Genomic DNA, 72,089 nt, shown 5'->3' with positions numbered 1-72,089 from the left:
TACTGCTTGTACTTGGGTTCTGTTTCCTTTCGAATAGAGAAAAAGGCATCTTGTATCTTTTTCTCTGTGCTACAGGAGAAGATTGTAAACAAAAAATAAAATTGGGTAAAAAAAAAAAAAAATGAGGGTTTGATCTAGAGGTCAGAATTAAAAGTCATGGTTGGTGTCAAATGTCTTGGTCGAAAGTCAGGGTCAATATATTTTAGGTAGGATTAAAAAAAAGTATTTTTTAAAATTTCGTGTCAGTGTGTTTTGGGTAGGAAAAAACAGCAAAATATGCACTATTGTTTCTGGACCTTACTACTGGTACAAACAACAAATAACATACACGTATGTGGTATTGCTGTGATTGTCTGGAGTAGGAAATTTTTGTTTTGGGTTGTTTTTTGGTGGTAGATCAGGAGATATTCATTACCATTTAGCACCAAATAAAGGTCAAGTTTGTCCTTAAAAAAAACAAGAGATTATCCACCTGGACACAAAAAGTAGTTGTCATGATATGTATAGTTTTACTAACGTAAAACTGGGTTCAGGCGTTAAAATTTGTTTTACCTTCATCATGATAAATCATCACAGAGAGAAGCTGTAGAAAGTCGTTGTCCCCTTACACTTTCAAAAACTGAAAAAACGGCCTTTGTCCTGCACTTATCAACTCATCTTCTGTGTCTTCCTATCGTGTGCCACAATAAAAATTGGCTTTCTATGGTAACACACCAAGAAGAGGAGGAGCCAGGAGCACCAGCCCGGGAACCCAAGAAGGGGAGGATTGGGGCTGCTCTGCAATTCTTTTACAACGGTGTTTATTGATAGTATCATTCTAGCAAACAAACAGATCCAGAGTTAGAAATATACAACACGGAGTAAGTGGACGTGCAGTTCCTCAAATAAACACTATAACTCCAATATGTTGAATAAATATCCATAAATATGAGAAACAAATTTACATATAATGAACTCAAAAATTATATATAAATGAACCCAAAAATATAAAAAAAAATTCAACGTCACAGGAGAGGAACCAGAAGTGGCGTGTCAGCCATTTTGGCTATTGGAATTCACGTGTCAAACAATTTTGGAGTCTGCGACCCTAGAGTTTTGAGGGCATGGGAATAAGCGTTTTGATGCTTTATTAATGTAAGCAGTAAATAAAGTGTATGTTTATTAATCCCATAACGGAATTACACTATATCCTGTTTATATATCACTCGCATGGAGCATGGGTACTATAAGTACTATGGAGTACTTCCTTAAAAGCCATGATGACATCTAGGAGAAAGTGGTTGATGACATAGTCAGGAGTATTATTCAGGCTTGGAGGAAATTTGTGGGAGTGTGTTGCTTATCTCTGCAGTATTGATAAGGTTTTTTTTGTTTGTTTTTTTTGGTAGGGGTATTTATGCCTTACACTATAGAAGTGTACACTGAATGGTCACTTCTATTATTTCATTCACAGAGTGACGCACTATCATGGCTTTTACACTGTGTTCACATTTTTCACTTTAATTATCACGTTTTTTTGAAGTTGCACAGTGCATATGGTATATGGGTATGATATTGAATTTATTAAGTTAATGCACTATATGAGTTCTCTTTTTTTGAGATACATACGTTCCTTTTGGGAGCCAACGGGAGGGCTCGATACCAAAGGATCTGAAAATTTGCATTATTGTAAACAAAGATTGGAGTGACTTTATTTTGGACACGAGTGACTTATAATTTTTATAATAATTTTTTTTTGTTTTTTATCAAAAAATTTTATTTTATTTTTAATTTTTGGATATTTTTGGGTTAATTTATATATAATTTTTGGGTTATTATATGTATATTTGTTTCACATATTTAGGGATATTTATTTAACATATTGGAGTTATATTGTTGGTTTGCACTTTCAAGGGTGAAAATTAGATCTTATGTATTAGAGGGTGTAGTTGTAATATAAAATTTTGTTTGGTACTTTGATGGATACCGTAGTTATACATTTATAGTTCCTCAAATAAAACATGAAACGGGGAAAATGCACTGATTTATGAAGTAAGCGAAAGAAATGATTGCTACATATAAAACTTAAGGGTGGAAAACAATTTACAATTTTGATTAGCATATGAAAACCAATGGTTCATCCATACAAAGGAGGGGGGGGGGGGGTTGATCCAAGGCTGCTATGCAATTCAATTGCACAGAGCAGGTAATTATAAGATGTATATCGTGAATCCCAGCGCACAAAAAACTTAAATTATATCTAAATGTGATAGAGATACCGGTATGCTGCTGTGCAACAGTGTAAAACACCAATATTAAAGAATAAAGAAATTAAACAGCGCAAAACACAAGACTCTTCACCATAAATTGACATAAATCAAAAAAGTGTCCACAAAATATATACTAAATGAATATATATATATAACTAAATTGAAAAAGTCCTTCTTCCCAAAGGTGTATATTCATAAAACAAATCTCCCAAAGAAAAAGTGCTTCCACCATCCACCAGTGACAAATCAATATCAACCGCACTCACCAGATATTGGTGAGTATTGCACCTTTTAGGATTTTAGGGATCCTATGCCCCCTCTAAAACCTCCAGAGCTCCTGGTCCACCTTGATTGATACAATACTCTCCTACTCTCCTCCAACTCACTCCTTCGGAACCTCCCAGCAGTGCGGAAGAAAAAATGACAGCGTAATACTGCCAATAGCACTCAATAAATTATTAATAATACCAGGCCACTCACATGTTCAAAGTAAGTTAAAAGCATTTGTTTAATAGCCACATTGGCTCACACAGATCCACATATCCAAGAAAATAGCAGGAACCTCACAGCCTTGCGGTTTGCAGAGGATAACACTGTATTCCCGACATCAAAGATGGCCACTGGAACGCATCCCTCAGCGTGCGCTCCGTTCACCGGAAGTGACGTAAATCGTACTGACGGCAGACCGGAAGTGCGTCGACGCGTTTCACCCCACCCACAGGGCGTTCTCTTAGGTCTTGAGAAAGCACTCCAAAGAAACCAAAGCACTGTGGAGAGTGAAATAATAGAAAGGCCTCACCGGGAGGTGTACCTTTATTGAGAAGGACAATGGGTAAAAGCATAAAAACACAAGCCTGTGGCTTTTTGGAGAAGCCTGAGTCAGGATGGATGGCCCATCCGCTCTGATGGAATCTGCGTGGTGATGAGAAGCGCCTGTTGGGCAGGAACCACGTGATCGTGGCGTCCCAGGTGACGTCACCACGATGTCCAGGAGACGGAGGGGAGGAACCAACGCTGTGGCTGCAAGCAGGAATGGAGGCCGGTTACCAGACAAGATGTTTCGCGCACATGCGCTTTTTCAAGTCCGTGGTAGGTATGGTAAGTGGCCATTTTATAGGAGACAAGCATGGCATATGGCCAGTGTAGGGGCAAGATCTGTCTCCCATGAAGATCTGTCTCCCATGAAGCAACTGCGCATGTCCTGGTTTTAGGCATAAGAAGCCGATCGCAGATCGCGGTCTGTAGCACGGAGCTGCCACAGTTAACCCCATTTAGGCTAGATTACACTTACACGCATCGCTGAAGCTGATCCCTCGGATCACTAGGCGCCGACGATGCTCCCGCAAGATGGTTCTAAGCTGCGTATTGGGGAGCATCAAGGATCAGAAAGAAGACAGTTACACTGGGGAGGGGGGTTGTGACATGGGGAGTACAGTCACATGTGGGGAGGACAGTGACATGGGGGGGCCGTGACATGGGGAGGACAGTGACATGGGGGGGTGCATGACATGCGGAGGACAGTGACGTGGGGGGCCAGTGACATGAGGGGCGGGGTGAATGATATGGGGAGGACAGTGACATGTGGGGGGAGGACAGGGGAGGGGCGTGACATGGGGAGGACAGTGACATGTGGGGGGAGGACAGGGGAGGGGCGTGACATGGGGAGGACAGTGACATGTGGTGGGGTCAGTGACATGGGGAGGACAGTGACATGTGGGGGGAGGACAGGGGGGCGTGACATGGGGAGGACAGTGACATGTGGTGGGGTCAGTGACATGGGGAGGACAGTGACATTTGGTGGGGTCAGTGACATGGGGAGGACAGTGACATGTGGGGGGGTCAGTGACATGGGGAGGACAGTGACATGTGGGGGCACTGACATGAGGGGGCAGTGACATGGGGAGGACAGTGACATTAAAGGGGGGCTATGACATGGGGAGGACAGTGACAATGGGGGGGGGCAGTGACATGGGGAGGACAGTCACATGTGGGGAGGACAGTGACATGGGGGGGCCGTGACATGGGGAGGACAGTGACATGGGGGGGTGCATGACATGCGGAGGACAGTGACATGTGAGGGGCCAGTGACATGAGGGGCGGGGTGAATGATATGGGGAGGACAGTGACATGTGGGGGGAGGACAGGGGAGGGGCGTGACATGGGGAGGACAGTGACATGTGGGGGGAGGACAGGGGAGGGGCGTGACATGGGGAGGACAGTGACATGTGGGGTGAGGTCAGGGGGGGGCGTGACATGGGGAGGACAGTGACATGTGGTGGGGTCAGTGACATGGGGAGGACAGTGACATGTGGTGGGGTCAGTGACATGGGGAGGACAATGACATTTGGTGGGGTCAGTGACATGGGGAGGACAGTGACATGTGGGGGGAGGACAGGGGGGCGTGACATGGGGAGGACAGTGACATGTGGTGGGGTCAGTGACATGGGGAGGACAGTGACATTTGGTGGGGTCAGTGACATGGGGAGGACAGTGACATGTGGGGGGGTCAGTGACATGGGGAGGACAGTGACATGTGGGGGCACTGACATGAGGGGGCAGTGACATGGGGAGGACAGTGACATTAAAGGGGGGCTATGACATGGGGAGGACAGTGACAATGGGGGGGGGGCAGTGACATGGGGAGGACAATGACATGGGGGAGGTCAGTGACATTGGAGGGGCAGTGACATGGGGAGGACAGTGACATGGGGGGCAGTGACATGGGGAGGACAGTGACATTGGGGGGGCAGTGATATGGGGAGGACAGTGGCATTGGGGTGGGCCATGACATGGGGGGACTGACATGGAGAGGACAGTGACATTGGGAGGACAGTGGCATTGGGGTGGGCCATGACATGGGGAGGACAATGACATGGGGGAGGTCAGTGACATTGGAGGGGCAGTGAAATGGGGAGGACAGTGATATTGTGGAGGACAGTGACATGGGGGGCAGTGACATGGGGAGGTCAGTGACTTTGTGGGGGCAGTGATATGGGGAGGACAGTGGCATTGGGGTGGGCCATGACATGGGGGGGGCACTGACATGGGGAGGACAGTGACATTGGGGGGCAGTGACATTGGGGGGCACTGACATGGGGAGGAAAGTGACATTGGGGGGCAGTGACATGGGGAGGACAGTAGCATAGGGGTGGGCCATGACATGGGGGGGAACTGACATGGGAAGGACAGCGACATGGGGGAGGTCAGTGACATTGGGGGGCAGTGACATGGGGAGGACAGTGGCATTGGGGTGGGCCATAACATGGGGAGGACAGTGACATGGGAGGGGGCACTGACATGGGGGAGGTCAGTGACATGGGGAGGACAGTGACATTGAAGGGGGGCCATGACATGGGGAGGACAGTGACAATGGGGGGGGCACTGACATGGAGAGGACAGTGACATTGGGGGGGGGCATGACATGGGGAGGACAGTGACATGTGAGGGGGCAGTGACATTGGGGGGGGGGCATGACATGGGGAGGACAGTGACATGTGAGGGGGCAGTGACATTGGAGGGGGGCAATGACATGGGGAGGACAGTGACATGGGGGGCATTGACATGGGGAGGACAGTGACATTGAAGGGGGGCCATGACATGGGGAGGACAGTGACAATGGGGGGCACTGACATGGAGAGGACAGTGACAATGGGGGGGGGGCATGACATGGGAGGACAGTGACATGTGGGGGGGCAGTGACATTGGAGGGGGGCCATGACATGGGCAGGACAGTGACATGGGGAGGACAGTGACATTGGGGTTGCAGTGACATGTGGGGGGGCAGTGACATGGGGAGGACAGTAACATGGGGGGAGCAGTGACATGGGGAGGACAGTGGCATTGGGGTGGGCAATGACATGGGGAGGACAGTGACAATGGGGGGGGCACTGACATGGAGAGGACAGTGACATTGGGGGGGCCGTGACATGGGGAGGACAGTGACATGGGGGGTGCATGACTTGCGGAGGACAGTGACATGTGGGGGGCCAGTGACATGAGGGGGGGGGTGAATGATATGGGGAGGACAGTGACATGTGGGGGGAGGACAGGGGAGGGGCGTGACATAGGGAGGACAGTGACATGTGGGGGGAGGACAGGGGGGCGTGACATGGGGAGGACAGTGACATGTGGTGGGGTCAGTGACATGGGGAGGACAGTGACATTTGGTGGGGTCAGTGACATGGGGAGGACAGTGACATCTGGGGGGAGGACTGGGGGGGCGTGACATGGGGAGGACAGTGACATGTGGTGGGGTCAGTGACATGGGGAGGACAGTGACATGTGGTCGGGTCAGTGACATGGGGAAGACAGTGACATGTGGGGGGAGGACAGGGGGGGCGTGACATGGGGAGGACAGTGACATGTGGTGGGGTCAGTGACATGGGGAGGACAGTGACATGTGGTCGGTCAGTGACATGGGGAGGACAGTGACATGTGGTGGGGTCAGTGACATGGGGAGGACAGTGACATGTGGGGGGGTCAGTGACATGGGGAGGACAGTGACATGTGGGGGCACAGACATGAGGGGGCAGTGACATGGGGAGAACAGTGACATTAAAGGGGGGCTATGACATGGGGAGGACAGTGACAATGGGGGGGGGCAGTGACATGGGGAGGACAGTGACATGGGGGAGGTCAGAGACATTGAGGGGGGCAGTGACATGGGGAGGACAGTGACATTGAAGGGGGGCCATGACATGGGGAGGACAGTGACATGGAGAGGACAGTGACATGGGGGGGGCAGTGACATGGAGAGGGCAGTGACATGGAGAGGACAGTGACATGGGGGGGGCAGTGACATGGGGAGGACAGTGACATGGGGGGAGCAGTGACATGGGGAGGACAGTGGCATTGGGGTGGGCAATGACATGGGGAGGACAGTGACAATGGGGGGGGCACTGACATGGAGAGGACAGTGACATTGGGGGGGCCGTGACATGGGGAGGACAGTGACATGGGGGGTGCATGACTTGCGGAGGACAGTGACATGTGGGGGGCCAGTGACATGAGGGGGGGGGTGAATGATATGGGGAGGACAGTGACATGTGGGGGGAGGACAGGGGAGGGGCGTGACATAGGGAGGACAGTGACATGTGGGGGGAGGACAGGGGGGCGTGACATGGGGAGGACAGTGACATGTGGTGGGGTCAGTGACATGGGGAGGACAGTGACATTTGGTGGGGTCAGTGACATGGGGAGGACAGTGACATCTGGGGGGAGGACTGGGGGGGCGTGACATGGGGAGGACAGTGACATGTGGTGGGGTCAGTGACATGGGGAGGACAGTGACATGTGGTCGGGTCAGTGACATGGGGAAGACAGTGACATGTGGGGGGAGGACAGGGGGGGCGTGACATGGGGAGGACAGTGACATGTGGTGGGGTCAGTGACATGGGGAGGACAGTGACATGTGGTCGGTCAGTGACATGGGGAGGACAGTGACATGTGGTGGGGTCAGTGACATGGGGAGGACAGTGACATGTGGGGGGGTCAGTGACATGGGGAGGACAGTGACATGTGGGGGCACAGACATGAGGGGGCAGTGACATGGGGAGAACAGTGACATTAAAGGGGGGCTATGACATGGGGAGGACAGTGACAATGGGGGGGGGCAGTGACATGGGGAGGACAGTGACATGGGGGAGGTCAGAGACATTGAGGGGGGCAGTGACATGGGGAGGACAGTGACATTGAAGGGGGGCCATGACATGGGGAGGACAGTGACATGGAGAGGACAGTGACATGGGGGGGGCAGTGACATGGAGAGGGCAGTGACATGGAGAGGACAGTGACATGGGGGGGCAGTGACATGGGGAGGACAGTGACATTGGGGGGGCAGTGATATGGGGAGGACAGTGGCATTGGGGTGGGCCATGACATGGGGGGACTGACATGGAGAGGACAGTGACATTGGGAGGACAGTGGCATTGGGGTGGGCCATGACATGGGGAGGACAATGACATGGGGGAGGTCAGTGACATTGGAGGGGCAGTGATATGGGGAGGACAGTGGCATTGGGGGCAGTGACATGGGGAGGTCAGTGACATTGTGGGGGCAGTGATATGGGGAGGACAGTGGCATTGGGGTGGGCCATGACATGGGGGGGCACTGACATTGGGGGGCAGTGACATGGGGAGGACAGTGACATTGGGGGGCACTGACATGGGGAGGACAGTGACATTGGGGGGCAGTGACATGGGGAGGACAGTAGCATAGGGGTGGGCCATGACATGGGGGGGCACTGACATGGGAAGGACAGCGACATGGGGGAGGTCAGTGACATGGGGAGGACAGTGGCATTGGGGTGGGCCATAACATGGGGAGGACAGTGACATGGGAGGGGGCACTGACATGGGGGAGGTCAGTGACATTGGAGGGGCAGTGATATGGGGAGGACAATGACATTGGGGAGGTCAGTGACATTGTGGGGGCAGTGATATGGGGAGGACAGTGGCATTGGGGTGGGCCATGACATGGGGGGGCACTGACATTGGGAGGACAGTGATTTTGGGGGGCAGTGACATGGGGAGGACAGTGACATTGGGGGGCACTGACATGGGGAGGACAGTGACATTGGGGGGCAGTGACATGGGGAGGACAGTAGCATAGGGGTGGGCCATGACATGGGGGGGCACTGACATGGGAAGGACAGCGATATGGGGGAGGTCAGTGACATTGGGGGGCACTGACATGGGGAGGACAGTGGCATTGGGGTGGGCCATAACATGGGGAGGACAGTGACATGGGAGGGGGCACTGACATGGGGGAGGTCAGTGACATTGGGGGGGCAGTGACATGGGGAGGACAGTGACATTGAAGGGGATCCATGACATGGGGAGGACAGTGACAATGGGGGGGCACTGACATGGAGAGGACAGTGACATTGGGGTGGGGGGGCATGACATGGGGAGGACAGTGACATGTGAGGGGGCAGTGACATTGGGGGGGGCATGACATGGGGAGGACAGTGACATGTGAGGGGGCAGTGACATTGGAGGGGGGCAATGACATGGGGAGGACAGTGACATGGGGGGCACTGACATGGGGAGGACAGTGACATTGAAGAGGGGCCATGACATGGGGAGGACAGTGACAATGGGGGGCACTGACATGGAGAGGACAGTGACATTGGGTGGGGCCATGACATGGGCAGGACAGTGACATGTGGGGGGAAGGTCAGTGACATTGGAGGGGGGCCATGACATGGGGAGGACAGTGACATGGGCGGCACTGACATGGGGAGGACAGTGACATTGGGGGTGCAGTGACATGTGGGGGAACAGTAACATGGGGGGGAGCAGTGACATGGGGAGGACAGTGGCATTGGGGTGGGCCATGACATGGGGAGGACAGTGACATTGGGGGGGGCAGTGATATGGGGAGGACAGTGGCATTGGGGTGGGCCATGACATGGGGGGGCACTGACATGGGGAGGACAGTGACATGGGGGGCACTGACATGGGGAGGACAGTGACATTGGGGGTGCTGTGACATGGGGAGGACAGTAACATGGGGGGGGGGAGCAGTGACATGGGGAGGACAATGGCATTGGGGTAGGCCATGACATGGGAAGGACACTGACATGGGGGGCACTGACATGGGGAGGACAGTGACATTGGGGGGGCAGTGATATGGGGAGGACAGTGATATTGAAGGGGGCCCGTGACATGGGGAGGACAGTGACAATGGTGGGGCACTGAGATGGAGAGGACAGTGATATTGGTGGGGGGGCCATAACATGGGGAGGACAGCAGTGAAACACTATATACCATAAGTTTATAATAAAAATTATTTTAAAGTGCAACAATGTGCGCCAATATATTGTGCCAAACCTATGTGATCATAGGTCTTAATAAATTATCAAAACTTATATAATAAATACATACAAAACCACTCAAATAATTTTCATAAATAAATTTCATAAATCACACGTGCAAAAAAAGTGACCAAATTATGTGTATATATCAAATATACACATATTTCACTCTGCGATAAATACTAATATGTGCAATAAATGATTAAACAACCCCTATCACAAATTACATACCAAACTTAAAGTGATAAGTGCAAAATAGTGTCCAAACTGAAACAAAATGAGAATAAAATCACAAAAGTTCATAAATCCCCTGTTAAAGTGCTCAAACCACAAAAAGTTCATGCAAGGTGATCAAAGTGATAATTGCTGTGTTGGTGTCAGCACACTTATCCCCCGTGGCTAAAATGCCCCCTCACCTCTGTCTTGGAAATTCGCTTTAACGAATTTCTCCTTACCGTGAGTACTCGCAGTTGGATGCGCAGAAATCCCCCATAAAGCTGTGCGAATCTCGCTTACCACGACTGCAGCCAAACTACACGATTCCTGCCCATCCAAATACTTTGGTCCTGTTGAATTTGTGGGTGATTGGAGCTCCGCTACCCTAGAATGATCACACGACACTCTAAGGCTGGTGTTGCAATCCACATAAGGGCTGATTTTAGGCTCAGCTCTCTGTTTTATTAAGAATACACACATGCCCCCCCACATGAATAAAGTCAATCCCTCCCACCGAACAATACAATGGGGATTGCTTATACAGAGGATGTACACTCCAATTGGAGCATAGCCTTTGCTATTATCTATCACTGGTCCTCCCCCATGAACCTTCTGAGGTCAGCAGACTTCCTCCCCTTCCCCCCTATGAGCCATCTGAGGTCATATTTCCTGTCCTACTATCTTCTATTGGTATGTACATTCTCTGTACAAGCACTCTCTAAAAATATCAGTCTGTACCTGGATGGGCCCGATACGATCTTTATTAAAACACATCCATCCCAGATACAGTTTCAAGTTGGTAATGGGTTGTAAGATATGCACAAGCCTACACGTGGAGTTCACACCGCTTGCGCATTGCGTTATGAAGCCCACGTGGTACCATGCTGCTGATATGTGGATACAGGCCCACGGTCTACTGACAGCGGCATTCGCATGGAATGCCGTGGTGGTATACACGCCGGTCTATAAGCGCAGATCTGCCATCTCATCCATTACCAAGCCGAGTACTGTAATACATACATTGTACATGCGCATGGCCCAATTGCAGCCTTCAGAGCTTTAATTAAGCCACACGAGAGACATATGAATAACACGAATACATGACACATTTAAAGTTCGACCAACAATACAAAATTTCCATGACACCTCCACTCTGCAACCCTATTGGGCCACCAAGCCTTCAGGATCAATCCTAGATCATTCTCCAGCAGTATCTGGTATCCTCTTTCTATGGTTCACCTCTCAGATAAATGATATGATCTCCAGACCTCCCAGGATTGTGTCACCAACTCTGCATATCACTCACCATTGATAATGGTAAGTGAGAGAAAAGATCCTCATAGTGCAGTATTAAGTAAAGGAATGCCCACTCACTTGTTAGATGTTGAATTTACAGCATAAAACTGCATAAACCTCATGCCCGGGTGTATTGCACGGGTTAGGACTTTTTCTGGGTGTGCCAAGATGGCGCCCGTACCGAAAGTAGGTGTCAGGGCTCCAGGGTATGACCAGAGGTATGTGAACTGACGCAGGGAAACACAGGCTTCAGATATGTGATAAACAATAAGACAATTTATTGAAGACTAACAATACAAACATAAACGCAGTGCAATACTAAAACATAACACAGTGCAAACGAACCAAACCAAACCACCCACAGATAATAATGCATACAATGCAAGCGTCGTCAGGCAGGCCGAGTCAATAACAATCGGGCAGGTAGGTACAGGGGGTCAGGAAGAGAATGGTCGGGGTCACAAGCCAGGGATCAAACAGGAGAAGTCAGCAGAGGTCCGGATCAGGCAGGGTCAGCAACGAATCAGTCAGACGGACAGGGACAGGAACAGGAATGCAGGAATGCAGGAATGCAGGTAACAAGATACAGGGGCCCAGGAAAAACACACACCAAGGCAGAGACTGCAGGTCTGGCCATCCCTTAAATACACCTGCATGATCAACTTCAGGTGTTTGGCTGGCTGCAGGGTTGAGTATCTGATTGCCGGGAGCACCCGCTGGCCAGCCCTGGTACTGTAGCCCACAAGGCAGGTGGGTCCCACCATTACTGGCAAGTCCTTTCCTGACAGTACCCCCCCCCCTCAAGGAGAGGCCTCAGGACGCTCCAAACAGTCCTAGCTGGGCAAAAGTTCCACCGCCCAGGTCTGGTAACTGGCTGGATATCAAAGACTGGCACATCGGGCAGGACTCCGGGCAGCGGCACACCGGGCAGAGGCACATCGGGCTGGACTCCGGGCAGAGGCACATCGGGCTGGACTCCGGGCAGAGGCACATCGGGCTGGACTCCGGGCAGAGGCACATCGGGCTGGACTCCGGGCAGAGGCACATCGGGCAGGACTCCGTGCAGAGGCACATCGGGCAGGACTCCGGGCAGCGGCACATCGGGCAGGACTCCGGGCAGCGGCACATCGGGCAGGACTCCGGGCAGAGGCACATCGGGCAGGACTCCGGGCAGAGGCACATCGGGCAGGACTCCGGGCAGAGGCACATCGAGCTGGACACCAGATCACCAGGCGGAGCAGCAGGCACCGGGTCACCAGGCGGAGCAGCAGGCACCGGGCCCCCAGAAGGGGCGACAGGCATCGGGCCCCCAGGAGGGGCGACAGGCATCGGGCCCCATGGAGGGGCGACAGGCATCGGGCCCCCAGGCGGAGCATCAGGCATCGGGCCCCCAGGCGGGGCGGCAGGCGCCGGGCCCCCAGGCAGAGCGGCGGGCGCCGGGGCCCCCAGGCGGAGCGACAGGCATCGGGCCCCCAGGCGGGGCGCCGGGCGCCGGGCCCCCAGTCGGGGCGACAGGCATCGGGCCCCCAGGCGGGGCGGCGGGCGCCGGGCCCCCAGGCGGGGCGACAGGCATCGGGCCCCAAGGCGGGGCGACAGGCATCGGGCCCCCAGGCGGTGCGACAGCCATCGGGCCCCCAGGCGGAGCGGCGGCCGCTGGGCCCTCAGGCGGAGTTGCAGGCACCGGGCACCTGATGACCCAGTGCCCGCTGTCATGCCTGGTGACCCGATGCCCGCTGTCGGCCCAGACGATCCAATGTCTGACCCAGTGCCCGCGGTCATGCCAGTTGACTCGGAGCCCACTGTCGTGCCTGGTGACTCGGGGCCCAATGCCCTGCCAGATGACGCGGTGCCCGCTGGCGAGCCAAATGACCTGATGCCTGGTGACCCAGTGCCCGCTGTCATGCCTGGTGACCCGATGCCCGCTGTCGAGCCAGACGATCCAACGCCAGATGACCCGGTGCCCGCTGTCGATCCAGACGATCCGGTACCTGATGACCCGGTGCCCGCTGTCATGCCTGGTGGCCCGATGCCCGCTGTCGGGCCAGACTATCCAATGTCTGACCCAGTGCCCGCGGTCATGCCAGTTGACTCGGAGCCCACTGTCGTGTCTGGTGACTCGGTGCCCACTGCCTTGCCAGATGACGTGGTGCCCGCTGGCGAGCCAAATGACCTGATGCCTGGTGACCCAGTGCCCGCTGTCATACCGGGTGACCCGATGCCCGCTGTCGAGCCAGACAATCCCATGCCTGATGACCCAGTGCCCGCTGTCATGCCTGGTGACCCGATGCCCGCTGTCGGGCCAGACGATCCAATGTCTGCCTGGGGGCCCGGCGCCCGCCGCCCCGCCTGGGGGCCCGATGCCTGATGCTCCGCCTGGGGGCCCGATGCCTGTCGCCCCTCCATGGGGCCCGATGCCTGTCACCCCTCCTGGGGGCCCGGTGCCTGTCGCCCCTCCTGGGGGCCCGGTGCCTGCTGCTCCGCCTGGTGATCCGGTGTCCAGCTCGATGTGCCTCTGCCCGGAGTCCTGCCCGATGTGCCTCTGCCAGGCGGGGCGACAGGCATCGGGCCCCAAGGCGGGGCGACAGCCATCGGGCCCCCAGGCGGAGCGGCGGCCGCTGGGCCCTCAGGCGGAGTTGCAGGCACCGGGCACCCAGGAGGGGCGGCAGGCACCGGGCCCCCAGGGGGGGCGACAGGCTTCGGGCCCCCAGGAGGAGCGACGGGCGCCAGGCCCCCAGGAGGAGCAACGGGCGCCGGGCCCCCAGGCGGAGCATCAGGAATCGGGCCCCCAGGCGGGGCGGCGGGCGCCGGGCCCCCAGGCAGAGCGGCGGGCGCCGGGGCCCCCAGGCGGAGCGACAGGCATCGGGCCCCCAGGCGGGGCGGCGGGCGCCGGGCCCCCAGGCGGGGCGACAGGCATCGGGCCCCAAGGCGGGGCGACAGGCATCGGGCCCCCAGGCGGGGCGACAGCCATCGGGCCCCCAGGCGGAGCGGCGGCCGCTGGGCCCTCAGGCGGAGTTGCAGGCACCGGGCACCTGATGACCCAGTGCCCGCTGTCATGCCTGGTGACCCGATGCCCGCTGTCGGCCCAGACGATCCAATGTCTGACCCAGTGCCCGCGGTCATGCCAGTTGACTCGGAGCCCACTGTCGTGCCTGGTGACTCGGGGCCCAATGCCCTGCCAGATGACGCGGTGCCCGCTGGCGAGCCAAATGACCTGATGCCTGGTGACCCAGTGCCCGCTGTCATGCCTGGTGACCCGATGCCCGCTGTCGAGCCAGACGATCCAACGCCAGATGACCCGGTGCCCGCTGTCGATCCAGACGATCCGGTACCTGATGACCCGGTGCCCGCTGTCATGCCTGGTGGCCCGATGCCCGCTGTCGGGCCAGACTATCCAATGTCTGACCCAGTGCCCGCGGTCATGCCAGTTGACTCGGAGCCCACTGTCGTGTCTGGTGACTCGGTGCCCACTGCCTTGCCAGATGACGTGGTGCCCGCTGGCGAGCCAAATGACCTGATGCCTGGTGACCCAGTGCCCGCTGTCATACCGGGTGACCCGATGCCCGCTGTCGAGCCAGACAATCCCATGCCTGATGACCCAGTGCCCGCTGTCATGCCTGGTGACCTGATGCCCGCTGTCGGGCCAGACGATCCAATGTCTGCCCGGTGCCTGCAACTCTGCCTGAGGGCCCAGCGGCCGCCGCTCCGCCTGGGGGCCCGATGGCTGTCGCCCCGCCTGGGGGCCCGATGGCTGTCGCCCCGCCTGGGGGCCCGATGCCTGTCGCCCCGCCTTGGGGCCCGATGCCTGTCGCCCCGCCTGGGGGCCCGGCGCCCGCCGCCCCGCCTGGGGACCCGATGCCTGTCGCTCCGCCTGGGGGCCCGGCGCCCGCCGCTCTGCCTGGGGGCCCGGCGCCCGCCACCCCGCCTGGGGGCCCGATGCCTGATGCTCCGCCTGGGGGCCCGATGCCTGTCGCCCCTCCATGGGGCCCGATGCCTGTCACCCCTCCTGGGGGCCCGGTGCCTGTCGCCCCTCCTGGGGGCCCGGTGCCTGCTGCTCCGCCTGGTGATCCGGTGTCCAGCTCGATGTGCCTCTGCCCGGAGTCCTGCCCGATGTGCCTCTGCCAGGCGGGGCGACAGGCATCGGGCCCCAAGGCGGGGCGACAGGCATCGGGCCCCCAGGCGGGGCGACAGCCATCGGGCCCCCAGGCGGAGCGGCGGCCGCTGGGCCCTCAGGCGGAGTTGCAGGCACCGGGCACCCAGGAGGGGCGGCAGGCACCGGGCCCCCAGGGGGGGCGACAGGCTTCGGGCCCCCAGGAGGAGCGACGGGCGCCAGGCCCCCAGAAGGAGCGACGGGCGCCGGGCCCCCAGGCGGAGCGGCGGGCACCGGGTCATCAGGCACGACAACGGGCATCGGGTCACCAGGCATCAGGTCATATGACTCGCCAGCGGGCACCGCGTCATCTGGCAAGGCAGTGGGCACCGAGTCACCAGGCACGACAGTGGGTTCCGAGTCAACTGGCATGACCACAGGCACTGGGTCAGACATTGGATCGTCTGGCCCGACAGCGGGCATCGGGTCACCAGGCATGACAGCGGGCACTGGGTCATCAGGCATGGGATTGTCTGGCTCGACAGCGGGCATCGGGTCACCCGGTATGACAGCGGGCACTGGGTCACCAGGCATCAGGTCATTTGGCTCGCCAGCGGGCACCACGTCATCTGGCAAGGCAGTGGGCACCGAGTCACCAGACACGACAGTGGGCTCCGAGTCAACTGGCATGACCGCGGGCACTGGGTCAGACATTGGATCGTCTGGCCCGACAGCGGGCATCGGGCCACCAGGCATGACAGCGGGCACCGGGTCATCAGGTACCGGATCGTCTGGATCGACAGCGGGCACCGGGTCATCTGGCGTTGGATCGTCTGGCTCGACAGCGGGCATCGGGTCACCAGGCATGACAGCGGGCACTGGGTCACCAGGCATCAGGTCATTTGGCTCGCCAGCGGGCACCGCATCATCTGGCAAGGCAGTGGGCCCCGAGTCACCAGGCACGACAGTGGGCTCCGAGTCAACTGGCATGACCGCGGGCACTGGGTCAGACATTGGATCGTCTGGGCCGACAGCGGGCATCGGGTCACCAGGCATGACAGCGGGCACTGGGTCATCAGGCATTGGCCTAATGGAATCATCAGGCTGGATCAGTTCATCAGGCTGGGTAGAAACATCATGCTGGGTAGAGACATCAGGCTGAATGGAGGCATCAGGCTGAATGGAGGCATCAGGCTGGGTAGAGGCATCAGGCTGGGTAGAGGCATCAGGCTGAATGGAGGCATGAGGATGAATGGAGGCATCAGGCTGAATGGAGGCATCAGGCTGGGTAGAGGCATCAGGCTGAATTGTGGGCGCCGAGGCACCAGGCTGCACCACCGAAGGCAGGTTCTCAGATGGGAGGCTGACCAGTTTGGATACTGGCAGGATGGTATTGGTTGGAAAGAACTTTCGCCTTTTCCTGGTTTTAGTTACCGGAGCACTGTAAGTAAGCGCAGGTTTGTAAATGGATGGAGCAGCTGGAGACAGAGAAGAGCTGGAGGATGGAACAGAGGAGGGAACAGTTGCTACAGAGGGCTTCTTTACAGGGTTAAACACAGGATAGGTGCAGCGAGTGGGAACAGGGTACTGACATGCGGTAGATAGCAGGGTATACTGGGCTGTAACTGGAGGTGCTGTTGGGAATGCAGGAATAGAGCTTTGAAGAAATAGATTAGAAGCAGGACTGGGTTTTTGCAAGCTGACTAAGGCTGGGTGTAACGAATCTGACCATGTCTGTAATACAGGTTGAACGAAGCTCAACTTACACATAGCCTGTCTGACCAAAGACTGCACTGCGTTTATGCACTCCATAAGCACATGTGATGGACAAGCTGCATAATGCTTATGGAAGCAATCTGGATCCTCCTCCAACAACCATACCAGTGATTCCACTTGATCTGCACTAAATGGTGGAAAAAAGTCATCCCTGCTTTCAGGGGTACAGGACAGAGCCAACTCAGCACAAACCTGGATCAATGGTTTTACCTCAGAAAACTCCATGCCCCGATCCACTAGTGAATGAGCAACCTGCATGCACTCTAGCAGCTGATCCCTGGCGTACTTCTTCAGAATCTGATAGCTGTATACTCTGTCTTCCAGGACTAGCAGAGACAAGTACTCAACCTCCTTAGGATGCATCCTCCACAAACAACAAGCCAAGATGGCTTCCCTGTGCAGCCACTTCTGGTCAGGATTGGCCTTGGTGTAATGTCAGGGCTCCAGGGTATGACCAGAGGTATGTGAACTGACGCAGGGAAACGCAGGCTTCAGATATGTGATAAACAATAAGACAATTTATTGAAGACTAACAATACAAACATAAACGCAGTGCAATACTAAAACATAACTCAGTGCAAACTAACCAAACCAAACCACCCACAGATAATAATGCATACAATGCAAGCGTCCTCAGGCAGGCCGGGTCAATAACAATCGGGCAGGTAGGTACAGGGGGTCAGGCAGAGAATGGTCAGGGTCACAAGCCAGGGATCAAACAGGAGAAGTCAGCAGAGGTCCGGATCAGGCAGGGTCAGCAACGAATCAGTCAGACAGGGACAGGGACAGGAACAGGAACAGGGATGCAGGTAACAAGATACAGGGGCCCAGGAAAAACACACACCAAGGCAGAGACTGCAGGTCTGGCCATCCCTTAAATACACCTGCATGATCAACTTCAGGTGTTTGGCTGGCTGCAGGGTTGAGTATCTGATTGCCGGGAGCACCCGCTGGCCAGCCCTGGTACTGCAGCCCACAAGGCAGGTGGGTCCCACCATTACTGGCAAGTCCATTCCTGACAGTAGGTCACCACGGACCGTAAGCTGCCTCACGGCGTATCTACGCATTGCGTCACTATACCAGGTGACTTCATCAGGATAAACCAGAAAGAGTCCTGAGGACGTCACATGGTATTGTGATGCAACGCGTCGGCCTGACGTAGTGACGCACTTCTGGCGTGGACGCCATCTTGGCACACCTTTTCCTATACCCATGCAGAATACACCCAAAAGCATGCGGGTTTTGAGGCTGTCAGACACTGCAGATCTATGCGAGTGCATTTTTTGTATTTGGATCTTTTTGATGAATAAAACATATTGCACTATGGAAGGTTGTGTTTATGTTTGAGATGCTGGCACATACCCATACCCTATTTGGAGAGGAGCCACTACCTGAGCGCTGACCCCCTAGGAGGGAGATCTGTGTGCAGGGAGAGCAGACCAGTGGAGAGGCTGTATGCTAGAAGGATCTGAGGGTGTGATCCCACAATACGCTTTGACCCTTACGGGTTGAAGTCTTGAGGTGAGAGGCTAATCTAGCCGTCGGTTGGATCTCTTTTACCAGCAGTTACCCTACTTATATCAGCACAAGTGTTGGATTTGAAGTAGTGGTATCATCCACTTATTGGACTTTGGAGCACAGATCAGACTTTTTAGTTTGATCCAATCAGTGTGTTGTTTGCACAGTATTTGCACATTTTGTCACATATATTTTTTCCGTTTGTTGTATGTATATTGCACATTGATTTTTTCATATATATTACACTTATTGGTGGTATATATCCTCTGTTATATATTGTGGCACTAGTGTATTTTTTGGTGAGTTTGTTTTTACATTTAAATGCACTAGTCCTATGCATGGTTTTATACATTTTATATTTAGTTTGCAGTGGTATTGATGTATCACTTTTGTCACTGGATTCACCTTGCACGTTTTAGTTCGGCTGTTGAACACTATTTTTATAGTGTATCTACTTGTCACATCTCTTGGTGATATATTCATATCTATATTATTTTAAAGGTACTTCACTTTTTGATTGTGGCACCCGTTGTGAATATTTATTTAGTTGGTGTCATGATTTATTGCACATAGTATGCTAATTGGTATATATTCACATAAGGGCACATTTTTTTGGTAATATATAGGAGTAGCGCTACATTTCTTTTTATTTAACCACTTGTCCTCCTGAGGATTTACCCCCCTTCCTGACCAGGCCTCTTTTTGCTACTCGGCGCTGCACTAATTCAACTGATAATTGCGCGGTCATGCAATGCTGCACCCAAACAAAATTAACGTCCTTTTTTTCACACAAATAGAGCTTTTTTTCGGTGGTATTTGATCACCTGTGCGCTTTTTATTTTTCACGCTATAAACAAAAAAAGACCAAAAATGTTGAAGAAAAACAATATTTTTTACTTTCAGCTATAAAAAATATATAGTAAACTCAAAGTTAGTTATAAATTTAGGTCAAAATGTATTCTGTTACATGTTTTTGGTAAAAAAAATCCCAATAAGTGTATATTGATTGCTTTGTGTGAAAGTTATAGCGTCTACAAACTATGGTAAAGATACTGCAATATTGAAATATAAAAAAAGAATAGAAGAGGTGCGCATGCACGGCCGGCTGGAGTACATGTTCCGGCACTAGCCCCCAGCGCCGATTATACCCGTATACGGGCACTGAACTCCAACAGCCCCCGGGTCTCCTTCCGGATCTGCACCGGACCTCAGCGCATTATAATATGCCAGGGAGGGTGTTGGGGAAGAGCCGTGGAAGCTCTCAGCTGGCGATGTCTGCGGGGAGGGGAAGATCCAAGATGGTGCCTGGCTCGGCGCCCGCAGCCCCTACCGTCTCCTCTGTCCCCCACAGGGCAGCACCTCTCTCCCAGAGGGGGAAATCAAGCTCCACTTCCTCCAATGGCCAGGACAGGACCGCAGCAGCCTTGTCTGAAATGGTGAGTGATTCTCTGCGGCCCCCGAGGTCACCGTCCAGTCCTGCGCAGCCCGAGTCTCAGGCTTCGGCCTATTCGTTAAGCCATGATTCCCCTGCCTCTTCACCACTGAGTAGAGAGATAGCAGCCATCTTCTCCAGACAGAATAGCGGCCCGGAACCTGAGGACGACAGTCCGGCTCAGTCGCCGACGATCCTTCCAGATCCACCACAATACTCAGGTGATGCCACCTTAATAGCTCGGTTCGCTGATTTACTGCAACGTGAACTGGATAGAGCTACCTCAAAATTGGCGGCTGACCTTAAACAGGATTTTCAGGATTTGGGCCAACGACTGGACAGTATGCGTCTATAGTTTCTAATTATCGGCCTATCTCCCTAATTAATTGCGATTTTAAGATTCTCACTAAAATCTTGGCCTTGCGTCTCCATAAATTTCTGGCCCTGTATATTCATGATGATCAGTCCGGATTCATAAGCGGTCGACAGACTTCAGACCAAATTCTTCGGACTTTGGCCCTGCTGTCGGCCGTGCAATCCAACTGGGACAAATCCTCACAGAGGGAAATTCTATTGTTATCCTTGAATATTCATAAAGCATTTGACAGTCTATCCTGGGATTATTTATTCCAGATGTTGGATAGGTTTGGTTTTGGCCCTTATTTTACGACATTACTACGGGCTTTATATTCTAACCTGTAAGCTCACGTTTCCATCCGTGGATATAAATCAGCCCCCCTTTTGATAGAGCAAGGAACTAGACAGGGATGTCCTCTTTCTCCGCTATTACTTGCGTTGGCAGGCAATGGAACCACTGGCGATTGCTATCCATTCTGATCCCACTATTTCAGGTATCCGCTGTGGTCAACGGGACCATAAATGTGCTCTATTTGCCAATGATGTCCTTATGTATGTATCTAATCCTCGGACCTCTTTGCCTGGTCTCCTCCACCTGTTTCATCGTTTCTCTGACCCTCTGGGCTCACGCTTAATCCCTCTAAAACAATTGCCTTAAATATTTCATTACCCGATTCAGAGGTTGCTCATCTCCAGGATAACTTTGACTTCCAGTGGGCTTCTCGTTCTCTTCCTTATTTAGGGATCCATCTCACGAAATCTATCTCGTTGTTGTATAGGGCAAATTATCCTCCACTCTTTCAACGCCTTCGATCTGATTTATTGGAATGGCAGGATCTTTCACTTTCCTGGTTTGGCAGAATTAACTGTGAGGGACCGCCGAGCGGCACCACTAGCACTCCACTGGTCAGGCGTGCCCAGAGCGCGGAGTCTAAGCCCCAGGGTACTTGTTCACCAGGGCCCCTGATGGTGGGGATGGACTTGTAGTACCCCGAGACCAGGTCGCCACTACTGAGCACACCTGTCAGTGGTAGGGGTGTTCGCCAGGGGCTCCAACCAGGGAGAGCCAGATGTGAGGAGGTCGGGTGACCCCGATGGGATGGATGGATGGAGGGCTGAGCAAGTGCGAAGTCAGACAGGCCGAGTTGGTAACGTAGAGGACGGTAAGGTACAGGGGAGCAGGCAGAGAATCGTCGGGTCACACGCCAGGTCAGCAACAGTAGGTCAGATCCAATGAGGGGCATTCAGAAAGAGAGGTCAGGCAAAGCAAGGGTCTGGGCAGGAGAAATCAGCAGGTCAAGAACAATCCGGGTCAATAAACTTACAAGGCACAGGTTCAGGATCACAGGAAGCAGGTAAGACCAGAAGGCAACGAAATGACAGCTCAGGGACCTTTAAATATCCCGCCCTGCGCTGCCATTGGTGCCCAGCGGGCGGCCGCGGCTTCTACTGCGCATGTGCGAACTCGAACGCCGCGGCCGGCCCGGACCTAGTGCCCGTGTCCCTGCACGGGGCAGAGCAGTGCGCCTGCGCCGGGACCATCGCGGCAGGGATCGAGGGGATCCCTGACATTAACACTATTAAAATGACCTTTTTGCCGAGATTATTATATTATTTTAGGACCTTACCGATCATGGTTCCCAAACGGGACCTTTTACTATTGCAAGCAGCAGTCTCTAGATTCATCTGGAGGGGAAAACATCCTAGGGTTAACCAGTCAACCCTATTCTCCTTGAAGAAGCATGGCGGTTTGGGACTTCCTAATCTTTTTGCCTATTTTCAGGCGGCTCAGATAGCACAATTATCGTGTACTACGGCCAGGAGTTATGTCCCTCAGTGGGTTGGCATTGAGGTCTTATCTTGCTATCCTTATGCTATTGGGGCTCTTATGTGGCTTCCCAGTCGTTTGCGTCCTCCTGTTATGTGTCCTACATTGTCCTATTCAGTAACGGTGTGGGATAGATGTTGAGCTCGCAAACATTTATTCTCCCTGCATACTCCCCTAGCTCCAGTTTTTTGCAATCCTGAGTTTATACCCGGCTTGTCACCGTCGGTGTTTCAATGGTGGATAAATAAAGGGTTACTGCATATTGGGGACTACCTGGATGGGCTTAATCCCCGTTCTCTCCAATGTTTCTTGACAAGATATCAATTGCCTCCTGGGGAATTATTTCATTATTATCAACTTATCTCATTTATCGGTAGTAAACTCAAATTAATCACAGAACCTTGCACACGTTGGAGGTCCGTTGGAGGTCTCCTGTGGAGCGACTGGGATGATGAGGGGTCGTTTATCTATTATCTATGCTTCCCTTGTTGATCCACTCACAAAATTATCTTATATGACTCAATGGGAACAGGATTTGAATAGCTCATTAGACCTGGATACTTGGTGAGATGTGGCCCATTCTTTATCTCGATTAATACTGTTCTTATCGAATCCAACTATAAAACGCTACTTCGTTGGTATCTGGTTCCCACGCGCCTGGCTAAAATGTACCCGTCAGTGTCACCTACTTGCTTTTGACATTGTAGACAAGAAGGCACTATGTTCCATATATGGTGGAAATGTCCGGTGGTAAATAGGTTTTGGATCCGAATGTTTAATTTTATCTATTCGGTAACAGGAGTTAATATCCGACAATCACCTGAAGTGGCGTTATTTCACTTGCTACCCACTGATGTTCCCAAAAAATCGATTAAGTTGATTCTCTACCTCTTATTGGCAGCTCGCATCACCATAGCTAGAAGTTGGAGACAATCACTGATCCCATTGGATGGGGTTAAACAAAAACTCAATTGGATAATGCTAAATGATAAACTCACAAGTATTGTAAACAATGATGTGGCCGGATTTGAGGTGACGTGGGAACTATGGATCAGATATATTTCTGTTAGTTAATGGTGCTACCGCTCAAACCCACCCCACCCCCCTTTTTTTTCTCTCTAATCTTTCTCTCTTACCTTAGACCTTTTTATGACTTTTCTAGTCTTCATCCTTATTTCTTTTCCTTCTCTGAACTGATCTTTGATACTTTTGGTAAATCTATAAGATACTTGCCTATATTCACTGATAGATGTAAAGTTTCCCGTCTGGTGGTGATGGTGTCCTTTGTATACAATGTGGTTGACTAGGGATATTTTTCCTATATTTCTTGTGAGCCGCTATGTTCTAAGAATATGCTTATGTACTCCATCTCACCATGTCGGTGAATATTGTCTATATTTCTATGTATACTGTTGTATACCGATCTTTCAATAAAAATATTGAAGTATAAAAAAAGAATAGAAAAAATATATTCTTGTTTTTTTCTTCATTTTCCAAAAACCCTTTGGCAACAAATGTGATCTGAAAAATACTTACCATGCTTTTTATCAAATTCCTTGGGGTGTCTACTTTCCAAAAAGGGGTCATTTGGGGGTTAGGTGCTATCCTGGCATTTCAGGACCTCCGAAACTGTGATAGGTAGTCTGGAAGTGTAATGAGGAAATAAAGCCCTTTAAAAGCCTGAAGATGCTTATTGGATTTTGGAGTCCTGTACTTGGCTAGACTGCCAAAACGTCTCTCACTTGTGGTACCCCCATACTCGTGAGAAGTAGCAAAATGTATTTTGGGGAGTAATTCCACATATACCCATGGCATGTGTGAGCAGTAAATCATTTAAGTGACAATTTTGTGTAAAAAAAAAATATTTTTTTTTGTCATTTTCCAAAAACTTGAGGTAAAAAAATAAATTCTTCTATTGATTCAATATGCCTCTCAGCAAATAGTTTGGGGTGTCTACTTTCCAAAAAGGGGTCGTTTTGGGGGGTGGGGGCATTCTATGCCCAGCATTAGAAGTTTATGCCACACATCACTCACTCTTCTAACCACCTGAAGACCAAACCTTTTCTGACACTTTTTGTTCACATGAAAAAAAATCAGTATTTTTTGCTAGGAAATTAATTTAAACAGATATATTATTTTAAAGCAGACACCCTAGTAAATAAAATGGTGGGTACTACAATTTATTATGGCACATAGTACCAGTAGCAGCGATTTTTCAAATGCAAATAAAAAAAAAATACACTTTTTTTACTTTTAATGCACAAAAACACAATATATTGGCCAATTCTTTGGTAAAATATAAAAGATATAAAAATGGTATGCCGAGTAAACAGATACCAAACATGACATGCTTTAAAACTGCGCATGCCCCGTGCAATGGTGACAAACTGCAAACATTTTTAATATCCATAGGCAACACTTTAAAAGCCTTTAAAAGCTACCATTTTAGATTTACAGAGGAGGTCTAGTGTTAGAATTACTGCCCTTGATCTGACATTCACGGCAATACCTCACATGCATGGTGCAACCGCTGTTTATATACCGGCACAGGGTCAAGGCTTGAGCACACAGGTGTGCGCGCATGGGAAGGGCGATTTTTTTTTTTAAGTTATTTTGATTTTTTTTAATTATTTTCACATTGTACCTTTCATTTTTTTTTTAGCACTTTTAATGCTATAATAGGGAATGCAAATATCCCCTATAACTTCAATGGGCATTGCCATATATTCTTTTTTCAGAAATCTGGGGTCTATCAGACTCTATCAGACTCTGGATATCTCCTCTGCCCTTACATTATCTAATCAAACCAAAATCGGTGTGATCAGATGCTTTCCCAATTTACAAATGGCGCTGTTTATATCCTGCGAAACGGAAGTGATGAAATGCTTGTAGCTTCCGAATTGTTAGACTATAGAGATGATTGGCACCACTCTGGTCTCCAATAAGCTCTATGGTCAGCTGGCAAAAACACCGGCTGCGTTCTCAGGTTCCCCCGATGGCACGGGACTGCCCGAGAAGGCCCTGGAAGGCAGCAGGGGAGGGGGGGCATCATCTCCCGCTGCTTGTAAAAGCAATCCTGCAGCTAATTAGCCACTAGGATTACTTTTACATGAAAGCCGATTGCCAGCTGAAAAAAACGATACCAGGATGATGCCTGCAGCTGTAGGCATCATCCTGGTATAACCATTCAAAGTCCAGTGATGTACCAGTACGTCGCTAGTCCTTGTTGGGTATGTATACTATGTTCTTTTTTTTTTGTATGTAGCCTGTGGACTGAATGAAAAAATGAGAAGAAATCTCTGCCAGAAAAAGTGTGTGGTATGCCCACCATTAGAATATACCGCCCTGCATCCACCCACTTCTAATGGTGGGCACACATTAGGTCACACTTTGCCACAAGCGCCAGTTCCAAGATTGAACAAATGTCTAAATAGTGGCACGCTTAAATAAAAATTGTCCACGTACTGTATAAGTGGTACCCCATATGGAAAAAGGATGACAACTATCTTGTCACTGCTCCCCATGTAGTCTGGGCATCCAGGGGGCTCCATGTGACTATCTTTTCCCTTGTAAATCCAAAACTTATAAGTATAGCCTGTTGCCCTCTCACAGGTCTTCTACATCTTGACCCCATATCTGGCACGCTTGCTGGGGAGAAATTGTTTGACTGCAAGGCGGCCAGAAAAATTAATGAGGGACTCATCAACGTAGATGTTTTGCTGGGGAGTATAGATATCTGCAAATTTTTGGTTAAGGTGATTTGCGAGGGGCTGAATTTTGTGGAGCCGGTCAAATTCAGGGTTACCCTGAGGATGACAGAGTGTATTATCATTGAAATGCATAAAACACATTATACTCTCATATCTATGCCTGGCCATGGCAGCAGAGAACACGGCATATGATGAATCGGGTCTGCTGACCAATACAACTGCAATTCATTTCTTTTAGTAATGCCCATGTTGGCTAGGCCCAAAAAAAATGTAAATTCGAAAACCGTAATGAGTTTCCATGCGAATGGTCTGGCAAGGTTTGAATTTGGGTTGGCATCGATAAATTGTTGTGCATATAAATTGCTTTGATCCACAATCAACGCATACAGATATTCCGTGAAAAACAGCTCCAAAAATCACGGAGGTATGTGAAAGACCATGATGTACTAGACTGCTGGTACTCGCCAGTTCACCAAAAGGTAGCGTGGCACTACTACTGGCACTCTGCTGCATATGAGAGTCATCAAAATTTACCGGCAAGTGCTAACAGAGATCAGGCCTGATTCTGCGAACACTGCGGTTTTGTGTGCAATGTATCAAGTGACAGTGTCAGGGATCGCGGCGTCCTGTCGGCCGGCGCATGCGCGCTGGCGACGGCTCACGCCAGGACACAGGCACTAGGTCCCGGCGAGCCGTGGATGACAGGATGCCGCGCATGCGCAGTGGGACCCGCGGGCGCGCCTCGGGCGGCCAATGACAGCCCGGGGGCGCGTCCCGAGCGGCCAATGACAGTGCAGGGCGCAATATTTAAAGATGCCCTGCACTGTCAGTAATCGCTGCAAGGTCTATCTGAGTTCCTGAGTCCTGTACCTGTGTTTTTGACCCTGATTGACCCTGACTACGCTGCCTACTCCTGTGTTGACCCGGATTGTCCTGACTACTCTGCCTTCTCCCATCCTGACCCTCGGCTTGTTTTGACCTCTCTACGGACTGACTTATCCTGCTGACCCTGCGTGTGACCTGACTACTCTCCGCCTGCCGATTCTGTACCTCGCCTACCCCACGGGACCCCCGCTCGTGATCCATCCTGCTAGGTCCTGCCGTCCTCCTCACATCTGGCTCTCCCGGTACCAATACATCCCCGGAGGTTGCCCCTGCCACTGGTGGGCCTGCTCGGAGGTCGTGACCTGGTCCCGGTCTGTTTCAAGTCCATCCCCACCATCAGGGGCCCTGGTGAAAGCACAGACCGGGACTTAGACTCCACGCTTTGGGTAGGTCTGTCAAGTGGGCAGCCAGGGGCACCACCTGGCGGGTTCTAACAGTACCTTGCGGCCATGACAGAGCCAGGAAGAGGACCAGCGTCCCTAGAGGATATATGCCAGCACCTGGCGACTCTGACCCAGGCCTTCCAGAATTTTCACAGCCGCTGCACCCGGCTTGAGGACCGCATGGAGTCGTTTGCCACCCAGACTCCCCCTGCTCCAAGTTCCGCAACAGCGGAATCACCCGCTGCTCCACCATCCGGAGCAGTTGCGGCACCCCTAGCTCCCGAACCCCGCGTTCCCCTGCCGGAACGATTCCGTGGAGACCGAAGCCGTTTTCGGGCCTTCCGGAACGCGTGCACTTTATTTTTTGACCTGCAGCCCCGCACGTTTTCCGTCGAGACGTCAAGGTGGGGTTTATAATCTCTCTCCTTCAGGATGAGCCCCAGGATTGGGCTCACCGCCTGATGGAGAAGCGTGACCCCCATCTCGATTCCGTGACTGAGTTCTTTCAGGCCATGGCCGTCCTATATGACGACCCCCAGCGGGCTGCCTCTGCAGAGGCTACTCTATACTCTCTGCGGCAAGGCCGCCGGGCGGCCGAAGAGTATGCGTCTGATTTCAGGCGTTGGATGGGAGATACCAGATGGAACGATGCGGCATTATGTCACCAGTTCCGCATTGGGCTGTCTGAGTCTCTAAAAGACGAATTAGCACGAGTAGGACTACCGGACTCTCTTGAGAAACTGATAGAGTTGGCCATCCAAATTGACCGCAGACTGAGAGAGCGTCGCCTGGAAAGGAGTAGCCAGGGTCAAAGGGTGGCATGGATCCCACCGAGAGAAGCAGCTCCAACCCCAGGGAGCCATGCTCGGACCACGGAAGCAGGGGACACCTCAGAACCCATGCAACTGGGACTGGCCCATTCCACGTTATCGGCCGAGGAACGTCAGAGGAGACGATCGCAGAACCTATGTCTGTACTGTGGGGAAGCTGGTCACCAGGTGCGCTCCTGTCCTGCAAAAATGAGTAAGTCCGCTTCCTGTTTTCCTTTACCTACAGAAAGGGGTGACCTATCTAGTTACCTGGCAATACCTGTGTCGTTACAGCTTCCCGGAGGAACCCTGTCGGTGACCGCAATCATTGATTCGGGAGCATGTAGTTGTTTCATTGATCTTACTTTTGCTCACCGGCAAAAGATTCCCCTCCAGACCAAAGAAAAGGGGTTTAACATCTTCCTGGCAGACGGGTCTAGCATAAAGTCGGGAGTGGTGGATCAGGAGACTCCCCCTATTTTTACCACGATGGCTGACCATCATCAGGAGTTCCTCCGTCTGGATGCCATCGCATCCCCCCTTTTCCCAATCATTCTGGGGCTTCCTTGGCTGCGGGCCCATAACCCCCAGGTTGATTGGGAGAAGGGAACGGTTCAGTTTCGGTCACCATACTGCCGGGATCACTGCCACGTCCCAGGGCCCGTGCCGCCCCGGTTTCTCCTATGCATGGATGGTGATACGGATCTGTCTCAGGTTATCCCTCCGGCCTACCACGATTTCTTAGATGTGTTCAGTAAACGAGGAGCAGACATTCTTCCCCCACACCGTTCCTACGATTGCCCCATAGACCTCCTACCCGGATCTGAGATTTCATTCGGTCGCATTTTTCCTTTATCGGAACTAGAATCAGGGGTTTTGAGGGAGTATATTGATGACAATCTGCGGAAGGGATTTATTCGCCCGTCCACGTCCCCGGCCGGGGCTGGATTGTTTTTTGTAGAAAAAAAAAGACAAATCGTTACGGCCCTGTATTGACTACCGAGACCTGAATAAAATCACAGTAAAAAATCGCTATCCGTTACCCCTAGTCCCTGAGCTCCTCCAGAGGTTAGGGTCAGCAGCGATTTTTACTAAATTAGACTTGCGGGGGGCATATAACCTTGTACGTATCAGGGAGGGGGATGAATGGAAGACAGCCTTTCGTACGAGATTCGGTCATTTCGAATATTTGGTGATGCCGTTCGGGCTCTGTAACGCACCGGCCACCTTTCAACACTTTATTAACGATGTCTTTCGTGATTTCCTCGATGTCTTCGTGGTTGTCTACCTAGATGACATCCTGATATTTTCACCCTCACTGGAGGCTCATAGGGAGCATGTGGCAAGGGTCCTAACACGTTTACGCCAACACGGGCTTTACGCCAAGGCAGAAAAATGCTGTTTTGAACAGTGTGAAATAACGTTCTTGGGACTGGTCCTCTCTCCCGCGGGGGTCGCGATGGATCCCCAGAAAGTCACGGCGATCTTAGATTGGCCAACACCCACCGATAAGAGGGGGGTACAGCGTTTCATTGGATTCGCAAACTTTTATAGAAAGTTTGTCAGGAACTTCTCAGGGCTGGTCTCCCCAATCACGCAACTGACTAAACAAGGGACTCGTTTTAAATGGACCCCTGAAGCCCAGACCGCGTTCGACACGCTCAAGAAATTGTTTACTTCTGCTCCCATTCTCTGCCATCCAGATTCTTCTCTTCCATATGTTTTGGAAGTGGACGCCTCCGTAAACGCGGTAGGAGCGATTCTTTCCCAAAGGAGTGGTACCAAGGAGTTACTGCATCCCGTGGCGTTTTTCTCCAGGAAGTTGACTCCGCCGGAGCGCAATTACGATATTGGAGATCGGGAACTCCTGGCCATCAAGTCCGCTCTAGAAGAATGGAGGTATCTCCTGGAAGGAGCCACACACCCAATCCTAATATTCACGGATCACAAGAACCTCGAGTATTTAAGGACGGCGAAACGACTGAGACCACGCCAGGCGAGATGGGCTCTTTTCTTCTCTCGGTTTACCTTTCATATAACGTACCGACCTGGGTCTAAAAATACAAAACCAGACGCTCTGTCCCGCATGTTTGAGGACCCCGACGATGCAGTGTTACCTGACACAATTTTGCCATCCGGAAGCTTCCTCGTCCTGCAAACGGAACTTCGCTCCAGACTGATTGACGCTTCCGTTGGACTGCCAGTCCCGCCTGGGTCGCCTCTCCAGAACCGCGATGGTCTGCTTTGGAAGGAAAATCGGATCATGGTGCCAGAAGGAGTTCAAACTTTCGTCCTGGGGCACTGCCACGACCATCCAATGGCAGGGCACTTTGGGGTGGCGAAGACTCTGGAGCTACTACGGCGCTCATTCTGGTGGCCAAACATGGTCAAAGACTGCGAGCGCTACGTCCAGACCTGTCCCACCTGCCAAAGGAACAAGCCCTCCAGAAGCAAGGCCTGGAGATTGTTGCGTCCATTACCGATACCCAAACGGGCCTGGCAAATGATTGCCATGGATTTTGTAGTCGAACTCCCACCGTCTCAAGGCTACACTGCTATAATGGTGATCGTGGATCGCTTTTCAAAGATGGCTCATTTCGTGCCCTTGGAAAGAACCCCGTCGGCACCGGAGACTGCACGGATATTCATCAAGGAAGTAGTAAGGCTACATGGGATACCCGAAGACATAGTATCGGATCGGGGAGTCCAGTTCACATCTAGATTCTGGAAAGCCTTATGTGAAGCATTAGGAATCAAACTGTCACTGTCATCTGCTTACCATCCACAGACCAACGGGCAAACAGAAAGGACCAATCAAACATTGGAACAGTACCTCAGATGCTACACCTCCTATCTCCAGGACGACTGGCTAACACTGTTGCCTTCTGCAGAGTTCGCCTATAATAACTCGAGCCACTCAGCGACGGGACAATCACCGTTTTTTACCAATTTCGGATATCATCCTACGTTTCTCCCCGACCTAACGCCCGAAAGTCCGGTACCCGCATCTCAAGATGTCTTGCATTTCTTTTCTGTCAATAACAAAACGATTCAGGAGGCCATCACTAAAGCCCAAGAAGATAGTAAAAAGGCGTTCGACAGGAAGAGAAGAGGAGAGCTGTTGCTCCAGCCGGGGGATCAGGTTTGGTTGGCTACGACCAACTTGAAAATGCTGTGTCCTTCCAGGAAGTTAGGACCGAAGTACCTTGGACCGTTTCCAATTAAACGGGTGATCAATGAAGTGGCCTACGAACTTGAGCTCCCGGAGTCTTTCAAAATACACCCGGTGTTCCATGTCTCTCTCCTGAAACCATCCAGACCAGATTCCTTCCCGGATCGCCAATCCAGACCTCCTGAGGCAGTCGCCATAGGTGACCAGGAGGAATATGAGGTAGAAACTATTCTCAGTTGCCGAAAGAGGGGGGGCCAGACGCAGTTCCTGATAAAATGGAAGGGTTATGGCCCTGAAGAGAATTCTTGGGTACCCATCCGGAATGTTCACGCCCCCAGGCTCATCCGGGAATTTTTTCGTGGCCACCCGCGGTGGAGAGATCAGTGGGGCTCCCGGAGGGTGCCCATAGGGGGGGGCAATGTCAGGGATCGCGGCGTCCTGTCGGCCGGCGCATGCGCGCTGGCGACGGCTCACGCCGGGACACAGGCACTAGGTCCCGGCGAGCCGTGGATGACAGGATGCCGCGCATGCGCAGTGGGACCCGCGGGCGCGCCTCGGGCGGCCAATGACAGCCCGGGGGCGCGTCCCGAGCGGCCAATGACAGTGCAGGGCGCAATATTTAAAGATGCCCTGCACTGTCAGTAATCGCCGCAAGGTCTATCTGAGTTCCTGAGTCCTGTACCTGTGTTTTTGACCCTGATTGACCCTGACTACGCTGCCTACTCCTGTGTTGACCCGGATTGTCCTGACTACTCTGCCTTCTCCCATCCTGACCCTCGGCTTGTTTTGACCTCTCTACGGACTGACTTATCCTGCTGACCCTGCGTGTGACCTGACTACTCTCCGCCTGCCGATTCTGTACCTCGCCTACCCCACGGGACCCCCGCTCGTGATCCATCCTGCTAGGTCCTGCCGTCCTCCTCACATCTGGCTCTCCCGGTACCAATACATCCCCGGAGGTTGCCCCTGCCACTGGTGGGCCTGCTCGGAGGTCGTGACCTGGTCCCGGTCTGTTTCAAGTCCATCCCCACCATCAGGGGCCCTGGTGAAAGCACAGACCGGGACTTAGACTCCACGCTTTGGGTAGGTCTGTCAAGTGGGCAGCCAGGGGCACCACCTGGCAGGTTCTAACAGACAGTGACCTACTGACACTGCACTTGCTGGGGGAGAAGGGGGGGTAAGCGTAGGGGCTAAACTCAGGTGTTGGCTGATCCCGCTAACGCTGCGTTTTTGGGGACGCTACACTAACGTGAATGCTGGTATAATGCTGATCTAATCAAAGATATTGACCCGTTCAGACACTATACTAACAATGGAGGTTTATTGTGCATGAGCGTGCTCCTGGCAATCAAGGGGTTAAATATGATGACTGGTGTACTGATGGGCAATCTGACACTACATGGGAGGGGCGTGAAATCCACGGGAGCACGAATCACGTATATATATTTGTGATTTTGCGCACCCATGCCGCACTGTATTAGTATTTCTGCTATAGGGCGGTCACAGAAGTGGTTTGTGTTACGTTGCTGTGTTATTTTAACTGACAATTGCGCAGTCATGCAACACTGCACCCAAATTAAATTTACATCCATTTTTCCCCACAAAATTGAGCTTTCTTTTGGTGGTATTTCATTGCCTGTGCGTTGTTTATTTTTTGCGCTATAAAAAAAAAGGCTGACAATTTTGAGAAAAAAAAACAATGTTTTGGACTTTTTGCTATAAAACATGTCCAGTAAAAAATGTAAAAATCAAATTTAGTCATAAATTTGTGCCAAAATGTATTCTGCGACATGTCTCTGCTAAAAAAAAGTCCCAATACGTGTAAATTAATTGGTTTACGTGAAAGTTATAGCGTCTACAAATGGCGGGAAAGACACTGGGATTTTTTTTTTATTATACTAATAATGGCGATCAGAGACTTATGGTGGTGATCAGCAATTTATGAGTGATCAGCGACCTACGGCGGGATTGCGGGACTGCAGCGGACATTTTGAAACTGGGGGGGAATTGACACCAATACAGTGATCAGTGCAAAATAAAAACACTGACACTGTACTAATGGCACTGGGGAGGAAGGGGTTAACTTTTTTTTAGGTATTGAAAGGGTTAACTGTGCAAGGGGAGTGTTTTGCTGGGGGGGGGGAGAGCCATGCTCTCTGTCAGTGATTGCCTGTAATCGCCGAGACTCGGAGGGTTGTGACCCGCCAAAACCCGGTGATGGAAACCACAATCAGCGAGGCGGGTAGGGTGGGCACGCGCCTTGTGCGCGCCCCCTACCTATTTTGCAGAGCGCTGTTTTTTAACGTCGCTCTGCGCAGAGGTGCTGCCTTGCCGCAGTAAAAACACTGTGGCTGGTCGGCAACCAGTTAAACCACAGATCACGGGTATATGATTTAATGTTAGCAGCTTCTCATAGCAGGATATACAGTTGTGTCCAAAATTATTCAACCCCCACTGAAATTGAGTGTTTTGGCCAGTTTGACATTGCTTTTGATCATTCAGTCATCTTGCTTACATTTACATTAAAGAGGCACTTGTAGGTCAGACAAATATAACATAACAGTTATAATGAAATAACCACAAATGTCTTTTCTGTGCTCACAGCATTATCAGTTTTATTCAACCCCCAAGTGACATTCAATCTTAGTACTTAGTACAGCATCCTTTTACAGTTATAACAGCTTTTAAACGTGAAGCATAGCTTGACACAAGTGTCTTGCAGCGATCTACGGGTATCTTCGCCCATTCTTCATGGGCAAAGGCCTCCAGTTCAGTCACATTCTTAGGCTTGCGCACTGCAACTGCTTTCTTTAAGTCCCACCAGAGGTTCTCAATCGGATTTAAGTCTGGTGACTGCGATGGCCACTCCAAAATGTTCCAGCCTTTCCTCTGCAACCATGCTCTAGTGGACTTGGAGGTATGCTTGGGATCATTGTCCTGTTGAAAGGTCCAACGTCTCCCAAGCCTCAGGTGTGTGACGGACTGCATCACGTTTCCATCCAATATCTCCTGGTACTGAAGAGAATTCATGGTACCTTGCACACGCTGAAGCTTCCCTGTACCTGCAGAAGCAAAACAGCCCCAAAGCATGATTGACCCTCCACCATGCTTCACAGTAGGCAAGGTGTTCTTTTCATCATAGGCCTTGTTCTTCCTCCTCCAAACATAGCGTTGATCCATGGGCCCAAACAGTTCTAATTTTGTTTCATCAGTCCACAGAACACTATCCCACAACTTTTGTGGTTTGTCCACATGGCTTTTGGCATACTGCAGTCGACTCTTCTTATTCTTTGGAGACAGCAAGGGGGTACGCCTGGGAGTTCTGGCACGGAGGCCTTCATTACGCAGTGTGCGTCTTATTGTCTGGGCTGAAACTTCTGTACCCACATCTGACAAATCTTTTCTCAGTTCCTCAGCAGTCACACGGGGACTTCTCTCCACTCTACGCTTCAGGTAGCGCACAGCAGTCGAAGTCAGCATCTTCTTTCTGCCACGACCAGGTAGCGTTTCAACAGTGCCCTTTGCCTTGAATTTGCGAATGATGCTTCCTAAGGTGTCTCTTGGTATGTTTAACATCTTTGCAATCTTCTTATAGCCATTGCCCTTCCTGTGAAGAGAAATCACCTCTTCTCTTGTCTTCCTGGACCATTCTCTTGCCTTCACCATGTTTGTAACCACACCAGTAAATGTCTAGAAGGAGCTGAGTATCACAGTCATTTTAAAGCTGCCTAATTGGTGCTTATTATGCTTGATTGCTGCTCGGTGACATCCACAGGTGTTTTCAATACCTGATGGAAAGCACCTGTATGAACCTCTGTTCTTCAGAGTGGTAGTCTTTAAGGGGTTGAATAATTGTGGCAATGAAGAAACCACATAAGAACCATTTACTACTGTATTACATAAACAATTGATGTCATTTTAGTTGCATTTGGGTAGTTACAACGTCCTTGTAGGATTTGATTCTGAATACAATTCCAAATGTACACTATAGTCCCTAAACCCCTTTACAGCATTGGGGGTTGAATAATTTTGGACACAACTGTATATTTAAGATTAGGAGCGCAGGAGGTTCACACCACCACTTTTTGTGATTTTATACTCATTTTGTATCAGTTTGGACACTATTTTGCACTTATCACTTTAAGTTTGGTATATAATTTGTGATAGGGGTTGTTTAATCATTTATTGCACATATTAGTATTTATCGGAGAGTGAAATATATGTGTATATTTGGTATATACACATAATTTGGTTACTTTTTTTTGCACGTATCACTTTAAGTGTGATTTATGAAATGTATTTATGAAAATGATTTGAGTGGTTTTGTATGTATTTGTAGGTTTGGCACCATATGTTGGCGCACATTGTTGCACTTTAAAATAATTTTTATTATAAGGTTATGGTATATAGCACTTCACTACTGTCCTCCCCATGTTATGCCCCCCCCCCAATGTCACTGTCCTCTCCATGTCAGTGCCCCCCATTGTCACTGTCCTCCCCATGTCATGGCCCCCCATCAATGTCACTGTCCTCCCCATGTCGTTGCCCCCCCAATGTCAATGTACTCCCCATGTCACTTGCCCCTCTCATGTCACTGTCCTCCCCATGTCACTTGCCCCTCTCATGTCACTGTCCTCCCCATGTCACTTCCCCCTCTCATGTCACTGTCCTCCCCATGCCACTGACCCCCCCCTAATGTCACTGTCCTCCCCAGGTCACGGCCCCCACATATCTCTGTCCTCCCCATGTCACTTCCCCCTCTCATGTCACTGACCCCACCACATGTCACTGTCCTCCCAATGTCACGCTCCCCCTGTCCTCCCCCCACATGTCACTGTCCTACCCATGTCATGCCCCCGTCCTCCCCCCACATGTCACTGTCCTCCCCATGTAATTCACCCCCCTCATGTCACTGGCCCCCCACATGTCACTGTCCTCCGCATGTCATGCTCCCCCCCATGTCACTGCCCCTCCACACATGTTATGGCCCACACATGTCACTGATCCCCTCCACATGTCATTCACTCCCCCCATGTCACTGTACTCCTCACATGTGACTGTACTCCCCATGTAACAACCCCCCTCCCCAATGTAATTGCCCTTTCTCCGATCCTTGATGCTCCCCAATACGCAGCTTAGAACCATCTTGCGGGAGCGTCGTCGGCGCCTAGTGATCGGAGGGATCAGCTTCAGCGATGCGTGTAAGTGTAATCCAGCCTAAAAGGGGTTAACTGTGGCAGCTCCGTACTACAGACCGCGATCGGCTTCTTATGCCTAAAACCGGGACATGAGCAGTTGCTTCATGGGAGACAGATCTTGCCGCTACACTGGCGCTCAGGCAGCTGTTTGCAGCGGCAGAGGTGAGACTCCGGTGTGGTAGACAGTGAATAGGGCGGTGCCCCCTCACTGCCCCTCCATTCTGTGTACACAGAGCCTTCTCCTGGAGGAAGCAGCATGTTCCCAGTGAAGGCGGAGCTCCTCATGCAGGGTATACTCTGTGACCTCTCACTAATCCCTCTCCCTCTCTCTCTGTCTCTAGAGATGTGTCTGGGGCTCCCCCTTCCTCCGGAGACCCCTGTCCTCCTCCGCGTTCCTCCTACAAGCTGCGGATAGTCAGGTGAGTGCACCGTACCGCAGGGGCAGAGCCCTGACACCTATAACCACCAATCAGGATGAACCCTTTCCCCCGCCGGAACTGGATTTGCGTTTTAGTCCTGATAGGTCAGATGAAACCTCCCACCATGATGTGTTTTCTGAAAGCAAAGACCTCGGAGAACAAGATGGCGGCCGATCCAAGTTTCTGCATCCCACGACATTAGCGCAAAGCTAAAATTTCCATGAAATATACAGTGAAGTTCAGTTTAGGGCGCGTACATGCAGCAAATTAACCCGTCAACCTCTTCCCGTCCTGACCATGTCCATAAACGACCAGATGGGAGCGCTGCCGGGAGTGAGTGGCACTGCGATCGCTGTATGGGATCACTGTGTGATCATGTGATCAGTGAGTGGCAAATCTGTGATCAAATGCAGAGTAGTAAGCAAGATGTCACTTCTGACATTATTGCTTACTACCTGTGAAATCTGTGAATTATCACAGAGGTCACATGGTACAGGGCCATTCACAACAGCCTTGTACCATGTGACAAACTGTGACCAATCACAGCTCACACAGTATTTCTCAATGGCTGCAGGAATGCAGCCAGAGAGGAGAAATGATTGCTTTTACAGATTTATGGGAGTAAGAGCATTCAGTGTAAAAAAAACAAAAAAAAAAACATCTTCATCACCCCCCACAAGTAGTACAGGGTCACCATGGTGACCCTGTATTGCTAGGGTGACAGTATGTAAATAATAAAAACAAAAATAAATTGAGAAAAATTATAATTTTTGGTTATAAACTAATTTGGGTTATTTTTTTTTTTGTTTTACTAAAAAGATAACGGAATAAATTTTGGCCAAGGGGAAGGGGGTGAAAGTGTCCGGACTGGAAGGGGGGTGAAAGTGTCCGGACTGGAAGGGGGGTGAAAGTGTCCGGACTGGAAGGGGGTGAAAGTGTCCGGACTGGAAGGGGGTGAAAGTGTCCGGAATGGAAAGGGGTGAAAGTGTCCGGACCGGAAGGGGGTGAAAGTGTACGGACTGGAAGGGGGTGAAAGTGTCCGGACTGGAAGGGGTTGAAAGTGTCCGGAATGGAAAGGGGTGAAAGTGTCCGGACCGGAAGGGGGTGAAAGTGTCCGGACCGGAAGGGGGTGAAAGTGTCTGGACCCGAAGGGGGGGAAAGTGTCCGGACTGGAAGGGGGGGAAAGTTTCCGGACCGAAAGGGGGGGTGAAAGTGTCCGGACCGGAAGGGGGTGAAAGTGTCCAGACCGGAAGGGGGTGAAAGTGTCCGGACCGGAAGGGGGTGAAAGTGTCCAGACCAGAAGGGGGTGAAAGTGTCCGGAGTGGAAAGGGGTGAAAGTGTCCGGAGTGGAAGGGGGGTGAAAGCGTCCGGACTGGAAGAGGGGTGAAAGCGTCCGGACTGAAAGGGGGGTGAAAGTGTCCGGACTGGAAGGGGGGTGAAAGTGTCCGGACTGGAAGGGGGTGAAAGTGTCCGGAGTGGAAGGGGGGTGAAAGTGTCCGGAGTGGAAGGGGGGGGAAAGTGTCCGGACTGGAAGGGTGTGAAAGTGTACGGACTGGAAGGGTGTAAATGTCCAGACTGGAAGGGGGGGAAAGTGTCCGGACTGGAAGTGGTTAATGGTGTATGTAGAGCCTGACTCTCGTTCCCGGTGATGTCCAGAGATGAAGATGAGTATCTTTCTCCCTATTGCCAGGGCGGGGGGTGGTAGTGGAAGGCTCTCCCAGGTGGGGGGCAGGGGTGTTGTTGGTCAATGTCAGGCTTTCTCCACGAGAGGGACAAGGGGGGGGGGTTGGTGTTGGTCGGTGTCCGTGGGTCGGACGATGTTAGTGTTGCCCTAACAAAACCTAAATACACCACTGGGTGGGTGGCCTTCTTCACCATCTTACTACCACATATAATGTCCCAGGGATTTGACGACAATTCACACTATCAGCCGATGTAAATGGAGGAGCTAACGACTATAAAGGTTTCCTGACACCAACAATGGGGTTATGTAACTAGGACAGGATGGTGCCACTTTCACACACCCACATCCTGCTCTTGGACAATCCACATTTCCATGTTCCATGGCAATCAGGGTGAGGTGACCTAAGTTGTGAATATAAATGCTGAGCATCTTTGTGAAACTCTTAGACAGACTTTCTCAAGAGTTTTACCCGAGGAATCCTTGAAATAATTTTCAGGTTTCAGGAAACCCTTGCTAAAATTAATTCATTGGTGATCAGTGGGCAGAATGCTCCTTTCATTGGTGGCCTGTGGGAAGAACGGCCCTGGCATTGGTGGCCGGTGGGAAGAACAGCCCTCGCATTGGTGGCCGGTGGGAAGAACGGCCCTCGCATTGGTGGCCGGTGAGAAGAACAGCCCTCGCATTGGTGGCCGGTGGGAAGAACGGCCCTCGCATTGGTGGCCGGTGAGAAGAACAGCCCTCGCATTGGTGGCCGGTGGGAAGAACGGCCCTCGCATTGGTGGCCGGTGAGAAGAACAGCCCTCGCATTGGTGGCCGGTGGGAAGAACGGCCCTCGCATTGGTGGCCGGTGGGAAGAATTTTGCCACTTTTAGTGGTAATCATTTGAAAGAGTGGCCCTTGCATTGGTGGCCAGTGGGAAGAATTCGCACCCCCCCTTTTAGTGGTAGTCATTTGGAAGATTGCCCCCTACAATGGTGGTCAGCAGGCCACTCTTACAGACCGTTAAAAAGATCTTTGGTGTCCTGCCGTTGGCTCTTCAAATAGGCATTGGGTCCAGAACTATTCAGGCACCATCAGATTCAGCCACAATTCAAAGGACTCTTAACCTCTGGAGGAGCCCCCAGGGTTCCATGGAACACTGGTTGAGAATGGAAGGTCTTGGAACTGAAGAAGTGGTTTTGTCGTGGCGGAGTATAATGAGGGTGGAGGAGGAGAGAGTGGTCTGAATTGGGTCGTGTAGTGCCACCACAGGCCATGGTGCAGTATAATGAGGGTGGGGGAGGGGAAAGTGGTCTGAATTGGTTTGTGTAGTGCCCACACGGGCCGTGGCGGAGTATAATTAGGGTGGGGGAGGGGAGAGTGGTCTGAATTGGGTCGTGTAGCACCCACACAAGCTGTGGCGGAGTATAATGAGGGTGGGGGAGGGGAGAGTGGTCTGAATTGGGTCGTGTAGCGCCCCCACGGGCCGTGGTGGAGTATAATTTGGGTGGGGGAGGGGAGAGTCATCTGAATTGGGCCTTGTGGCACCCACACAGGCCGTGGCGGAGTATAATGAGGATGGGGGAGGGGAGAGTAGTCTGAATTGGGTCGTGTAGCACCCACACAAGCCTTGGCGGAGTATAATGAGGGTGGGGGAGGGGAGAGTGGGCGTGGTGCAGTATAATGATGGTGGGGAGGGGAGAGTAGTCTGAATTGGGTCATGTGGCGCTCACACTGGCCGTGGTGGGGATTAATGAGGGTGGGGGAGGGGAGAGTAGCCTGAATTGGGTTCTGTAGCGCCCCCACAAGCCATGGCGGAGTATAATGAGGGAGGGGACAGTAGTCTGAATCGGGTCGTGTGGCACCCCCACGGGCTGTGGCGGAGTATAATGAGGGTGGGGAGAGTAGTCTGAATCAGGTCATGTGGCGCCCACACAAGCCGTGGCGGAGTGTAATGAGGGTGTGGGAGGGGAGAGTAGTCTGAATTGGGTCATGTAGCGCCCCCACATGCCGTGATGAATAACTAGTTGCCGACCGCAGATAGCCGAATGACGGCTTCACTGCGGCCGGCCAGTTCTGGGGGGACGTCATATGACGTCCCCCCAGAACGCGCTCTCCTGCGCGCCCCAGGGGGCGCGCACCCGGCGATCTCCGTGATCGCTGTGTCCTACGGACACAGCTGATCACGTGATGTGGTAAAAGCCCTCCCAACGGCCTTTTACCAGGTGATCAGCGGTGTCCAATGACACGCTGATCACAGGGAAATGCAAGTGCTGGTTCTCGGCTGCACTTTCCTCACGCTGTCAGATCGTGAGGAAAGTACTGCCGAGAACCGGCAGTTGTCACAGCGGGGATCGGCACCGATCATCAGGGCACTGATGATCAGTGCCCTGATGATTGGTGCCCAGCAGTGCCACCCGCAAGTTCCGCCCACCTGTGCCCAGCAGTGCGCCCACTAGCTCCGCCCACCTGTGCCCAGCAGATCACCCACCTGTGCCCAGCAGTGCACCCACCTGTGCCCAGCAGTGCACCCACCTGTGCCACTCTGCAGTGTCACCCACCTGTGCCCAGAAGTGCCACCTACCTGTGCCCAGAAGTGCCACCCACCTGTGCCCACCCACCTGTGCCCACCAGTGCCACCCACCTGTGCCCACCCACCAGTGCTGCCCACCAGTGCCACCCACCAGTGCAGCCCAGCAGTGCTGCCAGTCAGTGCCACCAGTCAGTGCCCAGGGGTTGTGCCAGTCAGTGCCGCCAGTCAGTGCCTAGCAGTGATGCCAGTCAGTGCCGTCTATCAGTACCCATCATCAGTGTCATCTATCAGTGCCGCCTATCAGTGCTGCATATTAGTGCCGCCTATCCGTGACACCTCATTAGTGCTGTCTATCAGTGCCGCCTATCCGTGCCACCTCATTAGTACTGCTTATCAGTGCCCTTTAGTGCCGCCTATCAGTGCCCATCAGTGCCGCCTATCAGTGCTGCATATTAGTGCCGCCTATCCGTGACACCTCATTAGTGCTGTCTATCAGTGCCGCCTATCCGTGCCACCTCATTAGTACTGCCTATCAGTGCCCTTTAGTGCTGCCTATCAGTGCCCATCAGTGCCGCCTATCAGTGCCCATCCGTGCTGCCTCATCAACGCACATCAGTGAAGGAGAAAAAATACCTGTTTGAAAAATTTTATAATAGAAACAAAGAAAAAAAAAATTTTTTTTTTCAAATTTTTTGCACTTTTTTTATTTATAGCGCAAAAAGTAAAGCGCCCAGTGGCAATTAAATACCACCAAAAGAAAGCTCTATTTGTGAGAAAAAAATGATCAAAATTTCATATGGGTACAATGTTGCATGACCGCGCAATTGTCAATCAAAATGCGGCAGCGCTGAAAGCTGAAAATTGGCTTGGTAAGGAAGGGGGTATAGGTGCCTGGTAGGCAAGTGGATAATGAGGGTGGGGGAGGGGAAAGTAGTCTGAATCGGGTCGTGCAGCACCCTCACATGCTGTGATGAATAATGAGGGTGGGGGAGGGGAAAGTAGTCTGAATCAGGTCGTGCAGCACCCTCACATGCTGTGGTGAAGTAAAACTTTGGTGAGGGAAGGGAGAGTAGTCTGAATCAGACTTGCTCTGCCAGCCAATCAGGAGTCTCCTTCCATGGTCCCACATGACAACATCTCTTCTTTTCTTCAATGTTCGCTTGTTGCTCTTCTCATGTCATGTGGTCTGGGTGGACTACACCAGTGATTGGTTCTGGCCTCACCATCCCCCCAAGGTGTTCGCACAGCCTTGGTAGTGAGCCTTCCTTCACCTAATTCCTATGGTGTGTCCTGGGCTATATAAACCCTGCCAGGATCTGTGAGGGTCACATCATGGAGAGCCCGTCCATCTCATTCCCTTTATTCCTAGACGTGTCTGCTGTGATGTATGTGTAGATGTATTATTATTAATAATGTATACCTCCTACACCGAATACAGTACTCATACATTACACACAACCGCTCCGCCGCCATCCCCTGATCACACACCGACATACCCACAATCCTCTGCAACGTTTATGCAAATGAGAGGGCGGGACTTTGCAACCTACCACTCAGAAAACGGGGGCGTGGCCGCAGAGCATGGGGGCGGGGCCACAAAGCTTTGGGGCTGCATCTCTATGTCCTCCCATTGATTTTTTAGAGGGGGTGGCTTTCACCTCCATAAATGTGGGGGCGTGGTACCTCTCTAAATGAGAGTGGGGAAAAGACCAAAACTCCGCCTGGGGGGAGGAGTATGGTGTAGAACTCTTCGAGGGGGCGGAGAAGAGGCGGGATCAGAATCCTCATCTGCCGTGATGGAAGGGGCGGGTCTCCACCTAGGGGGAGGAGAACAGGAGGCAAATCATAGAGAAAGAGGCGGCTCTCTGTGGGTTGAGGACACCTGGAGTGACAGGCTGCTCTCTTTTCTACTTCCGGGTCACCTCTGTTTCCATGGCCGCGCCCTGGGATTACAGGGGAAGGAGACATGGACATAGTGGATGGCTCCTCCCACTCTTACAATACTAGATATCTAATAGAGAGATGGTGTCACTGAAATGTGGTTTGGTGTGTTAATGGAATTCTATTCTTTACATGAATCTGAAGAAGAGAAAAAACTTGTTGCCAAGAAAGCTCCTGCCAAAATGCCTCAAGGGAAGAAAGCTGGAAAGGAGGAGTCTGAAGAGGAGGGTAAGCTGCCTGCTGTCTTGTGAATTGTTGGCATAAATGATGAACAATTTTGGGACTTAATACTGATCTTTGATGACTGATGTTTGCTGATGTGCCAGAAATGTGATAACTTTGTTTTTAACATGCAATGGAGATCTCTTTTTACTGTAACTTTTTTTTTTTTTTTTACTTGTGTAATGAAAGAAAACCTTTTGTCAGATTTTTTTTTTTTTTTTTGCCGTCTGTGTCCCCGTTGTAGAGATTCAACATTTTGTTGCCACCAAAACATGAATGCAGGAGACCTTTTTCTAATGGGGGCACTTTTTCCTGTGACAACTGTCTGAAAGGATATCCTTCACATTGGAAAGATATCTCCTCTTCATGTTGAGGCAACATTGAAGGAAGTGAAGGGAATTCTCTGACACAGATGGTCAATAAATGGAACCCTCTCCTCTTCTATCCAACATATTTAAAAAGGGAAAAAAAAAGCCTTTTTTCTCTACTTAACTGCATTGCCATATTTAACCACTTCAAGTCTGGACACTTTTACCCCTTCCTGGTCCAGGCCAATCTTCAGCTTTCAGTGCTATCACACTTTGAATGACAATTGCGCGGTCATGCAACACTGTACCCATATGAATTTTTTAGCCTTTTTTTTAGACAGATAAAGCTTTATTTTGGTGGTATTTATTCACCACTGGGATTTTTATTTTTTTTGCTATGAAAATGAAAGTCCAAAAATTTTGAAAAAAAGTGTTTTTCTTATAAAATTTAGCAAATATATATTTCATCATAAATCTTGGCCAAAATGTATTCTGTTATCTTTCTAGTAAAAAAAAAATCCCAAATTAGTTTATAACCAAAATTATAATTTTTAAACATTTTTTTTCACTATTTTATTTTTTTATATTTGTTTTTTTACATACTGTCAGTCTAGGAGTGGAGTGTCACCATGGTGACACTATTTTTTTTTTTTTTTTACACTGATTGCTTTTACACGCATAAAGGCTGTAAAAGCAATCATTTCTCATTCTCTCTGGCTGCATTCTTGCAGCCATTGAATACTACTGTAAGAGCTGTGATTGGTCACAGCTTGTCACATGGTACAAGGGTGTTGTGAATAGCCTTGTACCATGTGACCTCTGTGGTCATTCACAGATTTCACACATAGTAAGCAATGATGTCAGAAGTGACATCTTGCTTACTACTCTGCATGTGATCACTGATTGGCCAATCAGTGATCACATGATCGGGACCTCACACAGAGATCCTGTACTACGATCAGTGTTCCACACTGACACAGTGGGCACCGGATCGCGGTGCTGCGGGCTCCCAGGGAGCGTGCACAAGTGGGGGGTGGGGAGGCCGTTTATAAACGGCCACCCAACCCTGCACTGCCACCGTCCAGCCGTTTATATACAGCGGCCGGACAGGAGGTGGTTAAATAAGATGACTTTTTACAAAAGTGTGTTTTGAGGTTTTTTGGTTACAATATGCAATAGCTTTTTGAAATGTCAGACTCTGAAGAAGATGAAGAAGCAATGGAAGTGACACCAACTGTTACTAAAGGGAAAAAAAGCTGGTCCTGCCAAAAAAGAGGAATCTCATGAGGAGAAGGAGGAGGAGGATGATGATGATGAAGAGGAGGATGATGATGGTATGTTCTATTTAGTATGTTGCATTTTGTATAACAGATAGTAGTTTTCTCTGCTAACTTCTGTTCTCTTCAGAGGGCACAAAAGACTCTGCAAAACGCAAAAAAGAGAGTAAAGGTGCTCCTGAAGCAAAGAAGTAGAAAACAGAAGGTGGAAATGAAGGTATTTTGTTTTGTAAAGCACAAAGTTTTTATTTTACCAGAATAACTTTGTTGGCTGGGGACCCCCCCCCCCTTTTTCTTTTTTGTTATATATAAAGTGCAAGGGGAATTTCTAAGCGAGTTTATATAAAACTTTTTAACCCATTTTTGCTCCTGCTCTTACTGGTACAACAGTGGCATGTAAAAATGCTGAGCCGTTACAGCTGTTTTTTTATACTTTACCAGGAAATTGAGCATTTGTTTTCATTAGTTTTTTGCTGAAAAATATTTAAAAAAAAAAAAAAAAGTTCATACATTAAAATTTTTTTTCTACCTTCTTAAAATATTTTCAGGGTTTCATGTGCATTTTTATGTACAAATGTGCACAAAATTTAAAAACATTGGCTCTGTAAGTGATGTGTTTAGGAAACGTTACTCGGGGCGCTGGATGTATGCTGCACTCTTGGTTTTCTGGCACCTATAGACCTTTGTCATGTACTATGCATATCCAGATGCACAGATTGATGAAAATGTCAGGAAATCCATATTGGCTGTGTGCATTCCAGTTGAGAAAATTTGAGAATTCTCACCTGGCAATATAATGGCCCTTCAGGGGTACAAGTGTCAAGAAACTTTCAGTTGAGTTTTCTCTTGTCAGTAGTATTAAGTCTGCAAGTGTCAATTTCCTTTAGATTTTCCAAAACATATGCGGTCAAACCTAAACTTTCAGTTTGTATTCAGTCTGGAAGGCTCTTGTGTGTCTTAGTTGAAGGTAAATCTAAAGGAAATTGAATAGGAAAGTTGTGTAATGTATGGCCAGCTTTGTCCTCTGTTCTGCAGTTGCCATGGTGCTGCGCGTGTGATTGGTTATAACACCAACCATTAAATGGCTTGACAGTTTAGTTGAAAGATGCAGGTAACTGTGACAGTTTTTCTCATGGGATGCTCTGAATGTCATTTATGTGAAACTGTTAAGTCGGTGTGTGTATATCTCTGCTTTAAGTTGTGTTCGTATAGTAGCATAATAGCGTTCCCTTGGGTCTCTGGGACAGATAATGAAGCTGAAATTCCTGCTTTACATGCTAATTCTATTCAATGTTGGCCATCATTTCAAAGTTCATGCCATATTTGCTAATGTGTATTTGGTATTTCTGGTTAAAATCTTTTTTCCCGAGTCATCTTCTAGGACAGCTCACTTGAGAGATAGGCTCCTCCCAAGAAACACCCGCTCCACCTTTTTCCTCTATAAGTAGCCTGTCTCCCAGGGGACCCTCAGTATTAGTATTTCCTCCGGCCAGGAATGAGCTACGCCCATTTTGTTGTTTTTTTCGGGCCGCCTGGCGAGGTGCTGAGGCCCCCTCTCCTCCTTTTCTAAGCAAGGCAGAGGCCTTGTGAGGGGGCTTCAGTCAGGTCCCTTTCGTGTGAGCCCCTCTGGGGTGGGGGTGACAGACCCCGAATGGTCCTAGCGGGGCTCTCCAGGGGGGCAGAGCCCGCTCCGCCGACCTGGGCAGGATTGCCTTTTCCCTGGGCTGAGGTGAGCTACCTTCTCCAGGATCTCTGCAGCATGGATGGTGGTCGGTCCAGGACGCCGGAATCGCGTAATTTCCAGGCGCCGGGAAGTGACGTCACTTCCGGCGTAGTAACAGGAAGCGGCGCCGCCATGTGCGTTATGGGCGGCGGGCCGTAGAACTTGCCCACACCACGGCCGCTTCTTCCACCGGCGGCCGTGAGAGGGAGGCCATCGCATGAGGACCCCAGGGAGAGGGCGGAGCCCGCTAACCCTGAAAAGCAGCCGCACCAAGGGGGAGTTCGCGGTGAGGATGGAGGTAGATCTGTCAGGGCCGGGGGAGGCCTGCAGCAAGGTAAGGGCCTCGATCCCCCCTGCCCTCTCATCCCCCCTCTGCCCTTCTTCCCTACACTACCCTAGGGGCTTTCTGGGTGCTAGGGGGTGCACGTAGGGGCCCCGAGGGGGCTGCACGGCGGATGGATGCCTTATGTTCCTCATCCCCCGGGGGCCCACAGGTGGAGGATAGGAAGAAAGAAGCTGGCAAGCACCTGGCGGAAGCAACTCTGCCAAGAGTGCATCGACAAGCTAATAAAAGAGGTGTCCGGGTCCCGCCCAGGACGAGCCCCAACCAGCACAGGTATATATATTTTTGGAAAGGGTCAGGGACTTTTTTTTTAACACAAAGTTGAGTTTTCGGTTCCATAGTCTTCAATGGAGACAATGCAGAAAAGCATGTAGTGCATTTTGTTTAATGCATTTTTTTGTTTTAATCTGCCTAGCAACTAGAAAAAAAACGTATGTACAAAAACACACCGCAAAAAGCACTGCAGAAATGCAAACTGCATAGGTGTGAACCTAGCCGTAGACCCAGCAGAAGCATGCAGTTGCAGAGCAAGTGAAGGAGCTGCAGCACAGGGCGCCTATTCAGCACGTTATCTTAAGAAATACTTACTTGGTGGCTCCACCTGCCCCAGACTAGGTTTCAGGGGCAGCGCACAGGCTGGGGATCAAGGAGAGGCAGGAATGAGTCAAGGGGAATGGAAGGCTTCCTCATCAAACCAGCCCAAGTGACTGGAGGAGCCAAGTGGGAGGAAGGCTGGGACACTTCCACACACAATGGCTGAAAATCACCCAGAACACTTATATTAGATGCAATCCGAACAGCTACAGAATAGAGTTCTCAAGACCCCCCCCCCCCAAAGGTTCTTCGCAACACCCCTGCCAAGGGACAGGGGAAAAACGGACATATTAATAGACCTCCTGGATGGGATGCTCAGGCAGAATGTAATTTGCCAGCTGGAGGAGGAAGAGAGGGGGAGTGGTTTCTACTCCCATTTCTTCCTTAGAAGGAAGGCGCCGGGAACCTGCAGGATGATACTCAACCTGAAAAAGGTGAACGAGTTCGTGAAACCCAAAAAGTTTCGCATTGGAGACCATACACACGGGGAAAGAACTCCGGCCACCAGGCGTATTTATGGCTGCGATAGATTTGAAGGACGCATATCTGCACGCCCCGATAAGGGAGGAATCAAAGACGTTTCTCAGGTTTGCACTGGAAGGCGCAGGAAGAACAATTCTATTTTCAGTTCAACGCACTCCCCTCTGGTCTGTCATCGGCTCCAAGGATATTCACCAAGATCCTAGCGGAACCGCTACAAGTTCTAAGATTGGAGGGGATAAACATCATCCCTTATTTGGATGACCTATTTTTATTTGCAGATACAGAAAGGAGCCTGAGATCCCATGTACAGCGCACAATATCCTTCCTAGAGAACTTGGGATGGTTAATCAACAGGGGAAAATCCCAGCCAGTACCTTCCAGAAGGATCACGTATCTGGGGTATGCCCTGGATTCCACGAATACCTGCTTATACCTAACAGCGGAAAAAGCTCTCAAACTGCAGCAAGATACGAAGACCTTCCGGGGGATGGCGACCTGCACGGTCAGAGCCGTGATGAGGTTAGTGGGGCGCATGACAGCAGCCATACCCGGAGTGCAATGGGCACAGTTTCACTCCAGAATACTGCAGAACCATGTCCTTTCCCACTGGGATGGCAGCCAAGCAGCCTTAGATTCCAGGATCCGCCTCACACGGAAGGTGAGGGATTCGCTAAGGTGGTGGGGGAACATCCACACCTTAGAGGCTGGGAGAAAATGGCAGCAAGTCAGCCCGGTGAGAATCACCACAGCTGCGAGTATGTCAGGGTGGGGTGCTCACATGGAAGACCGCCTGGCCCAGGGCAAGTGGGACGCAGAAATCACGGGCAGATCATCAAACTACAAGGAATTGTTGGCAATCTTCAAAGCTTTTGTGGCTTTCCAGGGAAAGGTAGAGGGAAAGGAAGTTCAGATCTTATCCGACAACACAACGGCTGTCGCGTACTTAAAACAGGCAAGGGAGCACAAGGTCCCCAAGACTGATGGATCTGGCAGAAACCCTCCTGAGCTGGGCAGAGACAAACCTAGAGTCCATCACAGTAGTGTATCTGAAAGGAGATCTCAATCAGTTGGCGGACCAACTGAGCCGCAGAGAGGTCACCCTAACAGAGTGGTGCCTCAGCCGTACAGCATTCAATCAAATCTGCGCCAGATGGGGCACTCCCTCCATGGATCTCTTTTCCAACAGCCAAGATAGGAAACTGGAGAGGTACTTCTGCCTGCAGAAGGACCCCAGGAGTGCAGGGACAGATGCATTAGCCCAGCATTGGGAAGGAGACCTCCCCTATGGTTTTCCTCCGTTCAGACTGTTGCCAAAAGTGATACAGAAGATTCAGTCATCCCAAGCCAAAGTCATCCTGATTGTACCATTTTGGCCCAAAAGGTCATGGTTTTCCCGGCTGAAGGAACTAAGCTTAACAGACCCATGGATGATACCGCCCTCACACGATTTACTGGGACAAGGGGAGGTGCTACACCCTCACCCAGAAAAACTCTCCCTAGCAGCGTGGCTTCTGAGTGGGACAGGCTAGCCAGGAAAGGCCTGTCAGAAAAGGTGGTCGCCACCATCTTAGACGGAGGGGAAAAATCGACAAACACCTTTATATGATAAAATTTGGAAGAAGTTCTCCTCCTGGAAGAATAGGAATGGGTTGCCAGGGGCTCCCATCTTACATATAGTACTGGAATTCCTCCAAGCCGGGGTGGATAAGGACCTGGCTGCAAATACCCTTAAGGTGCAGGTAGCGGCCATGTCAAACTTTCTGGAATTGAGATTGGTGGCAGACCCATTAGTAATCAGGTTCCTGAGAGCTATCTCTAGGCGCCGAGTCCTGTCCACGCCGAAGCACCCTACATGGCACAGTCCTGAAGAGTTTTCAGCAAGAACCTTTCGAGCCTTTGGAGGTATACTCCTTAAGACTTTTTGACTCTTAAAACCATCCTCCTTTGTAGCAATAATGTCCGCCCGCAGAGTCAGCGAATTTGCAAGCTCTGTCGGTAATAGAACCATACTGCACTATCCTGTGGGATAGAATCATCCTCCGCACAGATCCGGCGTTTCTACCTAAGGTTGCGTCACATTTTCATAGGTCACAGGAAATAATACCATCCCTGGAGGGCAACTCAGGCGGCACGGAGGAGGGAGACTACAGCAGAATTGATGGTCCAAAGATGGGGGACAGTGCCTCCAAAGGCACCATCGCAAGATGGATAAGAGAGGCCATTTCTGAAGGTTATAGAACTGCGTTTGTCACCACCGGCCGGCCTAAAGGCGCATTCGACCAGGGCCACCGCAGCCTCCTGGGCGGAAAAGGCGGGGGCCTCCCCTGGACAGATCTGCGAAGCCGCAACATAGTCCAGCTTCGCCACCTTCGCTAGGCACTACAGATTAGACATAATTGGCAGCAAGGACCAGGCGTTCGGCAGGAAGGTCCTACAAATGAAGGGCCCACCCTAGAGCACGTATTTCTATTTAACTCCTCTCAAGTGAGCTGTCCTAGAAGATGACTTGGGAAAACGCAGTTATTTACCTGTTAACTGTATTTCCAGGAATCTTCTAGGACAGCGTAACGCCCTCCCGATTACTGTGTGATTATGTACTAGGGTTCCGTCATGTATGAACTCGTGATATTGCCCTACTACCATTTTTTTTGCTTCTCCTAGGCCTTCGGTCATATTCCTATATTGAGGGTCCCCTGGGAGAGAGGCTACTTATAGAGGAAAAAGGTGGAGCGGGTGTTTCCTGGGAGGAGCCTATCTCTCAAGTGATCTGTCCTAGAAGATTCCTGGAAATACAGTTAACAGGTAAATAACTGTGTTTTTTTTCTTTTTTTTACTCCTTTTGTTAGATTTGTCAGTATTTGTTGCAAATCTGAATTCTGCAAAAGATTGATGACCTTAAAAATGCTCTGAGGGAGTTTTTTTTTCTAAGAAGAACTTGCCAGTGCAGGATGTTCAGATTGGAGCCACCAAGTAAGTATTTCTTAAGATAACGTGCTGAATAGGCGCCCTGTGCTGCAGCTCCTTCACTTGCTCTGCAACTGCATGCTTCTGCTGGGTCTAAGGCTAGGTTCACACCTATGCAGTTTGCATTTCTGCAGTGCTTTTTGCGGTGTGTTTTTGTACATACGTTTTTTTTCTAGTTGCTAGGCAGATTAAAACAAAAAAATGCATTAAACAAAATGCACTACATGCTTTTCTGCATTGTCTCCATTGAAGACTATGGAACCGAAAACTCAACTTTGTGTTAAAAAAAAAGTCCCTGACCCTTTCCAAAAATATATATACCTGTGCTTAAATCCCAATAGCTAGTACATGCATTTATCCATCAGGTGCTAAAAGGGATGTAACCACATATTAATATTAATTACACACCTTTAGCACCTGATGGATAAATGCATGTACTAGCTATTGGGATTTCAGCACAGGTATATCTTGTTTGTTGTATTGTGGGTCTGTAGCCAGACCTGAACCTTGTAGCTCTCCCCATTGTGCCTTTTCCCCTATGCTAGCATTGTGTCCACAGTAGCATTTGCGTAGGCAGGGCAGAGTAGGACTGGCCATAGAGGGATTACTTTGACACAGTTGGCCAGCTTAAGCATGTATTGCAATATGTGTGAACTAAATATCCCTATTTATTGCATAGTCTGCTTGAAAGGGTATATACCAGTGTGCAGAGGGTCCTCAGAATTTCTAGTGTTAATATGTGGTTACACCCCTTTAGCACCTGATAGATAAATGCATGCACTAGCGGTTGGGATTTGAGCACAGGGATCTCTTGTTTGTTTGTTGTGCTGCAGCTCCTTCACTTTTCCATCTCTACTGCAGGAGGTTTGGCTATGTGGAGTTTGCTACTGCGGAGGAAGTGGAAAAAGCCCTGAAATTAAATGGAAAGAAGGTTCTTTGTTTTGCGATGAAAGTAGAGAAGGCCAACACTCCTGCAGAGAAAACAAAAAATGCAGAGAACATAAAATAGGATCTGTTTGTCCTCCCATATAGTACTTTTGTTTTTAAATTGATCCGTTGGCTAGTTTTTACATTTTCATAATATGATTATATATTAAATGTACACATCTAGCCTAATAGCAAGCAAGAATAGGTCCTGTGTATCTTTTGGATTCTAAATGACTTTAAGGCATGGATTGTGAAACTCTCTGTAAATTAAAGTCAATTACTGCTCACTCTTTGTTCCCTTTATAGTGATGCTGTTATTGGGGGGACCAAAAAGATGTTGGCAGCCTGGTTGTTATGCTGACACACTGTTTTTAATACTTAATCACCAGTTTTAATAAAGTGAGCAGATAAGGAAGGTTGGGGTTCAGTCAAGCCTATATTTGCATCCTTGTTTCAACAATAGCTTCAGTTTCCTCATAGGTAAAGTTTGCAGTACTAGAGGAAGATAATAGTAGCTTCTTCGTGGTGCATGTTCCAAAGTCGTAGAAATGTAGGCCTGATGTGTTCAGTTAGCCCTTCACAAAAGGTTTGTTCTGTGAGTTTAAATAAATGTTGCATTTCAGTAGTTTTCTAGAGCTATACCTGCATTCTAGTCTGCAGTGAAAATCGATGAATTTTCAAAGTGGGGCTGGTCTAAACTGAATCTAGCAGAACTCCAAGGTGGTGGTCCTGGAGCTGCTTATTTTTGCAGATGGGTTATCTGAAGAAAATTTTTAATTTTAATGAAAATATTTTTAATACTTAAATGAAATGTGTGTAACTTCATAAGACTCGCTTTTAATCTCGGAGAGAGATGCACGAACTCTGTTTGTTAAGAACATCCCCTATAGCACAACTTCAGAGGAATTGCAAGAGATGTTTGAAAATGCCAAAGATATCCGTCTTCCAACTTCAAAAGATGGTGCTAGTAAGGGTAAATAGATCCATGCTGTCTTTGACTGTCTGCAAAAGAATTTGCACATTTTAAAGTGTTAGTAAACCGCAGGAGAAAAGTGATCCCTGCAGGTTAATGTCATAATATGCTAGTATGCACTGCATACTATCACATTATGTAAAGATTATCTTAAAACTAAGCCCTCCGGTGGGGCACTGTCACTGCTGCAGAGGCTTCTGTCTTCACCTGGTCTTCCTTTTCAGGTTCTGTCTGATAGGCCGGGCCATGATGATGTCACTCATGCGCGTGGGAGTCCTGGGCTACGGCACAGTACTCCGAAGGATTGGCATAGGTATGCCGTTCAGAGCGCATGCGTCGGCTTTAAAAATGGATATCTTCTAAACAGTGCACGTTTAGGACATATCATTTTATCTACAGGTAAGGCTTATAAGCTTATCTGTAGGTAAAAGTTAAAAAAAAAACAAGTTCACTACCACTTTAATGAGATTAAATGGATTTACTCGCGCTTTATTGCATTGAGTTGCCCATTCGTTACTGCCAGTGTGTGGTAGCAGGCTTTAGAATTGCACAAGAATTGAATACAGTGCACTACAAAATACATACAGTTGTGTTCAAAATAATAGCAGTCAGACATCGCTAACCTGATCAATCACTGTTTTTGGTAGAAATATTTCTACATGGCAAATAATTTACTAGCAGGTGTAGTAGAGTAATAGAAATCCAACAGACCCAACAGTCATGACATGCATGCTGCTGATTATTTGTAATTGAATCACTAATTGAAAGCGGCATGTTCAAAATCATAGCAGTGTGGAGTTCTATTAGTGAGGTCATTCATTCTTTGAAAAACAGGTGGCAATTATTGCCCTTATTGAAGGAAGGCAGCAAATGTTGTACATGCTGTTTACAGTGCGATTCTCTCTGAAATTCTGAGGAAAATGGGTCGTTCCAGACATTGTTCGGAAGAACAGCGTACCTTGATTAAAAAGTTGATTGGAGAGGGGAAAACATATAAAGAAGTGCAGAAAATGATAGGCTGCTCAGCTAAAATGATCGCAAATGCTTTAAAATGGCAACCAAAACCTGAAAGATGTGGAAGAAAGCGAAAAACTACCATTCGAATGGATAGAAGAATAGCCAAAATGGCAAGGACTCAGCCAACAATCAGCTCCAGGAAGATCAAAGAAGGTCTAAAGTTACCTGTGAGTACTGTTACAATTAGAAGACGCCTATGTGAAGCCAAGCTATCTGCAAAAAGCCCCCGCAAAGTCCCATTGTTGAAAAAAAGACGTGCTGAAGAGGTTACAATTTGCCAAAGAGCACATTGACTGGCCTAAAGAGAAATGGCGCAACATTTTGTGGACTGATGAAAGTAAGATTGTTCTTTTTGGGTCTAGTGGCCGGAGACAGTTTGTCAGACGACCCCCAAACACTGAATTCAAGCCACAGTACACTGTGAAGACAGTGAGGCATGGTTGCGCAAGCATCATGATATGCGGATGTTTCTCATACTACGGTGTTGGGCCTATTTATCGCATACCAGGGATCATGGGTTAGTGTGAATACATCAGAATACTTGAAGAGGTCATGCTGCCTTATGCTGAAGAGGTCATGCTGCCTTATGCTGAAGAGGAAATGTCCTTGAAATGGGTGTTCCAACAAGACAACGACCCCAAACACACCAGTAAACGTGCAACATCTTGGTTGCAGACCAACAAGATTGACGTTATGGAGTGGCCAGCCCAATCCCCGGATCTTAATCCAATAGAAAACTTGTGGGGTGACATCAAAAATGCAGTTTCTGAGGCAAAACCAAGAAATAGAGAAGAACTGTGGAATGTAGTCCAATCATCCTGGGCTGGAATACCTGTTCACAGGTGCCAGAAGTTGGTTGACTCCATGCAACACAGATGTACAGCAGTTCTCAGAAACAGTGCTTATACAACTAAATATTAAGTGATTCAGAGGAAAGCAAAATCTTCAAACATTTTTCAGTTTATATAGTGAATGTTTGAGTTTGTAAAGAAGAATACAAACACTGCTATTTTTTTGAACAGTCCAATATACACTTTTCTTCAATTGTTTTAGAAGAACAACACAAATTTGATCTATTTTTCTTCATGTTTTGATTTGGAATAGAATGTGTAGTGTTCCCAATGCATTTGTGTGTATGGAAATAAAAGCTATTAGAAGGATTTTGAGCTTTATTCACTTTTTTCAACACACTATTATTTTTGTGTGTGTGTATATGTGTGTATATATATATATATATATATATATATATATATATATAGATATATATATATATATATATATATAATTTTCTGTATATATGTAAATATGTTTTTATTACTGTTTGTAAAATTTTAATAAACAGTGGTGTATATTAACCACCAGGGCAGCACCAGGAGTCGTGCAGCTCAGGAAAAGGTGAACCACATTCTTTCTGGGGCAGAATAGCATGTGCTGTCTTTATCGGCAGTACATGTTGCAGGTATAGAAAATTCAGGTTTTTTTTTCCCCGCAGTCATTAGCGGCTAATACTGGGAGAGCTTGGTACACCAACATAAGTGTATCTCGCAGGGGATGCTCCTTTGACACTTCCTGTCCACCCAGACCTATTGTTTTGGGTCCAATAATGTATCCTGCTTAACGGTCGCTAGGATTGAAGGCTTGGCTATTGATCCCAGGCATGGAAGGATCGGGGGGGTCTTGGGTCTTGTTTTCTCTGCACCAGAGCAAAAGGTGCCAGGAAGCTGGCTTCAGGGAGCTTCCATTACTGTATATATAAAAACCCACGGCAAAGCCTTGTCCTGGAAATGGTATATCTGCCAGTGCCTTACCCTGCATCGTGGAGATGCATCCAAGAACAATGCACTACAACAAAAAAACCACCAAAAAGGATATAGCACCCCATTGGCTATCAACGTCCGTATTTATTCTGGACGTAAAAAGTATATGGTGGAACCATACAAAACAATCATATCAATGCATATGCCCAACCCAAACAACCTCTCCCCCATTCTCCCGGCTAGACCTCCATCCCACTTTAGGGCACCCAGAGCCACCCCCACCCACTCCCCCCTGTATTCCCCTTGTCCCCCTATCCTAGAAATGCTGGGCAGTGTCCCACAAAGAGTCCCTCTGTAGCAGTGCATAACAGTATATATGGACCGGTCTCACCACGCGTAAGCCAACATATTATTATTATTATTATTATTATTACACAGGATTTATATAGCGCCAACAGTTTGCTCAGTGCTTTACAATATAACGGGAGACAATACAGTTCAATACAAAAGGGAAAGGAGGGCCCTGCTCCTTGGAGCTTACAATCTAGGAGGGAGGGGCTAGTGGTACAAAAGGAAGTAACTGTGGAGGATGGACTGGCTGTTAGAGTAGAAGATTCCATTATTATGGTATATCATCCTTAGCTCTGTGGCCGCAGTTCACAGTGTCCGTGCATGGATGTGTGGAAACAGCACATACTATCCAGACTGGACATGGAGGCCGGCGTCTCCCAGGCCTACACCCTGAAGAAGCCCTGGCCAGTCGGAGGGGCAAAACATGTAGGCGGAAGGGATCACATCCTCCTATCCTGAGAGGTCTCCCTGAGAGCCTGTTCCATATATACTATTGTGTTGTAATTAGAAGAACCCACCTGCGTCATACAGGCTGTGTATGGGTCATTCAGCTACCTTTATACTGTGCAACTCTGGTGGGCTTGACCTGTCGACCCTGGGGTAGCCCAGATGGTGTCTGAGTAACTACTGCAGTCTGGAGGGAGTAGCGGCATTGAGTGGCTGGGCACACCATGAGCTAATTAGTCCACCTCAAGTGGGGAATTGTAGTTGTCCCTCCGCTCTTTCCTCCCCCAAGTGGTGTTACACCCGGCATTACTTGTATTGGGACTATGTTGTTCTATTGCGGACTTGAGCCGAGTATTCATACTAACATAGACTCTTACCATCCTTCAGTTTCGACACTGCTACTAGAAAGCATTTCTAGGATAGGGGGACCAGGGGAAGACAAGGAGGAGTGGGTGGTGGTGGCTCTGGGTGCCCTAGAGTCGGGTGGGTATCTAGCTGGGGGTGATGGGTGTTGGGTAGGGGGGATCAGTTGGAGGTGAGGGGGGAAGGGTGGAGGGGTGGTCTGGGTTGGGCATATGCATTGTTTTGTATGGTTCCAACATATACTTTTTACATCCAGAATAAATACTGCCATTGACAGCTGCTATATCCTTTTTGGTGGTTTTTGTTGTAGCTTCCATTACAGGACCTGGAAATCTTATATGCCACACCCGTGGAAATGTTTGATTTAAAGGTTTTTGTTCCTTTTTTCCAATCCAGAGGAGAAATGAAATTGGTCCTCAGTACCTTTTTAAATGTCAGATTTCGGCTCTATCCATTTTTTCACAGAGAAAATTGTTTCTCACTCCTTGATTCATACTTCGTGTAGAATGTAACGTGGACGGTCCCACTTGAACATGGTCTTGGCTGTCCTTGCAGAAGCCGCCATTTGAACCAGTTCCAGAGACTTTTAGTCCTTTGACTCGGAAGGTGGCTTCTTTGGTTACTAGCACTCTTGCAAGAGAGTGTCAAAGCCTGGAGGCTCTTTCATGTAAGGAGCCGTTCTTGGTCTTGCATCACGATAAGGTGATCTTGCATCCTCATTCATCTTTCTTGCCTAGAGTGGTTTCTAGTTTTCACTTGAATCAGGACAGTGTCTTGCCTTTATTTTTTCCTAGTCCACTGGTGGCAGGGAAAAGATTGTTGCATACTCTGGATATAGTTCGGGTGGTTAGGAGATTTACTCGAGTTTGGTGGCACAGGTCAGGAATCCTGGTTTGCACTGCCAGAAGGGCCCAGGAAGGGCAGGCAGTATCCAGACCAGCTATTTCTCATTGGATCTGCCAGTTACTCTTTCAAGCCTATGAGGGTGAGAGTACACTCTACCAGGAGTGTGGGGGCATCTTGGGCTATCCGCCATCAGGCGTCAGTTGCTCAAGTTTGTAAGGCCACTACAATGTCTTTGGTTCATACATTTACAAGGTTTTATCGGTGGATGTCAGAGCTGCAGAGGATTCTGCCTTTGGCCTCACTGTGTCACGTACTGCTGATTAGGACCTTTGAGATTGATAGTGGTTATTACGGTGTCACTCACCCCTCAGATATTTTATTGCTTTAGGACATCCCACATAGTCATGAATAGCCTGCTTTGTGCCCTGTGATGTAGGATAAAGAAAATTTATCCTACATCACAGGGCACCACTTTCACTTTCACTGCTTGCTACAGAAACTGAAGTACTTCCTGTGTAGAAGGGGTTATATAGAGTAGGACTTGCTGTTTGATAACCCACATAGTCATGAATAGCCTACTCTGTGTCCTATGATGTACTACAAGAAATGGATTTTACAGGTAATTCATTTTACAGGTAATCTGATGCCAGCTTCAGGCGTGAGGTTCTTCAGGCAGCTCTTTGAGCTGTGAGCTGTCCCCATTTCTTTTGTTTTTTGTTTTTAAACTTGCCAGCAGTCTATAAATTCCTGTGTTTTTTTGTGATTTATTTATTTATTTCTAAAAGTGGTTGTAAACTCTTACATATACACAGTGAAGTGAGTAGCCTCAGATGAGACACAGAGATGAAACAAATTCTACTGCAAAATGTTATTTATTTATTTCAGGTACTTATATAGCGCCGTCAATTTATGCAGCGCTTTACATATATATATTATACATTCACATCAGTCCTTAACCCTCAAGGGGCATACAATCTAAGGCATTTTACTTGTTTACCTGCAAAGAAACTTGCAGAGCTGTGTTCTGAGTAGACATGCTGATAACAGGAAGAAGCATCAGAGAGAAACTTCACATAGAGCTTTGGAGAATGACAAGTAAACACTACATCTCATATATGTGCCTTGTTCAGACTTCATGACTGACTAAAATTGAGGCATGTTGGGGGTAGGAGGATTCTACTGGGTTGGCCACAAGTTTTGTTTGCCAGTGTCCAAATTTTCCAGTAGGCAGCAGTGTGACTTTGACAGTTTCTGAATTCTTGTGTTCCTCAATGAACTAGAAGTAATTTGGGGATTTTTAGGCTTACCGTAAAAATTGATTTTTTTGGAGGTCCATTCAGAACACAGGTTCATCCCCTGTTTCTATGTTCATGCTTTTAGATACTGTTTTTCCACAAAAATGAGGCATGTGGGAGTAGGAGGGGGTATATTGGGCTGGCCACAATTTTTGTTTGACAGCGTCCAAATTCTCCGGTAGGCAGCAGTATAACCCCGTCGGTCTCTGATTGCCTGTGTCCTATAACCTCCCTGGAGGTATTCCTGAGTGTAGCTCGGGGTAAAGTTTCAGCACCACAAGTGGTAACCCCGAGCTACACTCGGGAATACCCTGCAGCGCTGCTCCGTGATCTCTTCTTCACTTACCTTGTCCTTCGCTCCCACGATGTCTCTCCTGCAGTGTCCCTGGCAATGTCCTCCGGCCGATGCCGATCCGTCTTCTGAGTTACGTTCCCTGCGACGGGGACGGAACTGGCGGGGAATTTAAAAATGTGAAAAAGTGACATTCACCAAATACACTAAAACCACTGTATCAAAGCATTTCACATACATTTTGTCCCTACTGCTTTGTCCTGTGCCCTGCCTGCATTTTTATCGTTCTTTCTGCCTTGAAACTGAGAAATGTCCATGGCGTCCAAAAAGCATCCCTTTTAGGTCAAAAGCGGTTTTAGACCAGCTAGAAAATAGCGATAGTAAATTAGAACCACTTGCAGAATTGAGTGATAATGATTCATGGGGAAATTCATCAGACACTGAAATCGATTTTGCGACTTTACTCAGTGATGTGGGAACTTGGTGCTATATTTCAAATTTCAGTGTTTTTGGTCTGATTATATTATTGAATTAAATGTATTATTATATTATTATTATTATTATATTATTTTTTATGATTATTTATTAAATTATAATTTATGATTTCGTGTTTCAAATTTTATCATACCCGGGATGTTTACTAGACTCTTGTACGGACAGATTTCAGTGAGTTATTCCTAAAAATTACTGGCCTACAATAAAAAAAAAATACATATTTCCATGCAAAAAAATGTACCGCTTTGAGCACAGAAATACTGACATAATCAGACCTCTAAGGAGGCTAATGAACTCCAAGAAATAGTAAGTGCTAAAATCACATATCTTGAACCTTTTTCAAATACCTGGTTGAAAGCTTACCTTACAGCTCTTTGTAGCCTTAATAGCAGCAAATGTACCATCTAAACTCTTGCATGTAGCAGCCACTCTGGAATTAGAACAGTCACTTTTAAATTTAAACAGAACACTTTAAAAATTGGTTATCTTACAGAATCACTACTATGAACATAAATAATTACTTTCATTTGTCCTCTACAGTCTCCCTTCATTAGAGTTTAGAAATTAAAAACGTAAGATTTTTAGTAATCTCTGAAAATCCATGTATTTCATGGATTCTGCATTAATGTATATTGATAGGTCTGACAGGACAATTTTAATCAAGCTGCATGTTTCATCCTAATGTGTATGTGGTGTGTGTTGTTTTTTTTTTTTTTTTTTTTTTCTTTCCTATGTAACTCCATGTTCTGTGTTTTGACAGGTGCTGCTTTCACGTGTCTAGAGACAACTTTTCGACTTGAAGCTTTGCACAGACAGATCCGAATCCTTGGTCAGGATACACCATTCAGCCGATTGCAGGCCAAACTGGATCCAGGTAAAAAGTCTGTAAGAACTTTTGTAAATTTTTAGCCAACTAAAGTGTTTTTTGATATACGCTTTAATGCAGAATTGAGGTGAACGTGTTTACAACTGGGTAACTAATGCCAGCCCCCACAGCTGCTTATATTAACCTACTCTGCTCCCCTGTCACTAAGTTCACCTCACATCAGGAGCGATGAGCACAGGGCTTAGGGATCTCCACCCCCATATGACATTCTAAGTGCCTGATCAGCACTGTCATTTGGGAAAAAGAGTGAGTCATACACCCGGAAATACCAGGTATGTCAGTTTACTTTTCTGGAAAAATAAGGAAGCAATGGAAGGGAATGCAAGTATAGCCTCTTATTGTGGCCTGAGAATTAAAGTTAACTTTTTTCAGGTTGACATTAACAATTTTATTTTCATATTTACAAATAGCTAAAAATAATATCCTGTCCTATTTCTTTTTTGTTGTCTTTAGGTGTAAACCCTAATAACCTCATGAACTTATTCACCTATGAGAAGGGCTTTTGCTTTGTGCACTATTTGTCCCAGTTGCGGGGACCAGGACAACTTTGATGCCTTCCTCAGAGTAAGGATAAACTGGGAAATCAACAAAGCTCCCTGTGCCATTTTAATTGTCAGGTGTGGCCTGCGCCATATTAACCACTTGGATTGGAATGGTGAAGTCTTGGTTATTACTGCAGCTGCAGCAATTATCGAGTTATCATTTTCTTCAGCCAGCGATTTTTTTCATGTGAACAAAAATTGTCAGAAAAGGCTTGGTCATCATGGGGTTAGAAGAGTGAGTGATGTGAGGCATAAACTTCTAATGCTGGGCATAAAATGCCCCCACCCCAAAAATTGACCCCTTTTTGGAAAGTAGACACCCCAAACATTTTGCTGAGAGGCATGTTGAGTCAATAGAAGAATTTATTTTTTTACCACAAGTTTTTGGAAAATGATCCCCCAAAAAATTATTTTTTTCTTGCACAAAATTGTGACTTACATGATTTATTGCTCACACATGCCATGGGTATATGTGGAATTACTCCCCAAAATACATTCTGCTACTTCTCCCAAGTATGGGGAAACCACATGTGAGAGACTTTTTGGCAGTCTAGCCAAGTACAGGACCCCAAAATCCAATAAGCACCTTCAGGCTTTTAAAGTGCCTTCTTTCCTTATTACACTTCCTGACTACCTATCACAGTTTCGGAGTCCCTGAAATGCCAGAATAGCACCATCACCCCCCCCCCCCCAAATGACCCCTTTCTGGAAAGTAGACGCCCCAAGGAATTTGATAAGAAGCATGGTGAGTATTTTGCAGATCTCGTTTGTTGCCACAAGCTTTTGGAAAAGGAAGAAAGAAAACAAAAACATTTTTTCTTTTTCTAAATTTCAAAACTTTGTGAGATAAAAATAGATCTGCAAAATATTCACCATGCCTCTTTTTAAATTCCTTTGGGTGTCTACTTTCCAAAAAGGGGTCATTTGGGGGGGTTAGGTGCTATCCTGGCATTTCAGGGCCTTCGAAATGGTGATAGGTAGTGAGGAAGTGAAATGCGGAAGTTATGCGCCTTCAGGCTTGCAAAGTGGTCATTGGATTTCAGGCTCCTGTATGTGGCTAGGCTCCCAAAAAGTCTCGCACATGTGGTATCCCCATACTCGGTAGAAGTAGCAGAATTTATTTTGTCGTGTAATTCCACATATACCCATGGCTTGTGTGAACAATATATCATTTAAGTGACAACTTTGTGTGGAAAAAAAAAAAAAAAAGTTTTTTTGTCATTTTCCAAAAACGTGTGGAAAAACAATAAATCTTCCATGAACTCAATATGCCTCTCAGCAGATAGCTTAGGGTGTCTAATTTCCGAAAAGGGGTCATTTGGGGGTGTTTGTACTGTCCTGGTATTTTAGCACCTCAAGAAATGTGGCAGTCAGAAAGTAAAAGCTGTGTAAATTCCAGTATCTATACCATAGTTTGTAGACGCTATAACTTTCACACAAAGAAATCAATATACACTTATTGGGATTTTTTTTTTACCAAAAACATGTAGCAGAATACATTTTGTCCTAAATTTATGATGAAATTTGCGTTTTTTTAGATATTTTTTTCATGACAAATGAGGAAATATTATTTTTCAAAAAATTTTTTTTTTCCGTTTTATAGCTCAAAAAATAAAAAGCACACAAGTGATCAAATACCACTGAAAGAAAGCTCTATTTGTGTGAAATAATGGACATAAATTTCATTTATGTACAGCATTGCATGACCGCGCAGTTGTCAGTTGAACTAGTGCAGCGCTGTGTTGCAAAAAATGGTGTAAATTGCAGTATGTATACCATAGTTTGTAGACACTATAACTTTCACACAAAGCAATCAATATCCACTTATTGGGATTTTTTTACCAAAAACATGTAGCAGAATACATTTTGGCCTAAATTTATGACTATTTATGAGTTTACTATATATTTTTTTTATAGTCGAAAGTAAGAAATATTTTTTTTCAAAATTTTCGGTCTTTTTTTGTTAATTGCGCAAAAAATAAAAAGCACACAGATGATCAAATACCACTGAAAAAAGCTCTATTTGTGTGGGGGAAAAAAAGGACGTAAATTTTGTGTGGGTAAAGCATTGCATGACTGTGCAATTACCAGTTGAAATAGTGCACTGCCGAATAGCATAAAAAGGCCTGGTCAGGAAAGGGGGCAAATCCTTAGGAGGGCAATTGGTTAAAGATGATTTTATCCTCCGTGCCCACAGAGGTGAATAAGTGCTTTTTTTAAAGTGCTTTTACAGCTTGTTTGGAATACATAAGTATTTTAGTGTGCATATTCTAGGCATAGATTCCCTTTACAACTTTGGATAATTAACTTACATACAAACATTGTGCATGCATCATAATTGGAGGTGAATACCATGAAGATACTGTACTAATTCCAACAGACTTCTATGTACAGTTTAAAAGGTTGCAGTTTTTTCTAAGATTGAGGTTTAGTATACCTAATAACAACCCTTAGAGACAAACTTTACATGTTGCTGGGGTCCATTTCCAAAGTCCATGTTTTCCCATTGCCATAAAATATCTACTGAAATCCTTTGTTTTTACATTATTTTAGTTATTTTCATTATGCCCTTTTAACAAACTTTTGCTAGTTGCACTCTAAAATATATTTGTGTTTTTATAATTGACTTTAATTTTTGTGTTTCCTAGGAAATAATTTCCACTCTTTGCCTTTCAGGATTATATTGAGAGGTTTAAGTTCCACAGTGTTGTAGCGAATGATCTGCTGAAGTCCTATCTCAGCTTTTTCCCTTATTTAAGGGGTGAGAGTCCATCATATAGTGAAGGTAAGATAAGGTAATAGGTAAAACATATACTTCTTCTCGTATATAAAATGTGTCCTCATTATGTTTTCACCAATGTCAGGTCTAGACTTTGATCACTGGCTTAATGCTCCAGGACCTCCCCTGACCCAGCCAGATCTTTCTCAGGGATCTGCGTTCACTTCTTCAGTGGAAGCATTGAATCCGCTGTGGATGGCTGAACCTTTGGATATTGAAGCTGCTGCCACCTTTGTCAATATCGCAGATTGGCAAACTTTCCAGACTGTACTCTTTTTGGACAAGCTGTTAGATCAATCTCCACTGCGACCAGGTGACTGCAAGCTATATTACTATTAGTAGCTTTGACGTTTATTGTAGCTATACATATGCTGCTATTCTCACATGGTTGTCTTTCTTAATGGTTATCAGTACAAGAATCCTAGTATCACCATGTTTAAAAATTGCAGTTTACCTGAAGTTAACATTGTCTTAAAAAAAAAAAAAAAATATGAACATTAGTAGAGAATGGTGAGTTAAAAATAACATCTGTCTTGATAATTAACCTCTGTTTGTAAAATTGTAGGCTTGCCAATAATATATACAGAGCAGTTGTCCATAGCAACCAGTCAGTTTCTGGTCGAAAATAAGAACTTTTTACTGCCAACTCTGTTACTATTACTTCAGCTCAACAAAAACATGGTAATAACCACTTCCCGACCACCCTATAGCAGAAATACTGCTACAAGGTGGCACGGGTGCGCAAAATCACATGTATATATACATGATTTTGCATTTCCGGATAGAGAGCGCGTGCCATTCGTGGCCACGGCTGTCAATCACCAGGTCCTGGCCGGTGATTACTTGTCTGTGATTGCTGAGCATCTCCGACAGGAGAACTGTTTGTAAACAAAACAGTTCTCCTCCCTGTCAGCTCCAGCACACTGCTTTGGATGGCTGTGCACAGCACAACCATCTAAAGTAGTGTGCTTACAGTGAAGCGCACGGACACAGCACATAGTGAAACAGTACACAGTTAGCCCTTTGATCGCCCCTCATGTTAACCCCTTCCTGCCTAGTGCCATTAGTACAGTGTAAGTGCTTTTCTTTTAGTACTGATTACTGTATTGGTGTCACTGGGGATGTCAGTGACACCAAGTCAGTTCCCCCCCAGTGTCAGAATGCCTGCCGCAGTCCCGCTCTAGGTCGCTGATTGCCGCCATTACTGGTAAAAAAAAAAAAAATTACATTATATATACCGCCATTTGAAAACGCTATAACTTTCATGTAAACCAATTCATTTACACGTATTGAGATTTTTTTTTTAGCAAAGTCATGTAGCAGAATACATTTTGGCCTGAATTTATGACGAAATTAGATTTTTAAAATTTTTTTTACTGGACATGTTTAATAGGAAAAAGTCAAAAATATTGTTTTTTTTCTCAAAATTGTCGGTCTTTTTTTTTTTTATAGCGCAAAAAAATAAAAACCACACAGGTGATCAAATACCACAGAAAGAAAGCTCAATTCTTGGGAAAAAAAGGGATGTAAATTTAATATGGGTGCAGTGTTGCGTGACCGCGCAATTGTCAGTCAAAGTAACACAGCGTCGTAACGCAAAAAATGGCCTGATCAGGAAGGGGGGTAAATTATCTGGAGGGCAAGTGGTTGACAAACTCGAGGCAGCAATAGAATCCACACGTTTGTTTACATTTCCTCAGTAGACAGTTGGCTTTCTTGTAGAAATAATGCAGGCAGCTAGATTTGAGTAAAGACACTGGTAGACCAGGCATGTTGTATCTGAGCCTTCTTTTTTCTTTTACTTAGAGGTGATGCTTCAGCTGTCCCTGTGCTATTCTTCTGATCTGGCTACTATGAACACAGAAATCCGAATCCGCTGGTTACAGATTGTGGTGCGAAACAACTTCCAGTCAGACTTGCCCCGAGTGCGCCATTTCCTACTCTGCCAAGTAATTGAAATCTTTATAAAGTATTTAATGCGACTTGAAACCTGTTTGTCTTCTGCGTGCACTTAGCTTATATCAACAAAGAACACTCAAAAGCTACAAGGGATCATTTTAAAGAAGTTCATACCTTTTTGAGCTAAGAATTAAAACTGAATTCCAAGTTACTATAAAAATGGAAGCTTGCATTGGAACCAGCGCCCCCCCTTCCACAATGCAGTGGTGAAATTCTCCTTTAGTTTAGGGGGATTGGAAAAAGTAGATATACGGCACATACATTTTTCCCCACTTCCTCTCACTATCCCCCAGTATGACAGGTACCAGACGCACTTCCCTTTGCCACTTCTGTGGTTACAGCCTCTCCAAGTCATCACATACAATGCAGGAACCAAGTGGTCCTGCATTGTACATGATGCCGAAGGCCCACCCATATCCAGCTCACATCATAGGGCTGAAGAGTGCTGGCTGCCAGAAGTGCGATGAATGAGGTAAGCCTTCTGACAAAACAAGAATTTAATCATTGTAGAGTGGGACAGGTGCCCACTGCCAAGTAAACGTTTACAGGAACCCAGAGTTCAGCTTTATGTGTTGGTCTTAAAATGCTAATTCAGTTTTCAGTGGTTCTTACTTTGCCGAAGCTCATAATCTTCTAAGAATTCAACAGTGGTCCCAAAGTAAAAAAAAATCAAATGTACTCTATGACCTTTAGGTCTATGAAGTTTAGCTAGTTCTCAACAGTTTTGAGTGGGCTTTGCTTTTAAAGGAGAGGTAGGACCAAAGCTCTTTCGGCCCTACTTCTCTTGTGGGTCACCGGAGCGCACTTAGTTGTGCAGTTCTGTGACCCATATTCAGCCAACAGTAGGCTAGTCTGCTAACGGCTGATGTCACTTAGCCAGTCCAGGCTTTTTATTGATTCCCGCACTTCTCTTTTAAAGATTAAGTGCACTTTTAAAACATATCTGATTCTTTAGGTTCCTGCATTTTTATACCTCCAAGTGTTTTTTTATAAAGTAGTATAACTGAATAAATAGAAATATATACCAGGGTTTGTTAAAAGCTTATACTAGAGACTGGGCTGTTTTATAACTGATCTACTAGTGGTTGGCCAGTCTATGGCATAGTAGGTTCCATATATTAAACTGGTATGGTGCATAGTCGCTTAAGAATGTGTTTTGTGTTTTTTTTTTTTTTTGTTTATTCTTTTATATGCTGTTATTTATTTTTGTTTTTGTTAACAACTTCAAGTCCGGACACTTTCACCCCCTTCCTGTCCAGGCCAATTTTCAGCTTTCAGCGCTATCACACTTTGAATGACAATTGCGCAGTCATGCAACACTGTACCCATATGAATTTTTTAGCATTTTTTTGATACAGATAAAGCTTTATTTTGGTGGTATTTATTCACCACTGGGATTTTTATTTTTTTTTGTTGTATAAATGAAAAGGTCCAAAAATTTTGAAAAAAGTGTTTTTCTTATAAAATTTTGCAAATAAATAATATTTCATCATAAATCTTGGCCAAAATTTAAAGTTATCTTTTTAGTAAAAAAAAATAACCCAAATTGGTTTATAACCAAAAATTATAATTAAAAAAAAAATGTTTTAATTTTTGTTTTTTTTTTTATATTATTTATGTTTTTTTTTTCATACTGTCACCCTAGCAGTACAGTGTCACCATGGTGACACAGTACTACTTGTGGGGGGTGAGGAAGATTTTTTTTTTTTTTTACACTGATTGCTTTTATACCCATAAAGGATGTAAAAGCAATCATTTCCCCTTCTCTCTGGTTGCATTCTTGCAGCCATTGAGAAATGCTGTGGGAGCTGTGATTGGTCACAGGTTGTCACATGGTATAAGGCTGTTGTGAATAGCCTTGTACCATGTGACCTCTGTGATCATTCACAGATTTCACACATAGTAAGCAATGATGTCAGAAGTGACATCTTGCTTACTACTCTGCATGTGATCACTGAATAGCCAATCAGTGATCACATGATCGGGACCTCACACAGAGGTCCCGTCCGACGATCGGTGTTTCATTGTGTCTGGAGGACACAGCGGGCGCCGGATCGCGGTGCTGCACGCTCCCAGGGAGCGCACACAGCTTTAAAATGCGGGTGCCGGTTATGAACGGCAACCCGCCCCTGGACTGCCACCGTCCTACCGTTTATAAACAGCGGCTGGACGGGAAGTGGTTAATAGTACATGCTATTTATAACAGTAAGAGTTGTTATACTTCTAATATATGCCCCTTTTTATCTTCTGTTTTATTTTAGACATCTAGGATGTACACTATCCCACTTTATGAAGATCTTAGCGCTGGACCACTGAAATCATGTGCCCTGGAAATCTTCTGTCAGATTCATGGACGATTACATCCAAATCTACGTAAAACCATCCAGCAGATCCTGGCTCAGGGAGGTTCTGTGGTGCAGCCGGACTCTGCCTTGCCTGTGCTGTCTACTGAACTCTATACACAAGGCTCTTCCTCTCTCAGGGATGTGAATGTGACAGCCTGACGGAGCTTACCCAGCAATGATGCATCTGCTAAGTAACTCCTAATTCCAGCTGGCTGTGCCTTGCCCAGACCCAGCAGAAGAGTTAGGAGTGTTGTGGAAATTTGCACTGGGATGGATTATGCTATCCAACCCACTTATATTTTGTGGAGAGCAATGAAGCCCCAAGGACTGAACTTTTTTATAACTAGCCTTCAGATGGCAGTTAGGTGCCAATGGTGCATACATTTTGTGTGGAGTAAAGAGCCTGCTGTGGGTCTGCTAAAGTTGATTTAAACACATCTATGCATTTTATATCTCATTTGCAGTATGTATAGACACCTTCTTAGTGAAGATATTTGTTACTCTAAAATCTCCCTGAAGAAAAAGAAGATTTATTTTTTATTATTTAAAATTGTTTAAATGAGCTCTTGAGTGTTAACGGATAATTGGAGTGGTATGCCCATGTTAATTTTACTGAAAGGCATGGACCAAGCCGCTTCAAAACACACATTTTGGGCTATGTCTCAAATGTTTACAACGTATGTGGGCTTGACACTTAGTAGAAGTTAAGGTAGAGGCTGGTAGGTCCAGGATGAGTTTGAGACTAAGTGAAAGAAAAAAAAAAGCATGAAGGGCACTGCAAAAAAAAAGTATGTTCCCCATTAATTTTTTCATTAATGTTTTCATTATGGATTTAATATTTTGCTGCTTGTCGTGGCAAGGCACATATTTTGGTTTATCTTGATTATGATTGTTAAATGGGCAGAGGGATAATTATTTCTGCTTAATCAAAAATGTTATTTCTAAGTTTGCTCTAACTCTCCAGCACTTTTGGATTTTAAAACTCTGCTTAAACATTTGGAGTACTGTTTTTATTTTACCCAATTTCATTTTGATTGCTAGTGGTGCAGATTAACCATTTTAAATTGTTTTAGTGTGATAGCAAGTTAAACCCTTACCTTAAATTGACTAGGGCAGATTCTTTTTCTAGCTGCACTTTAATTTACCCGCTCATTCCATCTCTATTAGTAGCAGCCCATACTGTTGTTATCAACAAGGCATTTGGTTCTGTTTTGGTCCCTGACAAAAAGGCTTACCAGCAATGCATGTTTATTTCTTCATATTTGGCCAGTTGACTCTCCTCTCCTTCTTTTTTTTTTTCCTGTGATGTTTAGACGATTGGTCAGAGGCAATATTCCATTTATAATTCATTCCCCCACCCCTATGGCTCTTTTTACTGTCATATACCAGCAAATCATTGCCCTTTGATATACTAATTATCCATTTTAATACTCTTTTGTATTGCTGTAAGCATTGTTTGTCAAGGAGAGACAAAGAAAACGTTTTTCTTTTAATTGTTATTTGTAGATCACATTCAAACTGCGAAAATTAAACAATGCTTACATTTCCATAATTTGTATGCTTGTCTACATTTTTAAGAGGTAGCATTAAAAGACAGCCTTTCATGAGGGAAAAGTGCACTGGTGCTCCCAACCTACTAGTTACCTATAGTTAGTTCTGCCTGCTGAGATCCAACTATCCTACAGCTATCCACTTTCACAAAGCTAGTATGAAACTGGTGTAGTCAGGACTCCCAGCCTACATGCTTATTCCAGGTCAGTGATCCAGTAAGTGGTAAAGCAGGAAAATGAACATGGCAGCCAGGAAACTGGAAACAACTAAGGGCAGTGTGTAATTCCAGTGCACATATTTGTTTCCTTTTGTACAGTATTTCACCATACAGGCTTGTCTCCCAGCCAGTACTAAAAGGTGGCACTCCCACATATCACTAAACCTGTCTACATAAGGCCATTTTTTGCTTCATCTTTTTTGTTTTGCAAAATAAAATGGAGACTAAAGAGTGATTTAAGGCAGAATAGCGTACCATGCTTTTATCTGTTTTTTTTTTCGTTGGTATGTTTTTGTGTGCATTAAATAAGTCTTGCATATTAACAGTTCTGTATACTGTTCTGTGTGCTCTCCATATTTTTTCTGTTTCTCACTGGTCCTACAAAGCAGTGGACAATTCTGTAGTCTTACTTGGTTGGCTGCAATACTCACCTCCTCTCTGGTGCTCTCCCCAGCTGTAATTCTTTTTCGCCAGTTTTTCCTCAGCCTTCAAAGTTGAATGATGACATCTAGTGAGTGTAGGATGACATGGACTCAACCCTTGATGGGGAAACATCATGGTGTGCTTTCTTATATCTGATAAACATTGTGGTGCCGCTCAAGCAAAGAGGACTGCTTCCCTGGATCCACTTAGAAATGGGATGCTGGGTGTCCATGTACCGCTCCAGAGGGCTTATTAATGTGAATGGAAGGATGACTGCTCTCCCTATTAGCTTGTGTAAACACAAGATGAAAGGTGGCCTCGGCCTGTGTGTCTCCACCAAAATCACGCCCTCTGACATACTGCACCCTGGCCAATAAGGGGTTAGTCATAGGCCCCATGACTAAGCCCATGGGTGGAGTGAAATTTGCCATGGGACGTGGTTTTGGGACAGGTATCTCTTGTTTGTTTGTGGTTTTGGGAGAGACACAGGCTGAGGCCCTCTTTCATCTTCTGTTTACTTGGGCCGATCGGGAGAGCGGCGATCCTTCCATGCACATTAAACATTTTTTTGCTTGGTTTTGAATATAGTTAATGTAGGTCTTACTATGCCCTTTCTCAGACTGACTGCTAAATGGAACGTCTGTCTTCATTATAACCAATTGAACAGTCTTTCATGCGACTTGAGTCATAGACTTCAATGTAAACCCTCCAAAGTTGCATGAAAGTCGCACCTGAATGTTGTACATTGTGTGCGACTTTGTAAAGCACAAACAATCATCCTTGGTCAAAGCCCAAGTCGCACTGTAAAATCGCTATGAAAATCACACGATTTTGAAGTCGCACAAGTGTGAATGGAGCCTTAGTCCAAAAAGAAGCTGTTTTATTTGTTGTTTACCTAGTGTTTAAAGTGTATCTATAATTTATAAAAAATTTTCTTCCAAGCATGTGAACTAAAGCTTGGGCAGCCTGAATTTCAAGTCATTAGCGGTCGCAGCATCTTTTTTCCTTTTTTTAAATAGTCCTTTATTTTATTTTGACAAAAGGATAGGACAATAATAATGCATGTTAATGCATACATTAACAAAATATTAATACATACATATAAACAAAGAAAAGGTATAATAGAGAGGTCAATTGACTGTAAAGTTATAGTCTGTCTTCAAAATACTACAATCTACATACATGTTGTTGATGCAGATTACAAGTCCTATGGTTCCATCTACATATATGCACCAGACAGCCAGTAGAATGTCCAGTTCTTTGCAAAGCATGAGGTCAAAGAAATAACAGGTACTACATATTGGGATAGAAAGGGCAAGGGAAGAAGAGGAAGAAAAAAGGGCAGAAGACAAGTATGCATAGAAAAAGAATCAAGGCACAGGGAAAAAACTTCCACCATCCTGGGACTCCTTGTTCAAGGAT

At 47.8% G+C, this 72,089-nt stretch overlaps 1 protein-coding gene and 1 non-coding gene across 2 annotated transcripts; both read left to right on the top strand.

Moving 5' to 3' along the window:
* Nucleotides 1-43,545: 43,545 nt before the first annotated feature.
* On the top strand, nt 43,546-43,611 carry LOC149448884 (small nucleolar RNA SNORD82). Its single transcript, XR_016315483.1, has one exon. It is a non-coding gene; the product is annotated as a small nucleolar RNA SNORD82 (small nucleolar RNA).
* Nucleotides 43,612-64,366: 20,755 nt separating this feature from the next.
* On the top strand, nt 64,367-70,028 carry LOC149448883 (aminopeptidase RNPEPL1-like). Its single transcript, XM_089694158.1, has 3 exons — nt 64,367-64,485; nt 65,979-66,121; nt 68,393-70,028. Exons 1-3 carry the CDS (start codon nt 64,368-64,370, stop codon nt 68,633-68,635), a joined length of 504 nt encoding a protein of 167 aa, XP_089550284.1. The 5' UTR covers nt 64,367; the 3' UTR covers nt 68,636-70,028.
* The last annotated feature ends 2,061 nt before the right edge of the window (nt 70,029-72,089 follow it).

This window comes from Staurois parvus, unplaced genomic scaffold (genome assembly GCF_062004578.1).
Source record: "Staurois parvus isolate SC_StPar_1 unplaced genomic scaffold, SC_StPar_1.0 ptg000652l, whole genome shotgun sequence".
NCBI lineage: Eukaryota > Metazoa > Chordata > Amphibia > Anura > Ranidae > Staurois > Staurois parvus.
Note: the sequence above shows the minus strand (reverse complement) of the source record. Positions and strands in the feature narration are given on the sequence as shown.

Coding starts and splice junctions, on each gene's coding strand:
- LOC149448883 (XM_089694158.1), top strand. CDS start 64,368: ATGGCTGAACCTTTGGATATTGAAGCTGCTGCCACCTTTGTCAATATC. Junction 64,486..65,978: donor TCAATCTCCACTGCGACCAG/GTGACTGCAAGC, acceptor TCTTTTACTTAG/AGGTGATGCTTCAGCTGTCC. Junction 66,122..68,392: donor GCCATTTCCTACTCTGCCAA/GTAATTGAAATC, acceptor GTTTTATTTTAG/ACATCTAGGATGTACACTAT.